The following is a 72,089-nucleotide window of genomic DNA, read 5'->3' as shown; positions in this document are numbered from 1 at the left end:
CCTGTGTGTGTGTGTGTGTGTGTGTGTGTGTGTGTGTGTGTGTGTGTGTGTGTGTGTGTGTGTGTGTGTGTGTGTGTGTGTGTGTTAGTGGGTAGAGTCTAGTGTTAGTGGCAAGAGTCCAGTGTTTGTGAGTGGCTAGAGTCCAGTGTGTGTGTGTGTGTTAGTGGCAAGAGTCCAGTGTGTGTGAGTGGCTAGAGTCCAGTGTGTGTGTGTGTGTGTGTGAGAGAGAGAGAGTGGGTAGAGTCTAGTGAAAGTGGGTAGAGTCTAGTGTGTGTTAGTGGGTAGAGTCTAGTGTGTGTTAGTGGGTAGAGTCTATTGTGTGTTAGTGGGTAGAGTCTAGTGTGTGAGAGTTGGTAGAGTCTGGTGTGTGTGAGAGTGTGTGTGTGTGAGAGAGAGTGGGTAGAGTCCAGTGTAAGTGGGTAGAGTCCAGTGTGTGTGTGTGAGTGGCTTAGAGTCCAGTGTGTGTGTGTGTGTGTGTGTGAGAGGCTAGAGTCCAGTGTGTGTGTGTGAGTGGCTTAGAGTCCAGTGTGTGTGTGTGTGTGTGTGTGTGAGAGGCTAGAGTCCAGTGTGTGTGGCTAGAGTCCAGTGTGTGATTGTGTGTGGCTAGAGTCGTGTGTGTGTGTGTGTGTGTGTGTGTGTGTGTGTGTGTGTGTGTGTGTGTGTGTGTGTGTGTGTGTGAGAGTGGGTAGAGTCCAGTGTGTGTGTGAGAGTGGGTAGAGTCCAGTGTGTGTGTGAGAGTGGGTAGAGTCCAGTGTGTGTGTGAGAGTGGGTAGAGTCCAGTGTGTGTGTGAGAGTGGGTAGAGTCCAGTGTGTGTGTGTGAGAGTGGGTAGAGTCCAGTGTGTGTGTGTGAGTGGGTAGAGTCCAGTGTGTGTGTGAGTGGGTAGACTCCAGTGTGTGTGTGTGAGTGGGTAGACTCCAGTGTGTGAGAGTTGGTAGAGTCCTATGTATGTGTGTGAGAGTGGGTAGAGAGTGGGTAGAGTCCAGTGTGTGTGTGAGAGTGGGTAGAGTGCAGTGTGTGTGTGTGAGTGGGTATAGTCCAGTGTGTGTGTGTGAGAGTGGGTATAGTCCAGTGTGTGTGTGAGAGTGGGTAGAGTCCAGTGTGTGTGTGTGTGTATGTGAGTGTGGGTATAGTCCAGTGTGTGTGTGAGAGTGGGTATAGTCCAGTGTGTGTGTGTGAGAGTGGGTAGAGTCCAGTGTGTGTGTGTGTGTGTGTATGTGAGTGTGGGTAGAGTCCAGTGTGTGTGTGTGAGTGGGTAGAGTCCAGTGTGTGTGTGAGAGTGGGTATAGTCCAGTGTGTGTGTGAGAGTGGGTATAGTCCAGTGTGTGTGTGAGAGTGGGTAGAGTCCAGTGTGTGTGTGTGTGAGAGGGAGTGGGTAGAGTCCAGTGTGTGTGTGTGAGAGTGGCTGGAGTCGTGTGTGTGTGTGTGTGTGTGTGTGTGTGTGTGTGTGTGTGTGTGTGTGTGTGTGTGTGTGTGTGTGTGTGTGTGTGTGTGTGTGTGTGTGTGTGTGTGTGTGTGAGAGAGAGTGGGTAGAGTCTAGTGAGAGTGGGTAGAGTCTAGTGAGAGTGGGTAGAGTCTAGTGTGTGTTAGTGGGTAGAGTCTAGTGTGTGTTAGTGGGTAGAGTCTAGTGTGTGAGAGTGGGTAGAGTCTAGTGTGTGAGAGTGGGTAGAGTCCAGTGTGTGAGAGTGGGTAGTCTAGTGAGAGTAGGTAGAGTCTAGTGTGTGTTAGTGGGTAGAGTCTAGTGTGTGTTAGTGGGTAGAGTCTAGTGTGTGTTAGTGGGTAGAGTCTAGTGAGTGAGAGTGGGTAGAGTCTAGTGAGTGAGAGTGGGTAGAGTCTAGTGAGTGAGAGTGGGTAGAGTCTAGTGTGTGTTAGTGGGTAGAGTCTAGTGTGTGTTAGTGGGTAGAGTCTAGTGTGTGTTAGTGGGTAGAGTCTAGTGTGTGTTAGTGGGTAGAGTCTAGTGTGTGTTAGTGGGTAGAGTCTAGTGTGTGTTAGTGGGTAGAGTCTAGTGAGTGATAGTGGGTAGAGTCTAGTGAGGGAGAGTGGGTAGAGTCTAGTGTGTGAGAGTGGGTAGAGTCTAGTGTGTGTTAGTGGGTAGAGTCTAGTGGGTAGAGTCTAGTGGGTAGAGTCTAATATGTGTTAGTGGGTAGAGTCTAGTGTGTGTTAGTGGGTAGAGTCTAGTGAGAGTGGGTAGAGTCTAGTGAGAGTGGGTAGAGTCTAGTGAGAGTGGGTAGAGTCTAGTGAGAGTGGGTAGAGTCTAGTGAGAGTGGGTAGAGTCTAGTGTGTGTTAGTGGGTAGAGTCTAGTGTGTGTTAGTGGGTAGAGTCTAGTGTGTGTTAGTGGGTAGAGTCTAGTGTGTGAGAGTGGGTAGAGTCTAGTGTGTGAGAGTGGGTAGAGTCTAGTGTGTGAGAGTGGGTAGAGTCTAGTGTGTGAGAGTGGGTAGAGTCTAGTGTGTGTTAGTGGGTAGAGTCTAGTGTGTGTTAGTGGGTAGAGTCTAGTGTGTGTTAGTGGGTAGAGTCTAGTGTGTGTTAGTGGGTAGAGTCTAATGTGTGTTAGTGGGTAGAGTCTAGTGTGTGTTAGTGGGTAGAGTCTAGTGTGTGTTAGTGGGTAGAGTCTAGTGTGTGTTAGTGGGTAGAGTCCAGTGTGTGGGTGGCTAGAGTCCAGTGTGTTTGTGAGTGGGTAGACTCCAGTGTGTTTGTGAGTGGGTAGAGTCCAGTGTGAGTGGCTAGAGTCCAGTGTGTGTGAGTGGCTAGAGTCCAGTGTGTGTGAGTGGCTAGAGTCCAGTGTGTGTGAGTGGCTAGAGTCCAGTGTGTGTGTGTGTGTGTGAGTGGGTAGAGAGTGGGTAGAGTCCAGTGTGTGTGTGAGAGTGGGTAGAGTGCAGTGTGTGTGTGTGTGTGTGTGTATGTGAGTGTGGGTAGAGTCCAGTGTGTGTGTGTGAGAGTGGGTAGAGTCCAGTGTGTGTGTGAGTGGGTAGAGTCCAGTGTGTATGTGTGAGTGGGTATAGTCCAGTGTGTGTGTGAGAGAGTGGGTAGAGTCCTGTGTGTGTGTGTGTGTGTGTGTGTGTGTGTGTAGTGTGTGTGTGTGTGTGTGTAGTGTGTAGTGTGTGTGTGTGTGTGTGTGTGTGTGTGTGTGTGTGTGTGTGTGTGTGTGTGTGTGTGTGTGTGTGTGTGTGTGTGTGTGTGTGTGTGTGTGTGTGTGTGTGTGTGTGTGTGTGTGTGTGTGTGTGTAGTCTAGTGAGAGTGGGTAGAGTCTAGTGTGTGTGAGTGGCAAGAGTCCAGTGTGTGTGAGTGGCAAGAGTCCAGTGTGTGTGAGTGGCTAGAGTCCAGTGTGTGTGAGTGGCTAGAGTCCAGTGTGTGTGAGTGGCTAGAGTCCAGTGTGTGTGAGTGGCTAGAGTCCAGTGTGTGTGAGTGGCTAGAGTCCAGTGTGCGTGAGTGGCTAGAGTCCAGTGTGCGTGAGTGGCTAGAGTCCAGTGTGTGTGAGTGGCTAGAGTCCAGTGTGTGTGAGTGGCTAGAGTCCAGTGTGTGTGAGTGGCTAGAGTCCAGTGTGTGTGAGTGGCTAGAGTCCAGTGTGTGTGAGTGGCTAGAGTCCAGTGTGTGTGAGTGGCTAGAGTCCAGTGTGTGTGTGTGTGTGAGAGAGAGAGTGGGTAGAGTCTAGTGAGAGTGGGTAGAGTCTAGTGAGAGTGGGTAGAGTCTAGTGTGTGTTAGTGGGTAGAGTCTAGTGTGTGTTAGTGGCTAGAGTCCAGTGTGTGTGAGTGGCTAGAGTCCAGTGTGTGTGAGTGGCTAGAGTCCAGTGTGTGTGAGTGGCTAGAGTCCAGTGTGTGTGAGTGGCTAGAGTCCAGTGTGTGTGAGTGGCTAGAGTCCAGTGTGTGTGAGTGGCTATAGTCTAGTGTGTGTGAGTGGCTAGAGTCTAGTGTGTGTGAGTGGCTAGAGTCTAGTGTGTGTGAGTGGCTAGAGTCTAGTGTGTGTGAGTGGCTAGAGTCCAGTGTGTGTGAGTGGCTAGAGTCCAGTGTGTGTGTGTGTGTGTGTGTGTGTGTGAGAGAGAGAGAGAGAGTGGGTAGAGTCTAGAGAGAGTGGGTAGAGTCTAGTGTGTGAGAGTGGGTAGAGTCTAGTGTGTGAGAGTGGGTAGAGTCTAGTGTGTGAGAGTGGGTAGAGTCTAGTGTGTGAGAGTGGGTAGAGTCTAGTGTGTGAGAGTGGGTAGAGTCTAGTGTGTGTTAGTGGGTAGAGTCTAGTGTGTGTTAGTGGGTAGAGTCTAGTGTGTGTTAGTGGGTAGAGTCTAGTGTGTGTTAGTGGGTAGAGTCTAGTGTGTGTTAGTGGGTAGAGTCCAGTGTGTGTGTGTGAGTGGCTAGAGTCGTGTGTAAGTGGCTAGAGTCCAGTGTGTGTGTGTGTGTGATTGGCTAGAGTCCAGTGTGTTGTGTGTGTGTGATTGTCTAGCGTCCAGTGTGTGTGTGTGTGTGTGAGTGTCTAGCTCTTAGAAAAAGGGTTCTTCTGACTTGTCAATGTCGGAGTACCCGGTAAAACCCTTTCACTCTCAAATAACTATTTTAGAAGCTTTTTTTCCCGCATAGAAATGGTTCTGAAGAACCCCTTTTGGATAAAAGTGTCCATGTGCCCTACTTGTCAATAGCGATTGTACAAAAAAAAAGTTTACAGATACAGTGAACTACTTGCTTGTTTATTCAACATAAATATAGTGTGTATGAATACAAAGATAAATACATACAGTACAATCTGAAGACAAATCGTGGCCTTGGGCCTAAAAGGTTCTATCTGATATTTTGGTCAAAAATGAGTTACTCGCATAGAGTTGTTCTTTTGGTAGTCCTTTACATGTGCATTATGTCAGATAAAAATAAATAAAAGTCAAACCCCTTTTAACTTGGTGCTATAAGGTTTTATCCGGAATCCAATCATAATGCTTGGTTGTCAATCAAAAATAATTGTATGTTAGGTAATATACTTATTGAGTCATGAAAGAGGCAAACCTCACAAAACAGTTCTGAGATATGGTTCTTGAAAAATGCTAATCTCAAAACTATACATTTTGCAGATAGAACCTTACAGTCCCAAGTCCTTGACTATTCATATCAGATGTTATGGTCCTCTTTTTCAATTACTTAGATTTTTCCCCCATCACTTTTTCAGATGAATGGCTCTTGATGGTAAAAACAAATAAATACTGGTGTTAGAGCATGTTTAAGGCCCTTAAGAGAAGCAATGCTGTTTTTGTCTTGCTCTATATCAATACAAATCCTCCATAGAAGGGCTATTTCACTACAATTACAAACACACCCCATTTTATTGATAACTTGTAAGGGGTGCGTAACTGGTGGCAGGGAAGTCAGATGCAGGAGAGCAGAACTGGGTAATAACCGGAGCAGTTTAATTCTCAAAACCAACAGCAGCCAGAAATACAAAATATGGGTACAAAACCCGTCGCGCACCTGTCAAAGTGTGCACAAGCACTTACAACACACAATTTCACACACAGACATGGGGGGAACAGAGGGTTAAATACACGACAAGTAATGAGGGAAATGTAAACCAGGTGTGGGGGAAAACAAGACAAAACAAATGGAAAATGAAAGGTCGATCGGCGATGGCTAGAAGACCGGTGACGTCGACCGCCGAACGCCGCCCGAACAAGGAGAAGAACCGACTTCGGCGGAAGTCGTGACAGTACCCACCCCCCTTGACGCAGACACGGCCTCGGGGACAACCCGGAGGGCGAGATGCAGGGCGATCCGGATGGAGACGGTGGAACTCCCGTAGCATTGAAGGGTCCACCACGTCCTCCACCGGAACCCAGCATCTCTCCTCCGGACCGTACCCCTCCCAGTCAACGAGGTACTGAAAGCACCTCGCCCGACGCCTCGAATCCAGTATGGAGCTAACAGAGTACGCCGGGGCCCCCTCGAAGTCCAGAGGGGGCGGAGGAACCTCCCGCACCTCAGACTGCTGGAGCGGGCCAGCCACCACCGGCCTGAGGAGAGACACATGGAACGAGGGGTTAATACGGTAATCGGGGGGAAGCTATAACCTGTAACTCACCTCGTTCAGTCTCCTCAGGACTTTAAATGGCTCCACAAACTTTGGACCCAGCTTCTGGCAGGGAAGGTGGAGGGGCAGGTTTCGGGTCGAGAGCCAGACCCGGTGCAAACACCGGGGCCTCACTGCGGTGACAGTCTGCGCTGGCTTTCTGGCACAGCACGGCGCGCCAGATATAAATCCGTTCATCCACCTCTGGCCTGCTGGCCCCCCTACCTCTGCGGAAGCACAGTTCCCGCTCAGCCCAGTCAAAACTGTTCGCTGCTCTGGCACCCCAATGGTGGAACAAGCTCCCTCACGACGGCAGGACAGCGGAGTCAATCACCGCCTTCCATAGACACCTGAAACCCCACCTCTTTAAGGAATACCTGGGATAGGATAAAGTAATCCTTCTAACCCCCGCCCCCAAAAAAAGAAGATATAGATGTACTATTGTAAAGTGGTTGCTCCACTGGATATCATAAGGTGAATGCACCAATTTGTAAGTCACTCTGGATAAGAGCGTCTGCTAAATGACGTAAATGTAAAAATGTAATGTAAATGTCCACCGCAGGAGCCTCGGTCTGACTCTGATGCCAAGGAGCCAGAACCGGCTGATACCCCAGTACACACTGGAAGGGGGAGAGGTTAGTGGAGGAGTGGCGGAGCGAGTTCTGGGCCATCTCTTCCCAGGGCACGAACGCCGCCCACTCCCCCGGCCGGTCCAGGCAATAAGACCTCAGAAACCTACCCACATCCTGGTTAACTCTCTCCACCTGCCCGTTACTCTCAGGGTGAAAACCCGAGGTAAGGCTGATCGAGACCCCCAGACGTTCCATGAACGCCCTCCAGACCCTCGACATGAACTGGGGACCCCGATCAGACACTATGTCCTCAGGCACCCCGTAGTGCCGGAAGATGTGTGTAAACAAGGCCTCCCAGTCTGTAGGGCCGTAGGGAGACCGGGCAGAGGGAGGAGACGGCAGGATTTAGAAAAACGGTCCACAATGACCAGGATCGTGGTGTTACCCTGTGAGGGAGGAAGATCGGTAAGGAAATCCACCGACAGGTGCGACCAAGGCCGTTGTGGAACGGGTAAGGGGTGTAGCTTATCTCTGGGCAGGTGCCTAGGAGCCTTACACTGGTCGCACACCGAGCAGAAGGAAACATAAACCCTCACGTCCTTAGCCAAAGTGGGCCACCAGTACTTCCCACTCAGACAGCGCCCCGTCCGACCGATGCCTGGATGACCAGAGGAGGGTGACGTGTGGGCCCAATAGATCAGCCGGTCACGGACAGCAGACAGAACGTACAGACGCCCAGTGGGACCCAGGAGGGGAGTGGGCTCTGCACGTAGCGCCTGCTCAATGTCCGCATCCAGCTCCCACACTACCAGTGCCACCAGGCAGGAGGCCGGGAGTATGGGGGTGGGATCCATGGGCCGCTCCTCTGTGTCATACAGCCGGGACAGTGCGTCTGCCTTCACGTTCTGGGAACCTGGTCTGAAAGAAAGGGTGAAAACAAAACGGGTGAGAAACATGGCCCACCTTGCCTGGCGAGGGTTCAGTCTCCTCACCCCCCGGATGTACTCCAGATTGCGGTAGTGAGTCCAGATGAGAAAAGGGTGTTTAGCCCCCTCAAGCCAATGTCTCCACGCCTTCAAAGCCTTGACGACAGCTAACAGCTCCCGGTCCCCCACGTCATAGTTTCGCTCCACCGGGCTGAGCTTCCTCAAGAAGAAAGCACAGGGGCGGAGCTTCGGTGGCGTACCCAAGTGCTGAGAGAGCACGGCTCCTATCCCAGCCTCGGACGCGTCCACCTCCACTATGAACGCCAAAGAGGGATCCGGTTGGGCCAGCACGGGAGCCGAAGTAAACAGAACCCTCAGGTGACCAATAGCCCTGTCCGCCTCAGCCGACCACTGCAAAAGTACCCGTCCCCCCTTCAGCAGTGAGGTAATGGGAGCCGCTACCTCACCAAAACCCCGGATAAACCTCCTTATCTTCCGGTAGTAATTGGCAAACCCTAGAAACCGCTGCACCTACTTTACCGTGGTAGGAGTCGGCCAATTACACACGGCTGAAATGCGATCACTCTCCATCTCCACCCTGGAGGTGGAAATGCGGTACCCTAGGAAGGAGACGGACTGTTGGAAGAACAGGCATTTCTCAGCCTTGACGTACAGGTCATGCTCCAACAGACGACCAAGCACACATCCTCGGAGCGTGTAGCGGAGTATATCAGAATGTCATCAATATACACCACTACACCCTGCCCGTGCAGGTCCTTGAAATCTTGTCTACAAAGGCTTGGAAAACTGATGGAGCATTCATCAACCCGTACGGCATGACGAGGTACTCATAATGCCCTGAGGTCGTACTGAACGCCGTCTTCCACTCATCTCCCTCCTGGATACGCACCAGGTTGTAAGCACTCCTGAGATCTAGTTTGGTGAAGAAGCGCGCCCCGTGCATTGACTCAATCGCAGTGGCGATAAGAGGTAGCGGGTAACTGTACCTCACAGTGATCTGATTTAGGCCTCGATAGTCAATACACGGGCGCAGACCTCCCTCCTTCTTCACAAAAAAGAAACTTGAGGAGGCGGGTGAAGTGGAGGACCGAATGTACCCCTGACGCAGGGATTCAGAGACATATGTTTCCAAAGCCGCCGTCTCCGCCTGTGACGGGGGATACACGTGACTCCTGGGAAGTGCGGCGTGTACCAGGAGATTTATCGCACAATCCACCCGTCGATGGGGTGGTAATTGAGTCGCCTTCTTTTTGGAGAAGGCGAGAACCAAATCGGCATATTCAGGGGGAATGCGCATGGTGGAGACCTGGTCTGGACTTTCCACCGTAGTAGCACCAACGGAAACCCCTAAACACCTCCCCGAGCACTCTCGCGACCACCCCGTGAGAGCCCTCCGTTGCCATGAAACAGTGGGGTCATGACAAGCTAACCAGGGTAGGCCTAGCACCACTGGAGACGCAGGAGAGTCAATGAGGAAGAGACTGATTCTCTCCAGGTGACCCCCCTGCGTCACCATGCCCAGAGGAGCTGTGGCCTCCCTAATCAACCCTGACCCTAATGGTTGACTGTCTAAGGCGTGAACTGGGAAGGGCATAGCCACTGGAACGATGGGGATCCCTAAACGATGGGGGAATGATCTGTCTATAACAATCCCAGCCGCGCCTGAATTGGCGAACGCCTTATGCTGGGAATGCGGGGAAAACCCAGGAAAAGTAACAAACAAAAACATGTGTGCAACAGAGGGCTCTGGGTGAGAATGGTGCCTTCTCACCTGGGGTGAAGCCAGAGTGCCCCGCCTGCTGCCTCGATCCCCCGAGGAACCAGCCTGGCACCGACCGGCAGTGTGACCTCTGCGGCCACAGAGGGTGCACGAGACGGAACTTCGTCCGGACTCCCTGAGCGCAGCACCTCCCAGCTCCATGGGCATCGGAGCGGTGGTGCTGGGGGATGGAACTGACAGACCCCACTCTGGACGTCCGCGGGTGGCCAGCAGGTTATCCAGCCGAATGGACAGGTCCACCAGCTGGTCGAAGGTGAGGGTAGTGTTCCTGCAGGCCAACTCCCGATGGACGTCCTCGCGCAAACTGCAACGATAGTGGTCGATCAGGGCCCTGTCGTTCCATCCCATGGCAGCGGCCAGGGTCCGAAAGTCCATCGCGAACTCCTGCGCGCTCCTCGTCCCCTGCCTCAGGTGGAATAGATGTTCACCCACCGCTCTACCCTCGGGTGGGTGAAATCCTTGAAGTGATCCAGCGCCGCATCTCCTTCTCCCCACACAGCGTTGGCCCACTCCAGGGCTTTCCCCGAGAGGCACGAGACGAGGGCGGACACCCTCTCACGGCCTGAGGGAGCCGGGTGGACGGTCGCCAGATATAAATCCAGCTGCAGCAGGAAACCCTGGCAGCGTGCGGCCGTCCCAATGTACTCCCTGGGAAGTGCGAGACGAATCCCACTGGAACCGGGTGTGGAGGGGGTGAGTAGTGGAGACCCGTTGTGCTGGTGGGAGCGCTGGAGGAACCCTCTGTCTCTCCCAGCGGTCCATCGTCTGGACGACGTGGTCCATGGCGGCGCCGAGATGGTGAATCAACGCCGTGTGCTCCTGGATGTGACTCCGCTACCATGGGGACCTGCTCCTGCTGACTCCATACTCGGGTGTGAAATTCTGTAAGGCGTGCGTAACTGGTGGCAGGGAAGTCAGACGCAAGAGAGCAGAACTGGGTAATAACCGGAGCAGTTTAATTCTCAAAACCAACAGCAGCCAGACAAAATATGGGTACAAAACCTGTCGCGCACCTGTCAGTGTGCACAAGCATTTACAACAAACAATTTCACACACAGACATGGGGGGAACAGAGGGTTAAATACACGACAAGTAATGAGGGGAAAAGTAAACCAGGTGTGGGGGAAAACAAGACAAAACAAATGGAAAATGAATGGTGGATCGGCGATGGCTAGAAGACCAGTGACGCCGAACGCCGCCCGAACAAGGAGAGGAACCGACTTCGGCGGAAGTCATGACATAACTAGCAAGTAGTTTAGTGACTGTGGGAGTCAGAGACCAGAAAATATACTGCTCAAAAAAATAAAGGGAACACTTAAACAACACAATGTAACTCCAAGTCAATCACACTTCTGTGAAATCAAACTGTCCAGTTAGGAACCAACACTGATTGACAATAAATTTCACATGCTGTTGTGCAAATGGAATAGACAACAGGTGGAAATTATAGGCAATTAGCAAGACACCCCCAATAAAGGAGTGGTTCTGCAGGTGGTAACCACAGACCACTTCTCAGTTCCTATGCTTCCTGGCTGATGTTTTGGTCACTTTTGAATGCTGGCGGTGCTTTCACTCTAGTGGTAGCATGAGACGGAGTCTACAACCCACACAAGTGGCTCAGGTAGTGCAGCTCATCCAGGATGGCACATCAATGCAAGCTGTGGCAAGAAGGTTTGCTGTGTCTGTCAGCGTAGTGTCCAGAGCATGGAGGCGCTACCAGGAGACAGGCCAGTACATCAGGAGACGTGGAGGAGGCCGTAAGATGGCAACAACCCAGCAGCAGGACCGCTACCTCCGCCTTTGTGCAAGGAGGAGCAGGAGGAGCACTGCCAGAGCACTCCAAAATGACCTCCAGCAGGCCACAAATGTGCATGTGTCTGCTCAAACGGTCAGAAACAGACTCCATGAGGCTGGTATGAGGGCCCGATGTTCACAGGTGGGGGTTGTGCTTACAGCCCAACACCGTGCAGGACGTTTGGCATTTGCCAGAGAACACCAAGATTGGTAAATTCGCCACTGGCGCCCTGTGCCCTTCACAGATGAAAGCAGGTTCACACTGAGCACATGTGACAGTCTGGAGACACTGTGGAGAACGTTCTGCTGCCTGCAACATCCTCCAGCATGACCGGTTTGGCGGTGGGTCAGTCATGGTGTGGGGTGGCATTTCTTTGGGGGGCCGCACAGCCCTCCATGTGCTCGCCAGAGGTAGCCTGACTGCCATTAGGTACCGAGATGAGATCCTCAGACCCCTTGTGAGACCATATGCTGGTGCGGTTGGCCCTGGGTTCCTCCTAATGCAAGACAATGCTAGACCTCATGTGGCTGGAGTGTGTCAGCAGTTCCTGCAAGAGTAAGGCATTGATGCTATGGACTGGCCCGCCCGTTCCTCAGACCTGAATCCAATTGAGCACATCTGGGACATCATGTCTCGCTCCATCCACCAACGCCACGTTGCACCACAGACTGTCCAGGAGTTGGCGGATGCTTTAGTCCAGGTCTGAGAGGAGATCCCTCAGGAGACCATCCGCCACCTCATCAGGAGCATGCCCAGGCATTGTAGGGTGGTCATACAGGCATGTGGAGGCCACACACACTACTGAGCCTCATTTTGACTTGTTTGAAGGACATTACATCAAAGTTGGATCAGACTGTAGTGTGGTTTTCCACTTTAATTTTGAGTGTGACTCCAAATCCAGACCTCCATGGGTTGATAAATTGGATTTCCATTGATTATTTTTGTGTGATTTTGTTGTCAGCACATTCAACTATGTAAAGAAAAAAGTATTTAATAAGATTATTTCTTTCATTCAGATCTAGGATGTGTTGTTTAAGTGTTCCCTTTATTTTTTTGAGCAGTGTATATCAGTTTACTCATTCAGAGCTAAGCTTTAGCAATGTTGCTAGTTATCCATTGGATATAGTGTTTTTGTCATTTTAGGGAACTATCACTTTAATGAATGTGTGATGAACATTAATTTATATATTTGATGAAGGGTATTCTCTTTATTTAATCATTAAATGTCAAGATTATTTCAATTTCAATAGAAAAATACAAACATTTTGTGCCAGACAGAAGGTTGTATCAGCGAATGCACTCTACCTTTAAGGGGAGGACATTCATGGGTTATGCAAGATGAATTCACTACAAAACTGTTTGGAGATCTGGGATGTAAAAACTTTGATGATCAATATCCCAGAACTATGCTTTGCGCAGATTATCGTCCCAAGGTCTCAATGACATCAGCAAGGTCCAGCCAGAACACAACAAACACTATGATAGTTACTATTCTTGATTTTTATCAAAGGCAAAAAAAGCTTTTAAATCACTGTCACAATATTGGCAATCTAAGTAACACATTCTCTCAGGCAGACTTGTGCCATTCAGTACATCCATAACCCATTGTCATTCAGAGGACATTGTACAGAATTTACAAACGGGCAAAAGTTTGACGGTATATGTAACTTGCAGAACAGGACAATTTTCATAAATAAAACATTCATATTAATAACAATATTAATTACATGTTTGTAGTAATTATTATAATTTTGTTTGGACAAACTCTAAAGATCTCAGAATGAATCAGTTAAGCGGTTGTCTTAGCGAACCGAAACCTTCACCCCTGCTCCACACATTCCTATCTACAACACTCAAATAAAGCATTAAACAACACACCTTTCTCTAGACCACTGATGTAAAAAGAGATTTTTGTTAAATAATGTGCTTTTGGTTATTGAAATAGAAAACCACATTGATCTGTGTTGAAAACAATTGCCATCTCATGGGATCATTCTCGCGTTTCTTCTCATGGGATCATTATTTTCTCAAATATTATGGATAAATGCTCAGAATGAATTGCTTTGCATCTTGAATCCTGATCATATGTGTGTGCCATAAAACCATGTGTTCCCACACTGCAGAACAGCTGGAATTGGACTAATGATGGTTTGGAATAAGTGTGTCAATACAGTTTGTGACAGAGTAGAAATGTGTTCTAGAAAGCAGTGATATTGCCCCAGTCTAGGACAAAGTTTGACACACAAACTCTCCTTTTGTTGTTTGTAATATCAACGTCCATAATCCCATGAACTCTGAGCACTTTTAACTTTGAGAACTTCACTTACAAACCCCCAGATGACCCACTCTGACAATAGAGTGTAGTAGACGGTTTCTCTGTCTCTCAAAGCCACTTTAACCCCTACACACTCTCTCTGGGTCCTGCTCCCTTTTCATCCTCAATCAGCAGATAGGAAGCTACGGCAGACCAGACGTTTCTTTGACAGGATCAACAGTTAGAAGTAGTGCCACTATATTACACAAGCTGCATACTCAGCCTTGTTTCCAGAGAGAAGATGCTGTAAAAGTATATCAAAGAATAGAACCTATTCATCATCATCATCATCTGTTTAAATCAAGACATACAGTGTGCATATCTTTGGTCATTGTACAGTCTTTTTCACCTCCCAAAGCTGATCATCACATTAAGACAGTAAACTAAAAAGGACATTCTATAACAAACAGTATGCAAAAGACAGAAGTGAGAAGAAAATGCCATATAAAGCACTGTAATCAGTAAACTTGCCACTGAACATTACATTTACATTTAAGTCATTTAGCAGACGCTCTTATCCAGAGCGACTTACAAATTCTAGCCACAGTGCTGCAATGGAAACAAGCTTAGAATGCTCTCAACAAATTATGCAAGAAATTACCAGGTTGCAAACTTTTCAATTGTAAAATATTACATTAACTCTCAAGATGGAATTTTAACAACATATTATGTTACTTTCTAGATACAGTACCAGTCAACAGTTTGGACACACCTACTGGAATGAGTAGGTGTGTCGAAACGGTTGACTGGTACTGTATGTAAATGTCTATATTTAAAATTGACTTATTTATCAGTTTGTCTTCTGTATGAAATCCTCTTGATTCATTGTAAAAGTGTCTTACTATTATCAGTTTGAGAGTGCTTCCATATTTTTTTTAAATTACTGTATTCACAAATGCATTTGGCCAATATTTTTTTACAATTGTGATGTGCTTTTTAAATTCTTGCCTATTTTAGAGTAGAGCTGTAAAATAGAGTAAACCTTAAGTGATATGTATTTGTAATACCTTTAAAGAGCAGACATTTACTACTAGAAATTCAACTAATCTTTGGAGCCTGGCATGACACAATGTCAACTGTATCAAAATATTATTGAACTTCAAATGATTTGAGAGCAAGTGAATATTATATCTACTTATAAATAGTCCTCTAAACTAACTAAAAGACACATGGGTGGGTGCACAAAAGGCTGTCCTTTAAATGCTCAAATGTACACAAACAGTAATAGCGAACATATTTTACACGTACTGTATTTTAAATCATCTGTCCCTTTTCTACTTTTCATTACAGCCCAAGCAGAGTCAGCTATTAGAGCTGACTCAGAGTAGCGAGGTCAGAGAGGGTAGGGAGGGACAGCACCATAGCATTTCCTGTAGAGAGGCTGGTGAGTCCGGTGGGGTCAGGGGAATGTGTAGTGATTGGATAATCATCATGTTTGGGTGTCACATTATCTAAGGACGTCCGTTTCCAGACAGGCCAGGTCCGAGCAGAGTTCCAGCCCAAACTGTTGTTGAGGTTTGAGATTGTGAACGAAACCTCATCCTGCCAGTCTCCTTTACATTATGTGTTGGGTTGTTTATCAACAGCTCTCAATGAGGATCAGCATGTGTGGATTTACTTTCTGATTCCAGTGGACAGTGATGAGTAAGACTCATTAACCTAGTTGATGAGAGCATCTCAGGCGTGCTTAGATACAGTATGATTTTTGGCTGTATTTCTAATGGATGGATTAGGGCAGTGGTATAGTGGAGGGTAAATGCAAGTAAACCACCTTTTGCAGAAAGATCCATTGAAAGCATAGGGAGTAACATTTGTAAAGCTAGCTGTAACTAATCATTTCATATGACACAGTTAATCCAGTCAAATAACAAACATCTAAAAATATATACTCTCAATGTAATTAGCATATATTCAGTTGTAAAGCATTGATAATATGTAGTTAACATAAATAATTGGGGTATACAATAAACAGCTACAGAGCCTTCCGAACGTATTCAAACCCCTTGACTTTTTCCACGTTGTTTTACAGCCTTTAATTTACAATGGATTGAATTGAGATTGTTTCCCTGGCCTACATACAATACCCCATGTCAGTGGAATTATGTTCTTAGACATTTTCACAAAAAGATTAAATGTCTTGAGTCAATGAGTTTTCAACCCTTTTGTTATGGCAAGTCTAAATAAGTTCAGGAGTAGAAATGTGCTTAACAAGTCACATAATATGTTGAATGGATTCACTCTGTGTGCAATAACTGCTTAACATGATTTTTTTATTGACTACCTCATCTCTGTACACCACACATACAGATTATTGTAAGGTCCCTCAGTCGAGCAATGAATTTCAAACGCAGATTCAACCACAAAGGGCACCCATTGGTAGATGGGTAAAAATAAAAACAGACATTGAATATTCCTTTGAGCATGGGGAAGTTATTTTGGATGTTGTATCAAGACACTGTCAGTACAAAGATACAGGCGTCCAGCATTGTAGTTACTCCACAATACTAACCTAAATGACAGTGAAAAAGAAGCGTGTACAGAAGGCAAATATTTAAAAACATGCATCCTCTTTGCAATAAGGCACTAAAGTAAAACTGCAAAAAAAATGTGGCAAAGAAACAATCTTTATGTCCTGAATAACAAGTGTTATTCTTGGGGCAAATCCAACACATCACTGAGTACCACTCTTCATATTTTCAAGCATGATGGTGGCTGCATCATGTCAGCAAGGACCAGGGAGTTTTTTAGGATGAAAATAAACAGAATAGTGCTAATCACAGGCAAAATCCTAGAGGAAAACCTGGTTCAGTCTGATTTCCAACAGTCACTGGGAGACAAATTCACATTTCAGCAGGACAATAACCTAAAACACAAGGCCAAATATACACTGGAGTTGCTTACCAAGACAACATTGAATGTTCCTGACTGGCCTAGTTACAGTTTTCACTTAAATCACTTGAAAAAACAATGGCAAGACTTAAAAATGGCTGTCTAGCAATGACCGCAATGAGCTTGAAGAATAAAAAATAAAAAATGTATGTGCCAATATTGTACAAGCCAGGTTTGGAAAGCTCTTAGAGACTTACCCAGAAATACTCACAGCTGTAATTGCTGCCAAAGGTGATTCTTACATGTATTGTGTGTGAATACTTATGTAAATGAGATTTCTGTACTTCATTTTCAATACATTTGCAAACATTTCTAATAACATGTTTTCACTTCGTCATTATGGGGTGTTGTGTGTTGATGGGTGAGAAAATATATTTAATCCATTTTGAATTCAGGCTGTAACACAACATGTGGACTAAGTCAAGAGGTATGATTACTTTCTGAAGACACTGTACTTCAGCAAATTTAAATACATGACAATTACATTTTGTCAGAAAGTAAAAGTCTAACTTTCATTTCATTCATGAGTGACAGCGTTAAAGCAAACCTAGCACAGTGTGACACTGTAAATTACAATCAAACTGAATGACTTCCCATATATTACAATCAAACTGAATGACTTCCCATATATTACAATCAAACTGAATGACTTCCTGTAAATTACAATCAAACAATGCGGCTGAAAGTGGCAACGCAGATTCTCATTGGCTGAGCCTGAGTAACCCCTATAAAAACACTGCCATCTCATCTAAGGCAGGCGGGTGCCCCTCACATTGTGATGTCATACATTCTCCCTACGCGACTCAGCCACTCTCGCACTGCCTGGCGCACGTGGAGGTCAGTCACATGACAGGTCAGCTGACTAATGCAGGGGAACATGGCGGGCTGCAGGGCCACGAAGGTAGTGTCTGGGAGGAGCTGGATCTGAGTCAGGATAGTCAGAACCATGTTGGTCCACGCCTAGAGAGAGAGAGAGAGATAATTACTCTTACATTTCAGTGCAACATGTCTTTATTCAATAATGAAAAGAAAACTGGATTAATCAAAAACAAAAAGTACTTTCTGTTATCACCCCCATGACCATAGACTGAGTGATGCTTCTCCTGCATGTGGTCCTACCTGTATCTGAGCCTCTGAGTCTCTGAGGGAGACGTTATGGGAGCTGGCTGTAGAACTGGAGCGGAATCTGATGATTTCCTGCCTCAGCACCTCTGGCCCCGCACTGAACTAGTGTCTCATGGGCCCCGGGTTCACCAGCTGCTGGGGCCTCTGTGGGACGGAGGACTCTGGGCCCCTCATGGTCCCTGCCTCGCCCCTCTTCTCTCCCCCCTTGGTCTCCTTCACGAAAGTAGTATGGTGCTGCTGCTTCCTCTTTTTGTACTCCATCATCAGCTTTGTGATGGTCTTGTCGGTGGCGATGGTGTATAGCTTGTTCCCAGCACTCTCCCACGACTCCTTCTTGTGGCCCGCTGTGTCTGTCCTCTCCCCTCTGAGGTGTTGCAGGTTTTCCATGCAGTAGCCAGCAGTAGGGCTGTGGGTGTCCTCCAACGGCGTCTCCACCAGGTGGGAGCGCACGTCGTCGTCTGAGGGTGTTCCCCGGCTGGAAAGGCCTCCCATTGAGGGCGTGGGAGTCTCGGGGGTGGAGGGGAAGAGGGGGTCTCCCCGGAGGACAGGCACCGCCTCATCCAACAGGTTCTCCTGGTCCAGGTGAATCTGGATGTAGTTGTTGCAGAGGTCCATGCAGAGCTTGTGCAGCCGCTTGACCAGCCAGGCCCAGTCTGCACTGGGGACCGGCTGGATGCTGAGTGAGGGGATGGTGACCCTCCACTTACGCTTCTCCTTCCCCCGCGGGGGACTCACCTGGGCCGTCTCCTCAAAGATGTCCTCGTCCTCAGAAGAGCACTGCTGGGAGGAGTCGGAGCTGCCCTCGTCCTCCTCGTACAGGGTCTTCTTCACCAGCTCAGCAGTGATGCTCTCCTGGTTGGTGAGCGTGGCATACAGCAGTGCCTGGAAGTAGATGTTGAAGCTCATGGCAGACTGGCGGTACAGGTTGGCAGCGCCACACACCCCAGACACCTTCATCAGCAGGTACTTAAGGCCCGGGCGCGTGTCGAAGTCCCGGGCTGTGCGGTAGGAGTCCAGCAGCAGGTCGAAGATGATGGCCAGGTTCTGCATGGAGATGTACCGTAGGAAACCAGCTTGTCTGGGGTCAGATACTGGGGTGGTCTTCTTCTGGGCCTCAGCATTACCAGGGTGCTTCACAAACTCCTCCAGCAGGATGTCATACAGGTTCTGGAGCAGCACTTGGTGGGAGAGTAAGCTAACCACTATAGTTCTGAAAGGAATCCTGTGGGCAGATGGAGAAAAGGGTTGTTAAAGCCATTGATGGAAACAGATGCCTATATTACCAATACCGTAGTTCTGATTGTCAGAAATACGAACAATGTAATGGGAATTGAGCTTCAACAGTACATTTCTACAACGGAAGTCTTCATCATCTGTACAGAAGCTTATGTCATCCGATAAAAGATGTTGACAGAATATAATTATGTTTACGGTCCATGACATTGAAACATCAGGTAATGAACTCAGAAAGGTGGGTGTAAATGCTGCTCCCAGTAAACCAGAATTATGGCATGGATCATCAAAGTGCTCTTACCCTATTTTTCTGCAGCAAGTCCAGCACAAGAGAGAGATCAGAGGCATGTAAGGAGGGAATGAGTCTGAATATGCTACACTTCAAAATCGACATTCTGAACAGTATGAGTAAAGGCTGTGAACCCAGACATGAACTGTAACAGAACAGTATGAATAGACTAGAATAGAGCAACAGTTTAAAGTTGACGATGTACTGTAAATAACAGGTTGAACACACAATATATCAACTTTACACACTGGGACAGGTTTACTACGTTTTTGCATTGCTTGTACCTGGTGTAAATGTTTAGTAAATCTGTCCCACTGACTAAAGCCACCAGACTAGCTATGTGATTAAAAGTTGCCAACCTTTTCTGAGTGTGACCATTGGATTGCTGGTCTGATGGGAGCTCTATGATGAGCACACAGGACTGGGCATGCTCAAAGCCTTCCTTGTTGTTGGGGGTTTTAGGGGAGCACTGGGTGTCCAGCATAAACACCTAAAGACAGTAGGAATTCATGTTCAACCACTATATAGTCATACAGTACAGAAGATTTGAGATATAATACAAGATATTTGAAATGTCTAATAACAGCTATTATAACAGCTATATTGATGAATAGTATGTATTTGACCCAGGTTTGATTGTAGACTGCCACACATTTACATATGTCACATCAACATGCATGTCGCCGGCTGCATTTAGACAGGCAGCCCAATTCTGAGCTCTCTTTCACTAATTGGTATTTTGACCAATCAGATCAGCTCTGAAAAATATCTGATGTGATTGGTCAAAAGACCAATTAGTGGAAAAAATATCAGAATGGGGCTGCCTGTGTCAACGCAGCTGCCTAGGCCTGGATTAAATCTGGACCACGGAAGATCTGCGTAATAGCGTGATTGACATTTAAAAGGTAATTTCCGATTGAGCCGACATATGCAGTCTCTGCAAATAAGGAAACATTGCCTTTAAATAGGGCATAGCCAAAAAGGGGCGAATGAATCTAGCTCCAAGTGTGTAAGTTCCATCACATCTACATGTATATACAGGAGTGTTGCATGTACAGGAGTGTTGCATGTACAGGAGTGTATGGTGGAGGGTCACCTGCTGGGCCATGGCTCTAATTCTCCAGTACTCTGCCTCAGCAGAGGGGAAGTGGGACGGGGCGGCCACCTTAACCTCACAGGCGTCCCCAGAGGAGCTGGCTGAACCATTACGGAAACACACCAGCAGATTCTACACAGACACACACAATACAACACATGTATTCTAGTACTCTGACATGTACAGTCATGGCCAAAATTTTGAGAATGACACAAATATTAATTTTCACAAAGTCTGCTACCTCAGTTTGTATGATGGCAATTTGCATATACTCCAGAATGTTATGAAGAGTGATCAGATGAATTGCAATTAATTGCAAAGTCCCTCTTTGCCATGCAAATGAACTGAATCCCCCAAAAACATTTCCACTGCATTTCAACCCTGCCACAAAAGGACCAGCTGACATGTCAGTGATTCTCGCGTTAACACAGGTGTGAGTGTTGACAAGGACAAGGCTGGAGATCACTCTGTCATGCTGATTGAGTTCAAATAACAGACTGGAAGCTTCAAAAGGAGGGTGGTGCTTGGAATCATTGTTCTTCTTCTGTCAATCATGGTTAACTGCAAGGAAACACATGCCGTCATCATTGCTTTGCACAAAAAGGGCTTCACAGGCAAGGATATTGCTGCCAGTAAGATTGCACCTAAATCAACCATTTATCAGATCATCAAGAACTTCAAGGAGAGCGGTTCAATTGTTGTGGAGAAGGCTTCAGGGTGCCCAAGAAAGTCCAGCAAGCGCCAGGACCGTCTCCTAAAGTTGATTCAGCTGCGGGATCGGGGCACCACCAGTACAGAGCTTGCTCAGGAATGGCAGCAGGCAGGTGTGAGTGCATCTGCACACACAGTGAGGCGAAGACTTTTGGAGGATGGCCTGGTGTCAAGAAGGACAGCAAAGAAGCCACTTCTCTCCAGGAAAAACATCAGGGACAGACTGATATTCTGCAAAAGGTACAGGGATTGGACTGCTGAGGACTGGGGTAAAGTAATTTTCTCTGATGAATCCCCTTTCTGATTGTTTGGGGCATCCGGAAAAAAGCTTGTCCGGAGAAGACAAGGTGAGCGCTACCATCAGTCCTGTGTCATGCCAACAGTAAAGCATCCTGAGACCATTCATGTGTGGGGTTGCTTCTCAGCCAAGGGAGTGGGCTCACTCACAATTTTGCATAAGAACACAGCCATGAATAAAGAATGGTACCAACACATCCTCCGAGAGCAACGTCTCCCAACCATCCAGGAACAGTTTGGTGACGAACAATGCCTTTTCCAGCATGATGGAGCACCTTGCCAGAAGGCAAAAGTGATAACTACGTGGCTCGGGGAACAAAACATTGATATTTTGGGTCCATGGCCAGGAAACTCCCCAGACCTTAATCCCATTGAGAACTTGTGATCAATCCTCAAGAGGCGGGTGGACAAACAAAAACCCACACATTCTGACAAACTCCAAGCATTGATTATGCAAGAATGGGCTGCAATCAGTCAGAAGTGGCCCAGAAGTTAATTGACAGCATGCCAGGGCAGATTGCAGAGGTCTTGAAAAAGAAGGGTCAACACTGCAAATATTGACTCTTTGCATCAACTTCATGTAATGGTCAATAAAAGCGTTTGACACTTATGAAATGCTTGTAATTATACTTCAGTATTCCATAGTAACATCTGACAAATATATCTAGACACTGAAGCAGCAGACTTTGTGGAAAATAATATTTGTGTCATTCTCAAACCTTTTGGCCATGACAGTATGCTGAAGCTGTACAGTCTGGAGCACAAGGTTACATAAAATGTGATCAAGTCAACATGATCTAGAACACACAGCACAGTGACGGAACCATGCTTATCAGCCACATGGAACTTCATACAGTGGTCCCAGTCATCAACAGCTGAGAGAGTGAAAGTACACATACACCTAGGATATTTTGTATCTAAAAAGAAAGTAATGAATGACAGTAATCCCAACATACAGTACTGTAACACAAAATCTACAATTATAGTAATGAATGACAGTAATCCCAACATACAGTACTGTAACAAAATCTACAATTATAGTAATGAATGACAGTAATCCCAACATACAGTACTGTAAATAAGAATACAAAATGATAGTAAGTCGACATTTACTTTTACTACACTCTTAAAAATAAATTGGAACCAAATAAGGTTATTGAGTGCGATGCCACAAGGGAACCATTTTAAGGTTTCTGAAGAACCATAAATGGAACGGTTCTTTGAAGAACCATAAAAAAATGTAAACCCAGAAATGTTTCGTCCCTCCAGGACCGGAATTGAAATAGCCCTGTTATACGGTTTTAAGCCTTATTTGCACATTTCACAGGGTGCCTTTCGAGTGAGCTTTAGAGTTACCACCCATGACTGTATTTGCCAGTGACGGAGACATGGTTGTTGCCTTCACTAAGTGATTATGTTGTCACTGAAATGTAACTATTTAAGACAATACATACAGTGCATTTGGAAAGTATCCAGATCCCTTGACTTTCCCACATTTTGTTACGTTATAGCCTTATTCTAAAATGGACTAAATAGTTTGTTTTCCTCATTAATCTACACACAATACCCAAAAATGACTAAGCAAAAACTGTTTTTTATACATTTTTGCAAATGTATAAAAAAAATAATCTTAAAATTAATATACATTTTCATAAGTATTCAGACCCTTTACTCAGTACCTTGTTGAAGCACCATTGGCAGCGATTACAGCCTTGAGTCTTCTTGGGTATGACGCTACAAGCTTGGCACACCTTTTACTCCTCCGCAGATCCTCTCAAGCTCTGTCAGGTTGGATGGGGAGCGTCGCTGCACAGCTATTTTCAGGTCTCTCAGAGCTGTTCGATCGGGTTCAAGTCCGGGCTCTGGCTGGGCCTCTCAAGGACATTTAGAGACTTATCCCGAACCCACTCCTGCGCTGTCTTGGCTGTGTGCTTAGGGTCGTTGTCCTGTTGGAAGGGGAACCTTTGCCCTAGTCGGAGATCCTGAGCGCTCTGGAGCAGGTTTTCATCAAGGATCTCTGTACTTTGCTTCGTTCATCTTTACCTCGACCCTGACTAGTCTTCCAGTCCCTGCCGCTGAAAAACATCCCCACAGTATGATGCTGCCACCACCATGCTTCACCGTAGGGATGGTGCCAGGTTTCCTCCAGATGTGACACTTGGCATTCAGGCCAAAGAGTTCAATCTTGGTTTCATCAGACCAGATAAAGGATTCTCAATGAGAAACAAGATTAAGTGCCTTTTGGCCAACTCCAAGCGTGCTGTGATGTGCCTTTTACTGAGGAGTGGATTCTGTCTGGCCACTCTACCATAAAGGCCTGATGGTGGACTGCTGCAGAGATGGTTCCTGGAAGGTTCTCCCATCTCCACAGAGGAACTTTGGATCTCTGTAAGAGTGATCATCGGGGTCTTGGTCACCTCCCTGACCAAGGCCCTTCTTCCCCAATTGCTCAGTTTGGCTGGGTGGCCAGCTCTAGGAAGAGTCTTGGTCGTTTCAAACTTCTTCCATTTAAGAATGATGGAGGCCACTATGTTCTTGGGGACCTTCAATGCTGCATAAATGTTTTGGTACCCTTCCCCAGATCTGTGCCTTGACACAATCCTGTCTTGGAGCTCTACGGACAATTCCTTCGACCTCATGGCTTGATTTTTGCTTTGACATAAACTGTCAACTGTGGGACCTTATATAGAAGTGTGTCCCTTTCCAAATCAAATCATGCGCCGAATACAACAGGTGTAGACCTTACTGTGAAATGCTTACTTACAAGCCGTTAACCAACAATGCAGTTCAAGAAATCGAGATTAGTATATTTAATAAATATTTTCTTAAGTAAAAAATAAATAACATAGATAATCAAAAAGTAACAAGAAAATTACATAAGGAGGTACCGGGTCAGTGTGAAGGGGTACAGGTTAGTTGTAAATAGTCTGGGTGGCCATTTGAGTAATTGTTCAGCAGTCTTATGGCTTGGTGGTAGAAGCTGTTAAGGAGCCTTTTGGTCCTAGACATGGCGCTCCGGTACTGCTTGCCGTGCGGTAGCAGAGAGAACAGTCTATGACTTGGGTGACTGGAGCCTTGACAATGTTTTGGGCCTTCCTCTGACACCGCCTAGTATATAGGTCCTAGATGTCAGGAAGCTTGGCCCCAGTTGCCATACCAGGCGGTGATGCAACTGGTTAGGATGCTCTCGATGGTGCAGCTGTAGAACTTTTAGGATCTGGGGACCCATGCCAAATATTTTCAGTCTCCTGATCTGGAGGTGTTGTCATGCCCTCTTCACAACTGTCTTGGTGTGTTTGGACCATGATAGTTCGTTGGTGATTTGGACCTGTTTGGCCCTCCTTTTCCTATAGTCCACGATCAGCTCCTTTGTCTTGTTCACATTGAGGGAGATGTTGTTGTCCTGGCATCACACTGCCAGGTCTCTGACCTCCTCCCTATAGGCTGTCTCTCACCTAGGGGCGGCCCGTCAGGAAGTCCAGGATCCAGTTGCAGAGGGAGGTGTTTAGTCCCAGGGTCCTTAGCTTATTGATGAGCTTTGAGGGCACTATGGTGTTGAATGCTAAGCTGTAGTCAATTAATAGCATTCTCACATAGGTGTTCCTTTTGTCCAGGTAAGAAAGGGCAGTGTGAAGTGCGATTGAGATTGCGTCATCTGTGGATCTGTTGGGGCGGTTTGTGAATTGGGGTTTCTGGCATGGTGTTGATGTGAGCCATGACCAGCCTTTCAAAGCACTTCATGGCTACCGACGTGAGTGCTACGAGGCTGTAATAATTTTGTCAGGTTACCTTAGTGTTCTTGGGCACAGGCACCATTGTGGTCTGTTTGAAACATGTAGGTCTTAGGAGAGGAGAGGTTGAAAATGTCAGTGAAGACACTTGCCAGTTGGTCCGCGCATGCTTTGAGTACATGTCCTGGTATTCCGTCTGGCCCCGCGGCTTTGTGAATGTTTTTGCTCACATCGGCTACGGAACGTGATAACACAGTCGTCTGGAACAGCTGGTGCTCTCATGAATGATTCAGTGTTGCGTGCATCGAAGCAAGCATAAAAGGCATTTAGCTCGTCTGGTAGGCTCGCGCCACTGGGCAACTCGCGGCTGGGTTTCCCTTTGTAATCCGTAATCGTTTTCAAGCCCTGCCACATCCGACGAGCTTCAGAGCCGGTGTAGTAGGATTCAATCTTGGTCCTGTATTTACGCTTTGCCTGTTTGATGGTTCGTCTGAGGGATATGTGGTTGGGATATGTACGTACGGTCACTGTGGGGACGACGTCGTCGATGCACTTGATGAAGCCGGTATTCTGAGGTGGTATACTCCTCAATGCCATTGGACATATTCCAGTCTGTGCTAGCAAAACAGTCCTGTAGTGTAGCATCTGCATCATCTGACCACTTTATGAGTCTCTGTGTATGGAGTAAAGGTGGTCTAGAGTTTCTTTCCCTCTGGTTGCTCATGTGACATATTGGCAGAAATTAGGTCAAACGGATTTAAGTTTGCCGTCATTAATGTCCCTGGCCACTAAAAGCGTAGCTTCTGGATGAGCATTTTCTTGTTTGCTTATGGCCTTATACAGCTCGTTGAGTGCGGTCTTAGTGCCAGCATCGGTTTGTGGTGGTAAATAGATGGCAACGAATAACATAGATGAGAACTCCTTTGGCAGATAGTGTGGTCTACAGCTTATAATGAGGTATTCTACCTTAAGCGAGCAATACCTCGAGACTTCTTTAATATTAGACCTCGCGCACCAGCAGTTATTGACAAATAGACACACACCCCCGCCCCTCGTCCTACCAGACGTAGCTGCTCTGTCCTGCCGATGCATGGAGAAACCAGCCAGTTCTATATTATCCGTGTCGTTGTTTAGCCATGTCTGGTGAAACATAAGACATTACAGTTTTTAATGTCCTGTTTGGTAGGATATTCTTAAATCGTTAGAACGTCCAGTTTGTTTTCCAATGATTACACGTTGGCCAATAATACGGAAGGTAGTGTTCTCACAAGGCACCCGACCTCCTCCCCCCTTTTCTCCATCTTTTCTTCACGCGGATGACGGGGATTTGGGCCTTGTCTCGACAAAGCAGTATATCCTTTGCGTCAGACTCATTAAGATTTTTTTCTTTATGTTCTGATGTCCTGAAGCTCTTTTCGGTCATAAGAGACGGTATCAGCAACATTACGTACAAAATGAGTTACAAACAATACTAAAAAACAAAACAAATAGCACAGTTGGTTAGGAGCCCGTAAAATGGCAGCCATCCCCTCTGGCGCCATTATCATTCAAAAAAATATTAAATATATTATTATGAGTCTCATAGAAAAGGGTCTAAATACTTATGTAAATAAGGTAATTCTGTTTTTAATACATTTGCAAAAATGTATTCGAAACCTGTTTTCGCTTTGCCATTATGGGGGTATTGTGCGAAGCTTGATGAGGAAAACATTTCATTTAATCCATTTTAGAATAAGGCTGTAACGTAACAAAATGTGGAAAAAGGGAAGGGGTCTGAATACTTCCCGAATGCACTGTATATATAGATAACAATATAAGGCCTTTACCTTGACAGGCTCCAGGGTGGCAGAGAAGGCATCCTGCAGGGAACAGCAGGCCAGATTCCACATCTCCTCAGTGAAGACTGGGCCTACCGTCACCAACACATACCTGCCACAGGAAGAGACAAACACACCCGTCACCTACAGCTCAGTCATACACATTATGTGTGTGTCTGTGTGGTCACCTGACGCAGGAGCAGCCCACTCTAGAGATAGTCTCAGCAGGTTCAGCCACACAGGCCACCAGCAGCTTGAAGAGGTCCTTCAGCATCAGGTTGATCAGATTCTCATAGCCAATATCTATAGGAGCACAGAGATATGAAGGATATGGACAGAGGCACAACCAGGATCTGGGGCCGTCCCACTGGAGAAAAACTGGTTGAATTGTTTTTCCATGTCATTTCAACAACAAAAAATGTAATGTGATGTTGAATCAACGTAGTAAACTGATTGGATTTGCAAAAAGTCATCAACGTAAGGGAATTACGTCTTTTTTTCACCCAACTTTTAACCTAAATCAAATGTCATGGTGAATTTTGTTGATTTCACATAGAATTCACGTTAGTTGACAACTCAACCAAATGTAAATAAAAACTAGATGTTGAACTGACGTCTGCGCCCAGTGGGGGGATGTATCAAGCATCTCAGAACATGAGTCAGGATCAGGTTTTCCCTGCCCACCTCTTGTCTGTACACCATGTTCGACCACCACTCAGAGGTCATTTCCTTTGTCATTCCATGGCCACTGTACCTGAGTGGATGAAGCTTTGAATGTGCTCGACCACCAGCTCACAGCACAGCCCAATGGCGTGCTTGAAGTTGGCTGCGGCTATGTCCCAGTACGCATGGTCACCATGGCTACGCTGCAGCCAGAGTGACATCACAGGAAGAAGAAGCTGGATCACAGAGAATATGGCAAAGCCCGGTCCTATGGAGGTGAAGAAAAGAACTGGCGTTTGGTTTTCATGTAGGCTACGTTAATCTAGATTATGTGACTTTTAGAAGATAATCACCCAGACCATGTAAAACCAAACTCCAGTAGATAGTGTAGAATCGGACCTGTCCTGTGGCATCAAGGTATCTCTTCTCACCTGGTAAGTTGGTGAGCTCCCTGAGAAGTTCAAACAGCAGTTCCAGGGTGGGGGGCTGGTGCTCCCGGGGGCAGTTAGATACCACTCCAGTCAGCTGCTCCAGCAGCAGGATCCACACCTGGATCAGGCCTGTGTCATCGTCAAACTCAGCCAGGACACAGTCCATGCCATCCTCACTGCTGACAGACCTTTCCTGGGCCCTCATGGGCAGGCTGGCCAGCCGGGCTCCCAGGAACACTGGCTTAGAAGGCATCTTGTAGATTTTGGCAAGTAACTGCAACAGAAAACATCATTATAAGTAGATGGGAAAAGTCTTCCTGTAGCAGGGTTGTGACCCTTTATTTATCCATTTTAATAGACTTTCTGGAAGCCCGTCTGATAAGAGGACTCATTTTAGTGTGACACACATTGGAGATGGCTAAGGTGGCCCATGGGCCAGTGATTTTCTACCTGGGAGCACTTCCTCAGGTAGTCCAGAGCAGGGAGGCACAGGTCTGTAGAACTGTAGCCAGTGGCATTGACACAGTCCCCAATCTCCTTATAGTCCACTTCTCCTGGGAACAAGGCTGCCGTGTTTGATGGCACCCAGAGTAATCATTTCCATTATATCTTACCAAATAACATGAACATTCAATGTCTCCGTCTAGAAATGTGATGATCATGATAATAGTATTACACACCCACAGAGAAAATCATGTAACCATCTCATTTACCTGACTTACCTAAACCTTTGACAAACTTGATAAGGCACATGATGTAGTCAGTTGCTGCGTTGGCAAACACCTGAATGTTGTCTGTGTTGATAAACGCTTCAAAGACATCAAACACAGGTGCCTGAGACTTCCCTGCATTAGAGACGATGCAGAAAACAACCTCAAAGAGACAGGAATCTCCTTAGAGAGAGGAGACAAGGCTCCAACCTAACTCCACAGACAACCCAGAGAAACAGTATGTGACAACAGAAATATGTTACCTGTGCAGTACATTAGGGAATACAATACACAGAAACATTGACATGTAATAAACTCTAAGACTAGGCTGCCTGTCAGACATACATACCCATGGAGTATTCTCCTATCAGGTAGTCTTTCATGTCTGTCCCATGCACGGTCCTCAGGGCACTGAATAGAGGTCTCCAGCCAGACTGGATCTGAGGGGAACACATCTCTACCAGCTCCCCTATGGATGTGACCACCTGACGGACAAACAGTAGGACCTTAACTACCGGGTCAACTAATTATAAGAGGGTATTAAGGAGGCCTTGTGTGTGTAGGAGACAACTAACCTGGTCCTGCACGTCCTCGTCACACAGCTCCAGCAGCATGATGTGTTCGAAGGGTCTGAAGAGCGCCTCGTTAAAGTGGAAGTGAGGAAGCTCTGCCCAGCTGGTCAGCACCTCCATCAGAACATCATGGATGAAGGACACAGCCTTCTGGGATACATAGCGCTCTTTGTGGCAGGCAGCCTCAGAGGAGAGAGAGATAAACAGAACTGAGAACAATATATGCCTAATTTAACCTGCAGAAAGGGTGAACCTGTTAGGCCACGCCAGATCAGTGATCGTGGAGGAGAGGACATAAGCAAAGGAGGCCACACAGTTGAGACGAAGTCCCTGAGCTCCTACCTCCACCAGGTGTATTTCTCCTACCTGTGTGTTTCTCCTACCCAGGTGTGGTGCTCCTACCTCCACCAGGTGTGTTTCTCCTACCCAGGTGTGTTTCTCCTACCCAGGTGTGTTGCTACTACCCAGGTGTGTTGCTGCTACCCAGGTGTGTTGCTCCTACCCAGGTGTGTTTCTCCTACCCAGGTGTGTTTCTCCTACCCAGGTGTGTTTCTCCTACCCAGGTGTGTTTCTCCTACCCAGGTGTGTTTCTCCTACCCAGGTGTGTTGCTTCTACCTCCACCAGGTGGGGTGCCACTACGCTCCAGGCCCTCATCATGTGCAGCAGGGGTCTGGTCTTATTCCTCACGATCCGCAGCATGGCCTCCCCCAGGCGGAACAGGTGCAGGGCACTACGCCTGTCCATGGTGGACTTGGCCTCTCCTACAAAGACAAAGGCAACATGATGGTTCATCGCTCCTGTAAAAGGGTATTTTTCCATGAACATTGTGGATCAGACCTGTGTTTAACTTTTGATTACCACTTTTGGGACTGTTCCATTGTACTGGGCTAATTTGACCCAGGGTTTGACCTGGGTCTGTTGGGAACGACAGTGTGTTGTGTTTGGTACCTGGCATGGCTAAGGAATAGTCTCCTGTCTCAGTGACTGATTCAAAGAGCTGGGACTGAGATGCCTTCCTCAGCTGGTGCAGGAAACCCACCAGGCCAACCAAGTTCAGCTTACAGACGGAGTCCTCAAATAACCTGCAAAAAGGACACACAGTGAAGAGCAAATGATTGTCAATGTATTCTTCAAACAGCAGAAAGGAATCCCCACAAGCCAAATGGAAATCTGTGGGACTATTAGGACAGTGAAACATCTGCTAGATAAAAGGGATTTTATTATTTTCACTAAAAGAAGCCCAGTGCTTATGTAAAGTACCAGTCAAAAGTTGACACACCTACTCATTCAAGGGTTTTTCTTTATTTTTTACTATTTGCTACATTGAATAATAGTGAAGACGTCAAAACTATGAAATAACACATATGGAATCATGTAGTAACCAAATAATTGTTAAACAAATCAAACTATATTTTATATATTTCAAAGTAGCCACCCTTTGCCTTTATGACAGCTTTGCACAATCTTGGCATTCTCTCAACCATCAGGCTATAGCTCATCCATCATGACCTATGTCCAGAAGAGAACATGCTGCATGCCCATGTGATTCTTTGTACCGTACAATCAAGAGCAGCAAATCATAAGCTGCGTTTACACAGGCAGGCCAATTCTGATCTTTTGACCAATTAGATCAGCTCTAAAAAAAGATCTGAAGTGAAAAGATCTTATGTGATTGGTCAAGAGACCAATTAGTGGAAAAATATCAGAATTGGCCTGCATGTGTAAATGCAGCAGTACTGGCCTGGGTCAAACTTTCAAGTATTTGAGCTGCGCTTGATCCACACTGCCATCTGGTGGCTACTTTCTTTACATGTTTTGTTACGGACTTAAATTACAACATTTGTGTTTCAGCCTAGCAGCATTCCGTCAACAGCAACTACAATGTTTTATATTGCTATTCAGACATGAAAGTCAATGAAACAGAAATTACAATATGAAACCGAGTATGTGATTCAGACACAGTGGACAAAACATTACAGTCCTGCAGCCTATAATGCAGTACCTGTCTGCCTGTGTAGATAGAGTGCAGACGGCCTTGGATGCACTGGTCCCCGTCATCAGGCTGCGGTCCAGGTCTTTCCCCCTGCTGCTCTCCCTCAGCAGCTCCTGGATGGACTGGGGCTGAATGACCGGCTGGCTGCTCAGGGCCAGCTCTCTGTCCGGACTGGCCTCGCCGCACAAATCCAGCCCCAGATCTACGGCCAGCTGGGCTTGGGTGATGGTCATGGTGGCCTGGGAGCTTCCGTCGCTGAAATGGCTGTGCTCCAGAGAGCTGACATATTCACTAACCCTGGGTAGACAGAGACAGGTACGCTACTGTATTGTTCAGTGTCGTTACAGAGATGAGTGTTATTAACCTGTGGCTGCAACTGTACCAAGAATCCACCGTCCTACGCTGTCATGAATGCATCCACCGTCCTACGCTGTCATGAATGCATCCACCGTCCTACGCTGTCATGAATGCATCCACCGTCCTACGCTGTCATGAATGCATCCACCGTCCTACGCTGTCATGAATGCATCCACCGTCCTACGCTGTCATGAATGCATCCACCGTCCTACGCTGTCATGAATGCATCCACCGTCCTACGCTGTCATGAATGCATCCACCGTCCGACGCTGTCATGAATGCCTGTCTCAGCCTTTTCTGAGTTGTTATGGAGAGGGTTTTTTCTTCTTCTCTCTCTGCATCGCCTGCTCTGCCACAGCTTGGCTGTGTTACCTGAAGACGTGGGGCCAGCAGTCCTGGTTGTGGCTGCCCATTTCCAGGCCGACGTTGAAGATGGCCTCCATGCAGAGCACATGTGCCGTGTGCAGCCGCACCCCCTGAGGACGTCCCATCTGCTCCAGCTTCTGCTCCACACGCTGCTTGACTGGGAACAAAATGTGACAATGGGATCTTTTCTGAAATATCCTGTCTTGTGCAGTAATGACAAATCCAAAGTAATTGTTTGCGTTTACAGTAGTTTTATAGTACAGTGGGTGTCTTAGTTTGAAACAGTCCATTGAACCGCTATGTACAGACAGCACGGTATGTTATGTACCTTGTGTGATGGCATCTCCAGACCCGCCCACCTGCCTCTCCTCCTGCACACACGAGGCTGCTGCCATCTGGGCCAGAGCACAGGCACAATTGGCAGCCACACCTAGAGAATGCATGAATATTCATTAGATATGACGGTAAATAAGACAAGCTGGGCTGGGCTGGGAGGGTATATCCCACCTGTCACAGAGCACCTGGCCAATAGCAGCATCTGCAGCCAAATGGAGAATCACAACACTTTATGGTCTTAATTCATACAGTCTCTATTTTCAATAGCTACACAAATAGGCCTACTAAGTATTCAGGAATATGATTATCTTAAAACGTCTTTCTGGAAACATCTCTATACCAGACCTGTGATCAAATCGTTTTTGTTTTCTTTCAAATACTTTGACCCAGCCTGCCTCGGATGTAAACACACTAGCTAATGGGTTTACTACATCCTTCCTGTTTAGAGATTATAGTCAGGCAGGCAGGCATTATCTCCAGTCACCATGGTGTTGGGTCCTGTTACCTAGAGCACAGCTGAGCCTGGCTGCCTTGTGTAGTCCACCCAGGCTGAGACAGACGGTGTCTCTCTCCCTCTGGCTCTGCTCCTTCAGCGCCCAGCATGAAGGCCAGGCCCTTGGAGCTGCCCGCCATGCGCCCCGTCAGGGGGGTGGACAGGGTGTCCATCAGGTTCTTCCAGCAGCCCGTCAGGATGTAGCGGGCAAACACTATGCCTAAAGGTTGAGTGAGTAAGTCAGACCCTTATCTGTGCATTGAACCACGTATCAACCCATATGTATGAAACAGGATCAATGGTGGTTGAGTCAGAGCCTTGAAGCTAGAATCCGTAGTTGAAACAATAACAAAGTGGCATCCTGCCTCTGTTTTGGTAAAAAGCTGAGGGATGGTCTAGAGATGTAAGGACTTACCATCCATGATATCAAAATTAGAGTTTTAACCATGTTTTGAGGCTATACAGTGATTACAAACATTGGAGTTAAACAGGCTTCTATTTTGGGTGTTGATGGTGTACAACAGTTGAACTAAGCTCATGAGGCATTTATACGTTTTATTGGTCAAGAATACATCGGTATTTACTGAGCATACGAAACATTAGGAACACCTTCGTAATATTGAGTTGCACCACCCTCCTTTTGCCCTCAGAACAGTCTCAATTCGTCGGGCATGGACTCTACAAGCTGTAGAAATCGTTCCACAGGGATGCTGGCTCATGTTGACTCCAATGCTTCCCACAGTTGTGTCAAGTTGGCAGGATGTCCTTTGGGTGGTGGACCATTCTTGATACACATGGGAATCTGTTGAGCGTGAAAAACACAGCAGCGTTGCAGTTCTTGACGTACTCAAACCGGTGCGCCTGGCACCTACTACCATACCCCATTCAAAGGCACTCGCCCATTCACCTTCTGAATGGCACACATACACAATCCATGTCTCAAGGCTTAAATATCCTTCTTTAACCTGTCTCCTCCCCTTCATCTACACTGATTAAATGGATTTAACAAGTGACATCAATAAGGGATCATAGCTTTTACCTGTTCAGTCTGTCATGGAAAGAGCATGTTTTGTATACTCAGTGTATATCATTCATTTGTAAGTCAAAAAATGGATGTAGCAAATGCTGATGCTAGCTTTAAATACAGCATACAGTACATTCAACTGTGTACAGTAGACTATTGATCATGAAACATTATGAATGGCTATATCGTAAAAATTCATGAAAACAAACATTTGCTTTTTGGTCTTAACGGTAATTTACAGTTAGGGTTAAGCATTAGGGTTAGCAGTGTGGTTAAGGCTAGGAATAAAGTTAAGGTTAGATTTAAAATCAGCTTTATGACTTTGTGGCTGTGCCAGTCTGCAGAGCTGCCTCCAGAGAAAGAGTCATGACAACAAATGCCAATCTGTGGCCTCCCGAGTGGTGCAGTGGTCTCAGACACTGCATAGCCGGCTGCGACCCGGGAGACCCATTGGGCGGTGCACAATTGGCCCAGCGTCGTCCGGGTTAGGGGAGGGTTTGGCCGGCAGGGATGGTCTTGTCCCATCACGCACTAGCGACTCCTGTGGCGGGCCGGGCGCAGTGCACGCTGACACGGTTGCCAGGTGTACGGCGTTTTCTCCGACACATTGGTGCGGCTGGCTTCTGGGTTAAGTGGGAATTGTGTCAAGAAGCAGTGTGGTTTGGTTGTGTTTCGGAGGACAGACGGCTCTATCTTCGCCTCTCCCAAGTCCGTAAGAGAGTTGCAGCGATGAGACAAGACTTTAACTACCAATTGGATACCACGAAATTGGGGAGAAAAAAAAGGGGGAATTTTTTTATTATTTAAAAAAACAAATGCCAATCTGCAAGTCAGATCCTTTGTATTGACCAAGACCTATGCTACAGCCCAATGGGCTTGAATCAACCCCATCTATTGACAAAGACCCCTTGTCTGAAAAGGCACCAATGGGAGATCTATCTGTGTATTGACCCAGCAGTTCTATAATGTGCTGTAGGCAGGCAGTAAACAGGCAGGCAGTGAACTAAGTCCAGTTAGAGAGACCTTGAGAGATTTAAGAGCTATAAAGGCACTCTGCATGACAATAACATCTCATACAGGGAAGTAAATAGTAGAACTGACAACGGCCCCTTTTCTCTCCTTTCCACGTTAATATAGTCGTCCCCTATTGATTATGTGTACCTACCTAGCTAATTACATGGAAGCTTTATTGCCTCATGGGCAACACAGCAGCGGTTACTGTGGTAAAGTGGCACAAGTGCTTGACAGTGCGCCTTTTGTTCCCAGTGATAATAAAAGAGGTAGGCAGACACTGGCAGCTCTCCATTCTTTCCCCTGTGAGAGATGCAAGGAGAACAACATATTTCTCTCTCACTACTGCCCTGCCTCTAACCACTAGGCTAGAGAGTACAACATCTAGGCTCATGTATGCAACCGCAGAGACCAGGGTTCAGTCCGTCTCCACCCTTCCCACTTTGTCTCCTCCTAATCGGTCTCACCAACTGTTTCTAATTTGTCTGAATAAAGCAAAATGCCCCCCAAAAATACACAATACAATATGCTTAAATATCTAAGCAAAATATAGCAAAAACCTTCTTGGTGAAGCGACTCAGAAAGTATAGCTGGAGGTGTCAGTACCTGGGGAAGACAGTACCTGGGGGTGTCAGTACCTGCCATGAGGGTATCACTGCCACTCTTGTCACAGCTGAAGGGGGACTGAGTGTTGGCCTTACGGATCAGCTGACCTCCGATGGCACTACTGCCCAGCCCATCAATGTCTGACCAGAGAGAGAGAGCGAGAGAGAGAGACAGACAGCGAGAGCGAGCGAGACAGCGAGAGAGAGAGACAGACAGCGAGAGCGAGACAGACAGACAGCGAGAGAGAGAGAGTGAGAGAGAGAGAGAGCGAGACAGACAGACAGACAGCGAGAGAGAGACAGCGAGAGAGAGAGACAGCGAGAGAGAGAGAGACAGACAGCGAGAGAGAGAGAGCGAGAGAGAGAGAGCGAGAGAGAGAGACAGACAGCGAGAGAGAGAGAGACAGACAGCGAGAGAGAGAGAGAGCGAGAGAGAGAGAGACAGACAGCGAGAGAGAGAGAGAGCGAGAGAGTGAGAGAGCGAGCGAGACAGACAACGAGAGAGACAGACGGCGAGAGAGAGACGACACAAAGTGATGAGAGTTGTCAGAAAAACATAGCAGAACATTTGTATTATTTTACCTTTATTTAACTAGGCAAGTCAGTTAAGAACAAAATTCTTATTTTCAATGACGGCCTTGGAACAGTGGGTTAACTGCCTTGTTCAGGGGCAGAACGACAGATTTTTACCTTGTCAGCTCAGGGATTCAATCTTGCAACCTTTCTGTTACTAGTCCAACACTCTAACCACTAGGCTACCTGCCTCTAACCACTAGGCTGGGCTACCTGCCTCTAACCGCCAGGCTGGCCTACCTGCCTCTAACCGCCAGGCTACCTGCCTCTAACCACTAGGCTACCTGCCTCTAACCACTAGGCTACCTGCCTCTAACCACTAGGCTACCTGCCTCTAACCACTAGGCTACCTGCTGCCCCGATTTTAAAGACTCAAAGGAGCATTATGTTAATTTCATATCTTTATGTTGACATAAAGAATCCTTGTGAATAAAGCAGTGTGGGAGAGCTGTGTCCCCTCCTACCAGTGAGCATGGTGATGAGGGGCAAGGTGTGTTCCTCTGGTGAGCCCCAGTAGCCAGCCTCCCCCAGCAGGTTCCTGTCCAGCACCTTGAGGTAGAGCTCCTCGATCCAGGCCTGAGACAGCACCACCAGCACCCCACTGCTCTGGATGAGACGAACAAATTCTTTCTGCAGCAGATGAGACAATTCAATGGGGAAACCATGAAGCCTGGTGGGATCACTTCAAAATATATCAAGCACAAACAAAACAACTGGCTACAGAGCATATACTACATGGTATTCAGCAGATCACTTCAGAGTTCACTTTTATCCTATTATTATGCACTAAGATAGACTCCACCTCCTCCACTCACCAGGCTGACCAGCACGGGCATGGGCCTCCTGCGGTAGTAGTCCTGGCAGCAGAGTTTGAGGCTGAGGAGCAAGGCATAGTAGGAGACCAGGTAAAGGCCGTCAGCGTTCATCAGGGCCTGACAGTTCAGGTTCTCACTGCCCTCATAGCCTGGAGAGTGGATGCCACCTGGGAGAGAACATAAGGTCAATATTATCCCCTAGTGTCTCCATCAAACAGTGGTACCTAGAAATATTAGACAGTATCTTATTCTGCTAAGACATCATCATTACTTTAATGGAAGTTTCAATGACATCGGATGTCATCTCACGTCCTCTCTTCATTATGTAATGCTATCTCCCTTCATCTCCTCACTGTATCACAACCGGCTGTGATTGGTAGTCCCATAGGGCAGCGCACAATTGGTCTAGCATCGCCCCAGGTTTGGCCGATGTGGGCTGTCATTGTAAATAAGAACTGACTTGCCTAGTTAAATAATATGTTTGTTTTTTTATCCCTTACCCGCCTGTAGGCTGGAGCAGAATGTGGAGGAGAAGTTCTGCAGAGAAGTGTCCACATCTGTTGTGCTGTGCATCCCCAGCAGGCGAGGCAGCAGGCCGGCCAGAGACTGGACAAAGAGCCGGGCGCTCTGCTGGTCAGCCTCCTGGTTCTTCAGTAGCTTCAGGGACAGGGCTGCCGTCCTCAGGGAGCGGTGGCTGGGACAGTCCCTGGGTGTCTGCTCCTCATTGGCCAGGGAGCAGTTATCAGAGCCCATGTCTGACACATCCGAGCGGCCCGAGTCCTTCTCCGCCGCCATGGAGTACTGGTCACAGGAATCAATCTCAGTGCGCGACATCTCCCCCTCGTCCACGCTAAAGTTACACTCGCTGTAGCGTGAGCAGTGGGAATGTGCCCGGGCATCCTCAGACAGGAAGTTGGTGATGTCGGGGTAAACAAGGGCGTGGCTGCGCTGCACCACGTCTGGGGGTCCGCCGGGCTTCGCCCCCGGCTCCCTCACACAGGGACGTAGCTCAGGGTCGAGGTCAGCGTCCGGCCCACCAGAGGAAGGGAGTCGGAGTTCTTCCCAACACTCCTCCCCCTCTGAAGTGGTCTGTCCTAGCTCCAGAGTGGTCTGGCCCGTATCCGTGGTGATGCTGATGCTGATGTCGGGGCTGTGCTCCGCTCCGGAGGGCTCCCAGGGAGCGTGCTCAGAGGAGAGGATGTGGCGCTGCCAGCGGAAGTCCGCCTTGTTGATCTCCATGGACTCCCGCATGGATTCTGCCCCCTCTTTCAACTCATCCAATCGGCGCAGGAGCATGCGGGCCTGTTCTGACTGTAGGCCACACCCATGACTCAGCTCGTCCAGAGCTCCCAGGAGGGCACAGGCACACAACACTGAGGAGTAGCAGGCCTCCATGCCCCCCTTCATACAGGCCTCGGTCGTTCCATCCATCATCCCTGTAGGCACACACACACACACACACAACGTAACTCTTTACAGCAGTACTACTTCCTTCTCACTAGTACATGATGTATGGGTTACAGGCTTATACAGATAGGTAGAGGCATATTCTTTTTTTAACAAGGTTAAAGTGCTAAATCAAGTAAGAGATTATGGGTCCTCACAGTTTAAGCAGGTCCAGGTGAGACTTCCTCTTGGAGAAGGACCTTTTCCTAGACTCAGGCTCCATTACACATGGACCAGCCAGGTCAAACAAGCACTGAGGGCTCCCCAGAATCTACAATACTCAAACAAACAGACACCCAATTTGATTTTTGCTTATTGTATCCCCTCTGCAACACTGGTACTGTCGATATAGCAGCAACATTCCACGGTCTAATTCATTTACACTGACATTTTAGTCATTTAGTAGATGCTCTAACCCAGAGAGATCTACAGGAACAATTACGGTTAAGTGCCTTGCTTTCAGGGCACATCATCAGATTTTTCACCTAGTTGGCTCACGGATTTGAACCAGTGACCTTTCGATTAACCACTAGGCTAATTGATTGGTTGATATATAAACATTATGTTAACTTCTCTAGGGTAGGGGGCAGTATTTTCACGGCCGGATGAAAAACGTACCCAAATTAAACGGCCTACTACTCGGGCCCAGGAACTAGAATATGCATATTATTATTAGATTTGGATAGAAAACACTGACGTTTCTAAAACTGTTTGAATGATGTCTGTGAGTATAACAGAACTCATATGGCAGGCAAAAACCTGAGAAAAATCTAACCAGGAAGTGAGAATTCTGGTGCTTGTAGTCCTTTCAAGTCATTGCCAATCGAATACACAGTGAGTTAGGGTTCGTTTTGCACTTCCTAAGGCTTCCACTAGATGTCAACAGTCTTTAGAAAGTTGTTTGAGGCTTCTAGAATGAACAGAGAGTGAACAAGAAGGTGGGGAAGTTGGTGACCCAGGGAAGGACATCAGTTCATTGGCGCGCATTCACGTGAGAGTTAGCTGTGTTCCAAAACGTTTTTCAAGACACTGGAATCGTCCGGTTGGAATATTACTGAAGTTTCACGTTATAAAGGCCCTAAAGATTGATGCTTTACAACGTTTGACATGTTTGAATGAACGTAAATATAACTTTTTTTTACTTTTCGTCGTGACATTTTCCGCGCGCTTCCTACACTTGGAGTAGCTAACTGAACGCGCTAACAACAAGGAACTATTTGGACATAAATTATGGACTTTATCGAACAAAGCAACATTTATTGTGGACCTGGGATTCCTCGAAGTGCCTTCTGATGAAGATCAAAGGTAAGTGAATATTTCTAATGCTATTTAATATTTTAGATGACTCCAAAATGGCGGGTATCTGTATTGCCTAGTGTATTTTTCTGAGCGCAGTACTCAGATTATTGCAAAGTGTGCTTTTCTCTTGAAGCTTTTTTGAAATCTGTCACAGCGTTTGCATAAAGGAGATGTTCATCTATAATTCTTTGAATGACAGTTTAATATTTTATCAACGTTTATGACGAGTATTTTTGTAAATTATTGTGCTGATTCACCGGCAGTATTGGAGGCAAAATATTTTCTGAACGTCACGCACCAATGTAAAATGGGGTTTATGGATATAAATATGAACTTGATCGAACAAAAAATGCATGTATTGTGTAACATGATGTCCTAGGAGTGTCATCTGATGAAGATCGTCAAAGGTTAGTGCTTCATATAACTGCGTTTGGGGTATTTGTGATGCATCTAGTTTGGAAAATGGCTGTGTGGTTATTTGTGTCTATGTACTCTCCTAACATAATCTAATGTTTTGCTTTCACTGTAAAGCCTTTTTGAAATCGGACAACGTGGTTCGATTCGGGAGAAGTGTATCTATAAAATGTGTAAAATAGTCCTATGTTTGAGAACTTTGAATTATGACATTTTGTGGTTTTGAATTTGGCGCTCTGATTTTTCACTGGCTGTTTGAATAGTGTGAACCGTGGGTGGGACGATAACCTCTCTCGGGCAGGTGGGACGCTAAGGGATTTAAGGTGACTGGTGAACCGTAAGGATTCTGGGGCTATGACCACCTCCTTCATGATCTTGATGGCCTCCACGCGGTGCTGTGGGGGAGGGTAGAGCAGGATGCGGTGGTACAGCGACTGCAGAACAGGCTTCATGGACTCCACACAGTTCACCAGGCGCACCAGCTCAGCCGCCACGTAGCATATGGTCCGCAACACCGGGCCGATCATGGTGGGGGTGGTGGAGGAGCAGCCAGATCCCCAGCCCTGGTTAGACACCCCGCCCAGAGAGGGGTCCAGTACCGGACACCCACCTCCTTGGCCCGAGGTGATGGTCTTGTCATTCACAGGGTTTCCCATGATCACCACCAATGACGGGCACAGCTGCTTCCTTGGGGAAGAGGACAAGACATGTCACATGTTTTATGTAGACAGATAATATAGCTAACACTTGAAGGGTACTTATTTTCTGAAGTGCTCAAGTACTGCTTATGAATGTGTTATGAAGACCATATGTAGGTACACCTTAAGTAAAGTGTTACCAATAATGTATGGTGGTTATCTAATGTTTAAACTGCGAACATACGGAATAGGGAGGCAGGTGATCGGACAGGGAATTGTGACTGTGTATTCTGTATGTCAGCCATGGGCAGGCCTTACCAGATCAGGTCTGTGAAGCCTCTGTTCATGTGCATGGTGGGAGGACAGTTGCTGAGCATGGACAGGATGCATTCTAGGTAGAGCAGCTGGAGCAGCTGGTTCTCACTGTACAAACAAACAGACCATTAGTCAGTGTCTCAGGCCATCCCAAATGGCACCCTATTCCCTATCAAAAGCAGTGTACTATGTATGGAATGGGGTGGTGTTTGAGACACAGCCTCAGTGTCTCACCTTAATAAAAGCCAACCTCTATATAATATTGGTGTAAGACAAGGTGGGAGAAATAATGAGTTCTTCAGATGAGAGAGAAACAAACTAACAGTGCAGGGCTGTTAACTCTGAATAAAGAATCATTCTTACTGGTCAACCCCCTCCAGCTTCTCACAGAAGACGGTTAGCACAGTCACGACGTCCTCACACAGGGACTGTGTCGTGGGAGACACATCTAAAAACATACAGGCCAACAACCATTACCGAGACATCTCACTCAGTAGAACAAATGCAACTGATAACATACCTAACCTACCTGTGTGCGATTTCAAGCTTGGAGTTTCAACTTTTGGGACTATTCCTTTGGTTCCATTGTCCAGCCCAAACTAAATCAAATGCAGCTCAAATGTTTGGCAAAATGTATTTGACTCAGGTCTGAAGGAACAGTTAAGCCAGCAGACACACTGCATGTCACGTCCTGACCAGTAAGGGGTCAGGTCATTTTGTTATTACAGTTTGTTCAGGGCGTGGCACGGGGTGTTTGTTTTGTGTGTTTTTGGGCTGATCTATGTTATTCTATTTCTATGTTTAAATATCTAGTTTTTCTGTTTCTATGTTGGAATTGTTTGGGGTTGGTCTCTAATTGGAGGCAGCTGAATCTCATTGCCTCTGATTAGAGACCATATTTATGTAGGGGTTTTCTCATTGTGTTTTGTGGGTGGTTATTTTCTGTTTAGTTCATGTTAACCTGACAGAACTGCTGGCTGTCGTTTTCTTGTTTTGTTTATAGTGTGTCAGTATAATAAATACAAATATGAGCACCCAACACGCTGCGCCTTGGTCTACCTTTAACAACGGCCGTTACACTGCATCATTCCCTACTACTGGTCTCTCCTCTCCCACTGTTGGAATTGGACTCTGGGAGGTGTGAATCACCCAGCCTTGCAGTAAAATATTTGTGATGTCTAACACCCTGTGCTCATTGCCTCATAAAAGGGAAATTATAATCCCTGCGGAGGTATATTCCCCCTGGCATGCGAAGAGCGGTGAAGGCTATTCCTATATAACAGGGCTATAAAGTACCTCTGAGCTGGTGAGTGGGCACTGGTGCATCCTCGCCATCCACTCCCTGCAGGACACACATTATAGATTTTCAGACACTGCACGTCGCTTCATATATGATTATGCATTCAATGCATTCCCCTGCATATTCAAAGATTGTGATCTTGTTAGTGATTATTGTAATCACAGCTGCACTAGTCAGCCAAAATGTATTCAACACAGTATGATTACAAGATCGCATATGATTTGCTGTTGATCTGTTCTGAGTGGTGGTAATGTGAGAGGTCAAAAGGTGCCTGGGGTAGCTGACCTGTCTGTGTCGGAGCTGCAGGGCAAGGTCCCCCAGGACCTGGCTGAGGGTGGCCCTCACGGCCGTGTTGATGCTGCGCTGGTGACAGCTGGACCTGTATGTCTCGATACACACCTGGAGGACAGCAGGACAGGATAAACACACACACACACACACACACCGTTGCAACAGAGCAGGGGTTTACTGTAACACCCAATGACTATACACAAAGGTAAAGCCTCTTTCAAGGCAAAGCTGGCTGGACAGAAGAAAGTCTGACATCGGGAGTGAATGAAAATGTCCTCTTTAAAACAGCAAATGTGTGATACATCAACCAAAAATCTTAATTGAAGCATAAATAAGATGCCAAGCCCTGAAGAGTCAGTAAGACATAATTGCTTTACCGTCATCTTAACCTTTTCATTACCTCCCACTCTATATAAATCAGCGTAGCAATCTAGATGATATCCCAGTGGCTAATTGAATTATGACAGGCTCTGAAAGCTTGTCTCTGGGTTCTACGGAGGATGATGCACACAAAGGCCAGCCAAAGAAGCATGACTGGAACATTCTCTTAACCCTCTCCTATAGTACCGGTATGATGAAAGTCACCATTCAGAGAGGTTATCAGGCAGGTGAGATAGAAGACTTCTCCACTCTGTTCGATCTCATCGTTCACACCATATCTGCTGGATCCAATCTAAAATAAGTCTCCCAGTCGCTCTGGTAATTAACATGCAGATTAAAATGTGTAAGGCAACTGCTATTATTAACGTTAGTGTTCTGTTAACCAAGAGTCACGCTCGTCCATTTATAATCCATCCGGAGCAGTGATTCATGATATGAATCAGCTACGACGAAAAGCAGATTTGAATAGCTTGGTTGGTCCGATTATGAGATGACCACCCAGACCCAAGACTGTATAAATTAAAGGAGAACCAAAGCAGTTCAGCAGGGCTCCAGGGACAAAGATCAGAAGTCAACTTCAGTTGCTCAAATGAGCTTCCAAATATCAACTCTGTAGTTCTCAAAATAGAAAGGGTTCTCTTTGGGGTACTGCATCATGAAGTACAGTCATAGTCAACATCACATCTCTAGGAGTGGGAAAGTGATGATCCCACAGACATGCACCTGTTAGTACTGTGAATGACAAATACTGTAACCTGATCCCAGACCAGTAGATCTGATAATAAAGACCCAATTCTCCATCTCTCCCCCTGCCTGGTGCTGACGTAGTGGAAAGACCACTTCAGACATGACGTCATGTCAGTGACCTTGAATGAGGAGTTTCCATGGTGACCAGACCAACGAGATTAAAGGAGGAAAGAGCCCCTTGTTTGAGCCGGTTTTGAAATGTTACAGGGAGGAACTAGTTAGGGACTTTCAGTCAGTCTGTACTGACACTCTGGGTCACTGGCTGAAGGGCTCTCTGTACCAGGGATGAGGAAGAGAGGTGCATGGACCATCTCTGTGACACAGCAGCAGGATAGGAAATAGCATCCATCCACTGAACAACATTCATGAATTTCTGCCATACACGTTTTATCACTGGAATTAAATCATAATAACCACAATATCATTTTTACATGTAAAAATGTTGACATTGTAATATGTTAGAAAAGAGGTATAAGTTATATGGATGTTAACATGCAGGGATAAAGAGGGTAATCTCCATTCAAATTAAAACCCCAAAACATGTTTTTACACCTTCTGTTCCCGGTGTCAGATTGATGGAGCATACATTAGGTCCAGGGGTGCATTAAGTCCAGTTATTTATCCCTCTCTGTCCAACAGCAGAGTTATGGGGTGCTGGACGTTTCCTGCCTGCACACAGCAGATGGACCTGCCTAGTGGAACCAGATCCACTTAAACACAACATTACACATTTTTATGGGCTGTTAATGGATAACCAGGAGCACAGCTAAGAAACACAGGAACCCATGTCCAGAGAGACACACCAAGGACCTACAGACACCCTGTGAGCAGGATATATGGAGAGCTGTACTTTCATATTGATTAATGTAACGAGAACCCCATGTAGTTTTTTTCAAATTACTGTGAGCATTTGACTGAGCCTGCCTGGAGTGTCAGGGGGCAGGCAGCCTGCCTGGCCTCTCTGGCATGCGTGTCTTCCCCCGGGCTCCCCGTCTTCCCCCGGGCTCCCTGTCATATCAGGATACCTCCGTCAGGCTTACCTCAGCTATCCTCAGGATGGAGTCTCTGTTGATCTCAAAGGTGGAGGAGTACGTGATACAGAGAAGGACCTGTAGGCCAAGGAGTCAAAGGCTTGTAAAACACCCATTACAGGTACCATACAGATGTCCTGCCAGGCAATCAGCCAGGGAACAGAAACCATCTGCATTAAACAAACCCAATGCTTTGTGTGACTGCTGTCAAAACAGACCACATAACTTCAAACACTCAGCAAAGCACTTTGAGTTGGAAATAAATGGAGCTAGAAGTATATTTACTGTCCTTTGACAACAGTGCTATTTTCATTTTGTCATATATGTGCCCAGTGCCTCGGAGGGTGAAGGAGCAACAGGGTCTCAGGGTAGTATGGAACAGAAGAAGAATGACACCCCATTGATCTTACAGTAATAACTCCTTGGAGACTAGATACATGCAAGGTACAGCCACTTACAGCTACTAGTAAAGTAGGCTGGAAGACAATCTGCAGTTTAAAAAAGTACCATGTACAAAAGATGGCATGCTCATGAAAGCCACAAAAGCAATCTGCCACAAATATACACAGTACTGTGAATTGGCATGTACATGGCAAGGACGACCTTTCACAGTTCTCGCATTTTGTCCAACTTCAGATTTTCTACAACTACATGATTTACATCAGTTCAAAACAGCCCCCAACTGAACCTGTTGAAGTCCAGTTAAGTCTAGCTGTGTGGCATGGTTTACAGGATGCCCCATTCTAAGGTATGCCCAGTACTGTACGATGCAGTGATTTGTGGCAAACTGAGACAGCATGTACTGTATCAATTCAAATCTTAATTGTCACATGTAAATAACAGGTGTAGACTAACAGTGAAATGCTTACATACCTGCCATTCCCAACAATGCAGAATACTATATACATAGTTGTTTTTCACAATTCCTGATATATAATCCTAGTACAAATCCCCTGTCTTACGTCAGTTAGGAATACTACTTTATTTTAAGAATGTGAAATGTCAGAATAATAGTAGAGAGAACGATGTATTTATTTCATCACATTCCCAGTGGGTCAGAAGTTTACATACACTCAATTAGTATTTGGTAGCATTGCCTTTAAATTGTTTAACTTGGGTCAAACATTTTGGGTAGCCTTTCACAAGCTTCCCACAATAAGTTGGGTGAATTTTGGCCCATTCCTCCTGACAGCTGGTGTAACTGAGTCAGGTTTGTAGGCCTCCTTGCTCTCACATGCTTTTTCAGTTCTGCCTACAAATTGTCTATAGGATTAAGATCAGGGCTTTGTGATGGCCACGCCAATACCTTGACTTTGTTGTCCTTAAGCCATTTTGCCACAACCTTTGAAGTATGCTTGGGGTCATTGTCCATTTGGAAGACCCATTTGCAACCAAGCTTTAACTTCCTGACTGATGTCTTGAGATGTTGCTTCAATATATCCACATAATTTTCCTCATGATGCCATCTATTTTATGAAGTGCACCAGTCCCTCCTGCAGCAAAGCACCCCCACATGATGCTGCCACCCCCCGTGCTTCACGGTTGGGATGGTGTTCTTCGGCTTGCAAGCATCCCCCTTTTTCCTCCTAACATAACGATGGTCATTATGGCCAACAATATAACCTACATTTCCTCAGTTCTTGTTTCATCAGACCAGAGGACATTTCTCCAAAAAGTATGATCTTTGGAGAAATGTTTTGGAGCAGTGGCTTCTTCCTTGCTGAGCGGCGTTCAGGTTATGTTGATATAGGACTCGTTTTACTGTGGATATGGATAATTTTTGTACCTGTTTCCTCCAGCATCTTCACAAGGTCCTTTGCTGTTGTTCTGGGATTGAGTTGCACTTTTCGCACCAAAGTGCGTTCATCTCTAGGAGACATAATGCGTCTCCTTCCTGAGCGGTATGACGGCTGTCTGGTCCCATGGCGTTTATACTTGCGTACTATTGTTTGTAAAAATGAACGTGGTACCTTCAGGTGTTTGGAAATTGCTCCCAAGGATGAACCAGACTTTTTTTTTCTGAGGTCTTGGCTGATTTCTTTTGATTTTCCCATGATGTCAAGCAAAGAGGCACTGAGTTTGAAGGTAGGCCTTGAAATATATCCACAGGTACACCTCCAATTGACTCAAATGATGTCAATTAGCTTATCAGAAGCTTCTAAAGCCATGACATCCTTTTCTGGAATTTTCAAAGCTGTTTAAAGGCACAGTCAACTTTAGTGTATGTAAACTTCTGACCCACTGGAATTGTGATACAGTGAAATAATCTGTCTGTAAACAACTGTTGGAAAAATGACTTGTGTCATGCACAAAGTAGATGTCCTAACCAACTTGCCAAAACTGTAGTTAGTAAACAAGAAATTTGTGGAGTGGTTGAAAAACAAGTTTTAATGACTCCAACCTAAGTGTATGTAAACTTTTGACTTCAACAGTATATACACACACACACACAACCAACACCTTTTTTTTTAAAGGAAAGAGGAATAAATACACAGTGAGCAATGACAGCTTTGCTATATACATGTGGGGTACCAGTACTGAGTCAATGATAGCTTTGCTATATACATGTGGGGTACCAGTACTGAGTCAATGATAGCCTGGCTATATACATGTGGGGTACCAGTACTGAGTCAATGATAGCCTGGCTATATACATGTGGGGTACCAGTACTGAGTCAATGATAGCCTGGCTATATACATGTGGGGTACCAGTACTGAGTCAATGATAGCCTGGCTATATACATGTGGGGTACCAGTACTGAGTCAATGATAGCCTGGCTATATACATGTGGGGTACCAGTACTGAGTCAATGATAGCTTTGCTATATACATGTGGGGTACCAGTACTGAGTCAATGATAGCCTGGCTATATACATGTGGGGTACCAGTACTGAGTCAATGATAGCTTTGCTATATACATGTGGGGTACCAGTACTGAGTCAATGATAGCTTTGCTATATACATGTGGGGTACCAGTACTGAGTCAATGATAGCCTTGCTATATACATGTGGGGTACCAGTACCTAGTCAATGATAGCTTGGCTATATATGTTTTATTTTATGTAACCTTTATTTGAACAGGCTGCTAGTAGTGAGTCGATGTGCAGGGGTACGAGGTCATTGAGGTAGCTATGTACATATAGGTAGGGGTAAAGTGACTAGGCAACAGGATAGATAATAAACAGTAGCAGCAGCGTATGTGATGCGCGTGAATGTATGTGTGGTAATTGTGTGTGTGTGTGAGTGTGTGGGTAGAGTCCAGTGTGGGTGCATTGAGCCAAAAATAGTTTGTGCAAAAAGGGTCAATGCAGATAGTCCGGGTAGCTATTTGGAGAGAACAGTCTATGACTTGGGTAGCTGGAGTCTGACAATTTTTAGGGCCTTCCTCTGACACCGCCTGGTATAGAGGTCCTGGATGGCAGGGAGTTCGACCCCAGTGGTGTACTGGGCCGTACTCACCACCCTCTGTAGCGCCTTGTGGACAGATGCCTTGCAGTTGCCGTACCAAGTGGTGATGCAGCCAGTCAAGACGCAGCTGTAGAACATTTTGAGGATTGGAGGGTCCATGCCAAGGGGGAAGAGGCATTGTTGTGCCCTCTTCACGACTGTGTTAGTGCGTGTCGACCATGTTAATTCCTTAGTGATTCGGACACCGAGGAACTTGAGATCTTGACCCGGTCCACTACAGCCCCGTCCATGTGGATGAGTACAACTGACTGGCAACAAGCCAGGGGCTGGTCCCAGATTTATTTCACTACCTGGGGAGTAGGGACCCTTAGTGCAATACACTACAACAGCAGTCTTCACACATCGGCATCAGAGGTAAAACAGTCAAACTCTTCATTGGATTATAAAGTATACTTCTTTAATCAATGTTTAGACTGGGTCAATTACTATAACAGTGACTGCTTTAATAATCCCTATGTACAGAAAGGACGGACCTTCATGACCTCGACCTGCAGGTCCTCGTGGAGCATGGGGGTCACCCTCACTGCGTCCAGCATCTGACTCAACAGCTGCCTCTCCATAGCCTCCGTCTCCACGCTCACAAACCTGTCCTCTGACAGCATCTTCTACAGTCAAACCAGGAGGAGTGGGATGGAGAACAGTACAAAATGGAGGAAAGAGAGCGACAGACACAGGGAGAGTGGGACAATTCAATACACAGTCCAAAAATTATAATACTAAGTAGAACATCAGAATCCAGGCCAACAAAGAATAATTCACATCAAGACTCACTGAAGGGTAATGGGTTGCGTCTGCAGCAGTAATGCTTGTAATTAACCTACATTTCCTCTTACACTGAACAAAAATATAAACGCAACATGTTGGTCACATGTTTCATGAGCTGAAATAAAAGATCCCAGAAATGTTCCATACGCACAAAAAGCTAATTTCTCTCAAATTTTGTGCACACATTTCTTTACATACCTGTTAGTGAGCATTTCTCCTTTGCCAAGATAATCCATCCACCTGACAGGTGTGGCATATCAAAAAGCTGATTAAACAGCATGATCATTACACAGGTGCACTTTGTGCTGGGGACAATTAAAAATGTGCAGTTCTGTCACACAACGCCACAGATGTCTCAAGTTTTGAGAGAGCGTACAAAAGGCATGCTGACTGCAGGAATGTCCAACCGAGCTGTTTCCAGAGAACTGAATGTTAATTTCTCTACCAAAAGCTGCCTCCAACGTTGTTTTAGAGAATTTGGCAGTATGCCCGACTGGCCTCACAACCGTATGGCGTTGTGCGGGCGAGCGGTTTACTGATGTCAATGTTGTGAACATAACCCCACTGCCACCATGGGGCAAGGGTATGGGCAGGCATAAGTATGGGCAACGAACACAATTTCATTTTATTGATGGCAATTTAAATGCACAGAGATACTGTGACGTGATCATGAGGCCTATTTTGAGGACATTTTCTTTTAAAGGTATCTGTGACCAACAGATGCATATCTGTATTCCCTGTCATTTGAAATCCATAGATCATGGCCTAATGAATTTATTTCAATTGACTGATTATATGAACTGTAACTCAGTAAAATCTTTGAAATTGTTGCATCTATATTTTTGTTCAGTATAGAATGTAATGTACATTCACAAATGCATGGCTAGTCAAAGCAATGACCTTTTCCTGGTTCAACCACATCTGCTGTTTTGTACAGGTCATTGTTACTGCATGCATGGCTGCTGGACTGTACCTGCATTCCTGTGAGGGCAGTCTGGGCCAGCTTCCTGTTCTTGGACCCAAGTGCCAGCTGAAGAGGGAGAAGGCATCTTTCTCTGCAGAGACATAAACATATAATTAAGCTACAGAGAGAAAATTAAACAAAATGGGTCAAAGCTTTCATATTTAAACTGGACAAGGTTGGTTTGATGGCACTCTGACAATGATTTCCTGTGGGACTTTCCAAAAAGAGATTACAGCTAACATGTTCACATCCCATGAAAACAAAGCAGGAGCAAAAGCAAGCATGATAGTTTCACATACACCATGTTTCAGGGGACAGGCTATGAATATAATATTATACATAATGATATAATCACAACAGCCTACAACACGAGACATCTCATCTCGATCTGTCTGAAATCAAGGCCACAAATCCACAACACAACCCCTAGTATTAATGGCATTTTAAATCCTACGTGTTGGGAGAATTCTTGTTTCTGGATGTCCTCAAAATAATATGGCTGATCTTCCTGCCATGTTTTTTTCCCCAAAAACATTGCAGGAAGGAAGAAAGATTTACCTGAGAAGGAAGGAAAAACAGAAATTGAGGACGCCAGCCTTGCCCTTTTTAACCAACTTGAATGACATTTAGAAATGGCTACAGGGAGCGTGTTAAACAGAACGTGAAGCATAAGAAAGTTCTCTATAGTCCACAGTATCAATCTCATGCGTCATGCTGAGCCTAACAACACTCCCCCTTCTCATCGAATCAAATAAAAGTTTATTGGTCACATTTACAGGACAGGGGGTAAACGGTACAGTGAAATGCCTACACAAGCTCTCTTCAACAGTGCAATACACATTTATCAAAACAATCACAATAAGTATCCTGCCATGTATAAAGGAACTTATTAGCATTCCATATCTAACTTCATCCCAACCTTTTCATTAGTCAACATATTGAACATTAATATGACAAATGCAGCCTTAACTATATAACTCTAACGAGATAAAGAGTATGAGACTGTATCACTGGATGCACTTCAATTCATCATAACCACATAAAAACACCATTATCAGTCATCTACAATGCCAATGTATTTCCAAGTATGCACTAAGCCTATCTGAGAAGGTCCAACTCCATGGTTTACTGGTATCAGGGATGGAAATATATTTCCCTCCGAGGCTGCTCACGGCCTGTCATGGCTATACTGTGTCAATGTGAATATCTAATGTTGATGCAGTGTAGGAGTTGTGTAACCACTGGTCAGTGTGCAGGTCACTGAGCCTGAAAACCCACTCTATATCTCTATATCATTAATGCCTGAGGCTGAGACTAATCATACCTGCTGTTAACTATTCATGTGATTGATGTTAGGGAAGGAAGTTTCACCCATTGACTCAATGGCATGACAGTTTAAGATGAGTGTTTCAAAGAGGGCATAGTCAGATCATTGATAGAAGCTAACTGAGCTGACCGACTGAACAGGCTATTTGAATTAAAGGGATGAGGTTAAACCTAAAAAAATAACTCAATGGGGTCCAGCGATTGGACTCGTATAAAAGTCCTGTAATAGGCTACAACTGTCAGTCTAACATCACAGGACAAGGCAATGAAAAGGTCTAAATAACCAGATAGCATTCCAAATAACAGGACAGCAGGCGGAATATGATTAAATGGAGACCGACTGAGGTGATGTATCACCAGCCTACAGATCCAGCACCAACACCAGCCTCCAGCCCCAACACCAGCTCCACATCCAACACCAGCCTCCAGCCCCAACACCAGCTCCACATCCAACACCAGCTCCACATCCAACCTCCATGAGACCGCTCATTTAGCCGGAGGGAATAACTGATACCGCAGAGAAAGAGAGGCTAACTCAGTGTAGCGCGGATTAATTCAGTCCCAGCATGTGACAGCATGTTTTGCTGCCAGAAATGTCACTGAGGGAAGCAAAGGGAGGACATGCAGAGGTGTGGGTCTTTGCAGTTGCTGAGCTGGCAGAAAGGGAGGGAATTTGTGGGTCCTGGGCAGAGAATGTTTGAAGAATTCAACTGTGGAATAAGTCATTTGGAATACACTAACAATTGTCGAAACAAGAGCAAGAGTGAAAAAAGAAAACCTCTAACATAAGTAGTTACTGTTATTGGCAAAACTATAATACGCAGACTAAACCAACACAGGCTAAATCATTAACTCTGGTATTTCATCAGCTTTGAAGAAAGGTGAATATTGCAAATGTTTAACTAATTTAGAGCACTATCATTCTCACAGTTTTTCCAATGATAAATCATGTTCTTCACACTGCCTTCTTGCCAGCACAGCAAGTGTTGTTGGGTGCGTATGTGTGCTTTACGTGTGTGCACGTGTCCCCATGGCTGTGTGTGCGCACATGTGTGGGTGAGGGAGTGGTAGGACTGTGGAGAGTGAAACATCACAACAATCACGCTGATTCATAATGAAGAAGAACCTCAACACACACAAACACGCCTGGAAGTCAAATGTGACCCGTTTCAGAAAACTAGGCCCATGTCGCAAGACACGACTTCACAGGAGAGCCATTTGAACGTTATGTTTTGGCAGAAATGCCTTCTGGAACATTTTACCTTTCATGTGCCTTATTAACGAACTTGTATGCTATCTGTAAATACGAATACATTTGTTAAATTACGAGCCTAGTTGGTTTAGCCACATAACAAGACAGGAACCTTCCCGCTAGCCATGATTGGCTGGGATAATGAGTGGGCTGGACATGCCGAGAGATGAGTTTCAGATTGGTCCGAGGTGTAGCATCTTCTGTCTTACTCTGAAAACGAATCAGACAATGAGGAAATCCCTGATTTAGGTAAAAAAATATTTAATTGAAGACATTGTAGGAGTCTTCTGATGACAGTGATGTGGAAGAAACATCAAACAGAGTTGTTGTCGCGGAAGAAGTTGACCAAGTTTTGAAATCCGTGGAATGTCTGGTAGAAGCAGAGTATGATAAGGAGATTAATATAATTCTGACGTTTGATTGCAAATGCAGAGGGAGTCGAAAAGAGAACACAGAAGGCTGTTGTATAAAACACCTGTCTCCGGATTACATCTTCAAACTAAGGGCAACCATTGCATCCGTGACAGAGAGGGAGAAAGATATGATGATTGTTATGGCATTGCACATGGTCAGTGTGAACCAGAGTGACTTGACACAACAGGCCAAGAAAGCTATACAAACAAAAACGGAAATGACACAGGACATCTTATTTAATGAAAGTGGTTGCAGTCTGCCATGAAGCATTCATCCATATATACGGGTAAGAGTCTAGGTACAGTTTCAGATATTATACGTTTCTAATTTTGTCAGAAAGTTGTTTTCATTGCAAGTTAAAGCTTACTGTTAGCTAGCTAGCTGACGTTAGATGGCTGGTTTGCTAGCTAACATTGTGTATGATCTGTGTGTGTGTGTATCTCAGAATGCCATTTCGCATTGCTAGTTATAACCTAATGTTAGCTCGCTAACATTGAACCTATTTGGTTAACTTTAGCTAGCTATGACAATCGGTTTGTATTGCTAGTACTCTATGGATTGGGATTATGGTTGTTTAGCTAGCATATCTAAGCAAAAAACTCCGCTTCGCCAAATGATTACATGACCCATCAAGTTAGCCAGGTGTGTCTGACGGTGATTACGGCTATCTATTGTATAATAATGCTAAAATATTTGTATCAGTAAAATTCACCTGACCTCCACCAGTCATACAAGGAGAACGGTCTAATGACTCCCATCAAAAAGAGAGCTGGCCCAAGCAAGCACAGGTTACACCTGAAGCATGAGGACTTGCAGCGAGTTGTGAACTTCATCAACAACTACGCAGAGGACAATGCAATAGTATTACCAGGGCACAAACACTTGTGGAAAGCTGCTGCCATCCCATGCGACAAAAACAGCGGTGTGGCGTCTCTACAAGGAATCGATGACAACACTTGGTATGTAAAGCATAAACAACACGTTTTGATTATTTATTGACCTCCAACATGATTGGGACTACTTTTATTGATCTCACATTATTTCTGTATTTTCCAGAGGCTCCACCACAGTCTGGACCGTCACTTGCTGATCACAGACCGCACCAACTTTGCCCCTGACTGGTGCTTCGGCCTCATCAAGCAGCACTTCAGAAAGACCAGAGTGAACACTGAGATTGCTGGTGTTGTGAAGAACAGCACTGTGACAGGGGTCAACATCCCACAGCTGGTTGGACTGAAGGATGGTGCTGGTGGAAAGCTATGGCTGGCAACAACACCTGACTCTGTATTTCAGGCCGCTGCCACAGATCAAGCAGTACCAGCACTTCAGGTGAATATAATTTTCATTGAATTGTATGAGGTTATTCTTATCTAAACTTGGGAGGTGAATTGATGTTGTGCAAGGTTGTAATGTCTTCTCAATTTTTTTTGTTATTTCCTGTTTTACAGCGTTGATGCTCTGGAGCCTGGTGTTTTTGTCACAAGGAGCGTTTGGACTCAGTCGGGACCAAGTTTTAGCTGCTGGGCAACACTGACATCCTTCCTCCCATAGATGGTCTGTCTGTACAAGCAACACCTGGACTGGACACAGCTAGACAAACGTATATTTTAGAGAAGATCAGGGAGTTTTGCGACGAAGAGGCTAAGGACATAACATGCCCAGCACCAAAGTCAAGGGCAGGGCAGAAACTGGCTCTCCGAATATAGATTCACTTGTTCATGCGTGATTTGGACGGACCAGTCATCAGCACTATCTGCAATTCCTCTATTCACATGACTCTCTCCTAACACACGCCATACGTTGCTGTTGATAGTGCCGAAGAACATGGCTGACGTTTTACATTCTCCCATCCAATTGTGCAATTATAAAAATTATTTTTAACTTTTTGTAAGTTATTTGTTTTACTTATTGTGTACATAAGAGACAGTAGCAGCAACATTATGACCGAAAATAACTTCTGGACATCAGAAAAGCGATTACTCACCGCGGACTGGAAGAAACTTTTTCCTTTAACGACTCCGACGAGAAGGATATCCTGCTTTCACTGGAACAGGCCCAGATCCACGCCTTTTGCGTGAAGAAAAGATGCCGAAAAAGGGGACGCAGATTGGGGATCCTTCTGAGAATCCGGAGGCAAGCGAGCAAACTCCCAATGCCTTCCAGTCTTCTTGCTAACGTGCAATCGTTGGAAAAAAATGTATGACCTACTATTGAGATTATCATACCAACGGGACATTAAAAACTGTAACATCTTATGTTTCACCGAGATGTGGCTGAACGAAGAAACAGACAATATAGAGTTGGCGGGATTTTCCATGTATCGGAAGAACAGAGACACTACCTCTGGTAAGACGAGGGGTGGGGGGTGTGTCTTTTTGTCAATAACAGCTGGTGCGCGATGTCTAATATTAAAGAAGCCTCGAGGTATTGCTCACCTGAGGTAGAGTACCTTAAGATAAGCGGTCGACCACACCATCTACCAAGAGAGTTCTCATCTGTATTATTCGTAGCTGTCTATTTACCACCACAAAGCGAAGCTCTCAACCAACTCTATAAGGCCATAAGCAAAGAAGAAAATGCTCACCCAGAAGCGGTGCTCTTAGTGGCCAGGGACTTTAATGCAGGCAAATTTAAATCAGTTTTACAAAATTTATACCAGCATGTCACATGTACAACCAGGGGGAAAAAAAATCCTAGACCACCTTTACTCCACACACAGAGATGCAGACAAAGCTCTCCCCGCCCTCCATTTGGCAAATCTGACCATAATTCTATTCCTGCTTACAAGCAAAAACTAAAGCAGGAAGTTACCAGTGACTCATTCAATAAGACTTTTGCTAGCACAGACTGAAATATGTTCCGGGATTCATCCAATGGAATTGAGGAATACACCACCACAGTCATCGGCTTCATCAATAAGTGCATCGATGACACGTCGTCCCCACAGTGACTGTACGTACATATCCCAACCAGAAGCCATGGATTTCAGGCAACATCCGCATCGAGCTAAAGGCTAGAGCTGCCGCTTTCAAGGAGCGGGAGACTAATCCAGACGCTTATAAGAAATCCCGCTATGCCCTCAGATGAAAAATCCAACAAGCAAAACGTCAACACAGGATTAAGATTGAATCCTACTACACCGGCTCTGACGCTCGTCAGATGTGGCAGGGCTTGAAAACTATTACGGACTACAAAGGGAAACCCAGATGCGAGCTGCCCAGTGACGCGAGCTTACTAAACGAGCTAGATGATTTTATGCTCGCGTCGAGGCAAGTAATGCTGAAGCATGCACGAGAGCACCAGCTGTTCTGGATGACTGTGTGATAACACTCTCGGTAGCCGATGTGAACAAAATCTTTAAAACAGGTCAAAATTCACAAAGCTGCTGGACCAGACGGATTACCAGGACATGTATTCAAAGCATGCGCTGACCAACTCCCAAGTGTCTTCACTGACATTTTCAACCTCTCCCTGACCGAATCTGTAATACCTACATGTTTCAAGCAGACCACCATAGTGCCTGTGCCCAAGGAAGCGAAGGTAACCTGCCTAAATGATTACCGCTCTGTTGCACTCACGTCGGTAGCCATGAAGTGCTTTGAAAGGCTGGTCATGGCTCACATCATCAGCATCCTCCCAGACAGCCTCGTCCCACTCCAATTTGCATAACGTCCCAACAGATCCACAGATGACGCAATCTCAATCGCACTCCACACTGCCCTTTCTCACCTGGACAAAAGGAACACCTATGTGAGAATGCTGTTCATTGACTACAGCTCAGTGTTCAACAACATAGTGCCCACGAAGCTCATCACTAAGCTAAGGACTCTGTGACTAAACACCTCCCTCTACAACTGGATCCTGAACTTCCTGACGGGCTGCCCCCAGGTGGCAAGAGTAGGCAACAACACGTCTGCCAAGCTGATCCTTAACACTGGGGAACCACAGGGTTGTGTACTTAGTCCCCTCCTGTACTCCCTGTTCACCCATGACTGCGAGGTCAAACACGACTCCAACACCATCATTAAGTTTGCTGACTACACAACAGTGGTAGGCCTGATCACCGAGAATGATGAGACGGCCTAAAGGGAGGAGGTCAGAGAACTGTCAGTGTTGTGCCAGGACAACAACCTCTCCCTCAATGTGAAAAAGACAAAGGAGCTGATCATGGACTACAGGAAAAGGCGGGCCAAACAGGCCCCCATCAACATCGACGGGGCTGTAGTGGAGCGAGTCGAGAGTTAAGTTCCTTGGTGTCACCAACAAACTATCATGGTCCAAACATACCAAGACAGTCGTAAAGAGGGCACGGCAAAACCTTTTCCCCCTCAGGAGACTGAAAAGATTTGGCATGGGTCCCCAGATCCTCAAAAGGTTCTACAGCTGCACCATCAAGAGCATCCTGACCGGTTGCATCACCGCCTGGTATGACAACTGCTCAGCATCTGACCATAAGGCGCTACAGAGGGTAGTGTGAACGGCCCAGTACATCACTGGGGCCAAGCTTCCTGCCATCCAGGACCTATATAATAGGCGGTGTCAGAGGAAAGCCAATAAAATTGTCAGGGACTCCAGTCACCCAAGTTATACAATGTTTTCTCTGCTACCGCACGGCAAGCAGTACAATTCATAAAAATCGCCACCTGACAATTTACATTGATACCCCCCTGTACACTGCTGCTACACACTGTTCGTTTGTTAGTTACCTATGCATAGTCACTTCGCCCCCACCTATACAGATTACCTCAACTAGCCTGTACCCCTGCACACTGACTCAGTACCGGTGCCCCCTGTATATAGCCTCGTTATTGTGTTACTTTTTATTTTAGCCTACTTGGTAAATATTTTAAATCTTCTTGAACTGCACTTTTGGTTAAGGGCTTATAAGTAAGTATTTCACTGTGAAGTCTACACTTGTTGTATTTGGTGCATGTGGCAAATAAAGTTTGATTTGCTACTATTTTTTTATCCTGCTGCTCACCCACTTTACCCCTTATTGTATACATATAACTACCTAATCTATCACTGATATCGTTATTGATATTGTTCTTGTACATATTGTATATTATTTTCTTTATTTTAACACCATTTCTGATATTGCTACTATGCAAGTAACCATTTGGCCATACCATTTACACCTTCTATAGAGAGCCATCCACTTAGCTAGACGTGGCTGTACCATTTACACCTTCTATAGAGAGCCATCCACTTAGCTAGACGTGGCTGGGGGTTATAGCATTTCTTTCACATGACCCTTCAATTTAGACAAGTGCGTCTGGGTAAGCGTCATCTAATATTTATAAAATCATTTATTGGACACTTTCTATTTACCTTGAATTTTTCCTTATTGTAGGTTACTACTTTTAGTCTTAATCTTTACTACACTATTCACTGTTCTTAAAGAGATGGCTGGGGCTGGCTTAAGATGGTGTGAACAATGCTGAATTGGTGTAGACAAAGGAGAGCTTTCCAGTAGATACCAAAACATGCAAAGGCCATTTTCTCAAAAGTGTATCAACTTTCAAAGCAGAATTAGTTTCCCAATGTTCCAAAAATGCAGTGTATGATATACCATTTTGTAGCCATGTGTCTCTGCATTTATCCAATGTAAAAAACACAATTTCAAATTTTGCACTACCCTCTGTAGTGCCTTGCGGTTGGAGGCTGAGCAGTTGCCATACGAGGCAGTGATGCAACCAGTCAGGATGCTCTCGATGGTGCAGCTGTAGAACCTTTTGAGGATCTGAGGACCCATGCCAAATCTTTTCAGTCTCCTGAGGGGGAATAGGTTTTGTCGTGCCCGCTTCACAACTGTCATGGTGTGCTTGGACCATGTTAGTATGTTGGTGATGTGGACACCAAGGAACTTGAAGCTCTCAACCTGCTCCACTGCAGCCCCATCTATGAGAATGGGGTGTGCTCGGGCCTCTTTTTCCTGAAGTCCACAATCTCTTTTGCCTTGATCACATTGTGGGAGAGGTTGTTGTCCTGGCATCAGCCAGTTCTCTGACCTCCTCCTATAGGCTGTCTCGTTGTTATCGGTGATCAGGCCTATCACTGTTTTTATTTTATTTTACTTTTATTTAACTAGGCAAGTCAGTTAAGAACAAATTCTTATTTTCAATGACGGCCTAGGAACAGTGGGTTAACTGACTTGTTCAGGGGCAGAATGACAGATTTGTACCTTGTCAGCTTGGGGATTCGAACTTGCAACCTTTCGGTTACTAGCCCAACGCTCTAACCACTAGGCTACTCTGTTGTGTCATCGGGCAAATTTAATGATGGTGTTGGAGTTGTGCTTGGCCGTGCAGTCATGAGTGAACAGGGAGTACAGGAGGGGGATGAGCACGCACCGCTGAGGGGCCTCTGTGTTGAGGATCAGCGTGGCAGATGTGTTGTTACCTACCCTTACCATCTGGGGGCGGCCCGTCAGGAAGTCCAGGATCCAGTTGCAGAGGGAGGTGTTTAGTCCCAGGGTCCTTAGCTTATTGATGAGCTTCGTGGGCACTATGGTGTTGAACGCTGAGCTGTAGTTAATAAATAGCATTCTCACATAGGTGTTCCTTTTGTCCAGGTGGGAAAGGGCAGTGTGGAGTGCAATATCGACTGCATCATCTGTGGATCTGTTGGGGCGGTATGCAAATTGGAGTGGGTCTAGGGTTTCTAGGATGATGGTGTTGATATGAGCCATGACCAGCCTTTCAAAGCACTTAATGGCTACAGACGTGAGTGCTACGGGTCGGTAGTCATTTAGGTAGGTTACCATGGTGTTCTTGGGCACAGGCACTATGGTGGTCTGCTTAAAACATGTTGGTATTACAGACTCGGACAGGGAGAGGTTGAAAATGTCAGTGAAGACACTTGCTAGTTGGTCAGCGCATGCTTGCAGTACATGTCCTGGTAATCCGTCTGGCCCTGCGGCCATGTGAATGTTGTCCTGTCTAAAGGTCTTAATCACAACGGCTGCAGAGAGCGTGATCACACAGTCTTCTGGTACAGCTGGTGATCTCATGCATGTTTCAGTGTTATTTGCCTTGAAGCGAGCATAGAGGTAGTTTAGCTGGTCTGGTAGGCTCGTGTCACTGGGCAGCTCTCGGCTGTGCTTCCCTTTGTAGTCTGTAATGATTTGCAGACTCCATTTGGCAAATCTGACCATAATTCCATCCTCCTGATTCCTGCTTACAAGCAAAAACTAAAGCAGGAAGCACCAGTGACTAGATCAATAAAAACGTTGTCAGATGAAGCAGATGCTAAGCTACAGGACTGTTTTGCTAGCACAGACTGGAATATGTTCCGGGATACCTCCAATGGCACTGAGGAGTACGCCACATCAGTCACTGGCTTTATCAATAAGTGCATCGAGGACGTCGTCCCCACTGTGACTGTACGTACATACCCCAACCAGAAGCCATGGATTACAGGCAACATTTGCACTGAGCTAAAGGGTAGAGCTGCCGCTTTCAAGGTGCAGGACTCTAACCCGGAAGCTTACAAGAAATCCTGCTATGCCCTGCGACGAACCATCAAACAGGCAAAGCGTCAATACAGGGCTAAGATTGAATCATACTACACAGGCTCCGATGCTCGTCTTATGTGGCAGGGCTTGCAAACTATTACAGACTACAAAGGGATGCACAGCCGCGAGCTTCCCAGTGACACGAGCCTACCGGACGAGCTAAATCACTTCTATGCTCGCTTCGAGGCAAGCAACACTGGGGCATGGATGAGAGCATCAGCTGTTCCCGGACGACTGTGTGATCACGCTCTCCGTAGCCGACGTGAGTAAGACCTTTAAACAGGTCAACATACACAAGGCTGTGGGGCCAGACGGATTACCAGGACGTGTGCTCCGGGCATGTGCTGACCAACTGGCAGGTGTCTTCACGGACATTTTCAACATGTCCCTGATTGAGTCTGTAATACCAACATGTTTCAAGCAGACCACCATAGTCCCTGTGCCCAAGAACACAAAGGCAACCTGCCTAAATGACTACAGACCCGTAGCACTCACGTCCGTAGCCATGAAGTGCTTTGAAAGGTTGGTAATGGCTCACAACACCATTATCCCAGAAACCCTAGACCCACTCCAATTTGCATACCGCCCAAACAGATCCACAGATGATGCAATCTATTGCACTCCACACTGCCCTTTCCCACCTGGACAAAAGGAACACTTGTGAGAACGCTATTCATTGACTACAGCTCAGCGTTCAACACCATAGTACCCTCAAAGCTCATCACTAAGCTAATGATCCTGGGACTAAACACCTTCCTCTGCAACTGGATCCTGGACTTCCTGACAGGCCGCCCCCAGATGGTGAGGGTAGGTAGCAACACATCTGCCACGCTGATCCTCAACACTGGAGCTCCCCAGGGGTGTGTGCTCAGTCCCCTCCTGTACTCCCTGTTCACCCACGACTGCATGGCCTGGCACGACTCCAACACCATCATTAAGTTTGCAGACGACACAACAGTGGTAGGCCTGATCACCAACAACGACGAGACAGCCTATAGGGAGGAGGTCAGAGACCTGGCCGGGTGGTGCCAGAATAACAACCTATCCCTCAACGTAACCAAGAGTAAGGAGATGATTGTGGACTACAGGAAAAGGAGAACCGAGCACGCCCCCATTCTCATCGACGGGGCTGTAGTAGAGCAGGTTGAGAGCTTCAAGTTCCTTGGTGTCCACATCAATAACAAACTAGAATGGTCCAAACACACCAAGACAGTCGTGAAGAGGGCACGCCAAAGCCTATTCCCCCTCAGGAAACTAAAAAGATTTGGCAAGGGTCCTGAAATCCCAAAAAGGTTCTACAGCTGCAACATCGAGAGCATCCTGTCATGACATTGGCCTGTTGGGGGAGGTTTATGACCCCCATAAATACCTTTCCCCTTTTTCCTCTCCCTACTCTACCAATGTGACTATTGAAAATCCCTTTGTTAACATAGTCTGGGAACATCAAAAGGTGGGAAACGCAACCCTATTTCGGTAATCTAACCAGTTGAAAATATGCGTTGGTACTTAATGAATATGATGTCAGATCAGTTGGCGTCTGAGACATTATTACTGATGATAGGACGATAAACTGTATCTTGGAAAGTCTACACATTCTAGTTATCAGATTCACATGGAATTGTTGTGCAATTTAAATGTTTAAATATTAAACTATTTGTGAAAAGATTAAATGTAATTTTAGCTTCTAAATAAGAGAATTGGTTTTCATGAGTGAACTATGCGCAACTCAGTGGCCCCGCCCATGTGAACAGACATTGGTTGTAAACTATGAAACACGGCCCTCTCTACCAACCCTATCTAAGCCCCTTTACGAAAATGTAACTTCCTGTTACGAAGACGTGAGGACGACGGTCCTACGTTAAAAGGGCTCAAATAATAACGAAATTAGCATCTTGTTCAATGTGAAGGTGACGATCGACATGTCGAAAGGATGAATTTCGACTATACCAGCCAGAATATAGCACGAGCTTAAAAGTATGGCAACTTGGTATGAACTTTGAACTCCTATTCACCCCAGAAGTGATACCTCCTAGCCGTTGAGTTAGCAGCAGCCGCTGTAAACGTGGGCTAGGAAAGGACGGACGACGTGCCCAGTCTAACACACACAACGATACTACAACATATCCAGTTTACTACCAGAGACATTCTTCAGAGGACAGAGATACATGCTGGACAACCCGGCCTTCTATCTACGACCAATCTACCGAAGCGCAGCTCAGAGTAAATATTTATTGCATTTTCCTTTTTCAAATAGTCGGTTATTTAGAATGCATAAGATATTGTATTTACGATAGCATAGCTGCCTACGGACCGATTGAGGAACAAAAAGATTTTGTGTCTCTGTCTTCCCGCTCTTTCATTCAAAACCCAACTCCCTTTCTTTGTGCAACCAGCCGTCATATCTGTTCCGTCAGCTAGGGACGTTTTCCTTTATGACATAATTTGTAATCAATGTATGATACATTCTGTGTAGATGTAATTCTGTGTGATTATTTAGTAAATAATTAATTAAACCAAATTTTGTATTGCTGATTTAACTTGTTAGCCAGGGTTCGTGAAGATAACCAAGAATTTACAACTTTCAGATGAGACTGAATAAAGTGACGATTAAATATTGACTTCTACTGATGTAAAAGATTACTAGGTCTTTAAGAGATTATTCGGAAGATAACAGCTCTATAAACATTATTTCATGGTGCCCCGACTTTCTAGTTAATTTCATTTATCTGATTAGCTTAACCAGGTAATATTAATTACAGAGAGATGATTTTATAGAATAGCATGTCATATCACTTAATCCGGCATAGCCAAAGACACGACAATCCTGACTTGTTGCATCACTGCCTGGTACGGCAATTGCTCGGCCTCTGACCGCAAGGCACTACAGAGGGTAGTGCGTACGGCCCAGTACATCACTGGGGCTAAGCTGCCTGCCATCCAGGACCTCTACACCAGGCGGTGTCAGAGAAAGGCCCTAAAAATTGTCAAAGACCCCAGCCACCCCAGTCATAGACTGTTCTCTCTACTACCGCATGGCAAGCGGTACCGGAGTGCCAAGTCTAGGACAAAAAGGCTTCTCAACAGTTTTTACCCCCAAGCCATAAGACTCCTGAACAGGTAATCAAATGGCTACCCGGACTATTTGCATTGTGTGCCCCCCTCCCTCCCTCCCAACCCCTTTTTATGCTGCTGCTACTCTCTGTTTATCTTATATGCATAGTCACTTTAACTATACATTCATGTACATACTACCTCAATTGGGCCGACCAACCAGTGCTCCCGCACATTGGCTAACCGGGCTATCTGCATTGTGTCCCACCACCCACCACCCGCCAACCCCTCTTTTACGCTACTGCTACCCTCTGTTCATCATATATGCATAGTCACTTTAACCATATCTACATGTACATACTACCTCAATCAGCCTGACTAACTGGTGTCTGTATGTAGCCTCGCTACTATATATAGCCTGTTTTTTACTGTTGTTTTATTTCTTTACTTACCTATTGTTCACCTAATACCTTTTTTGCACTATTAGTTAGAGCCTGTAAGTAAGCATTTCACTGTAAGGTCTACACCTGTTGTATTCGGCGCACGTGACAAATAAACTTTTTGATGTTCCACCGCTATAAATGCTGTGAATAACATTTAAACTAATGCCCATGTGCTCTCCATTAGAAATGCCTGTAACAGCATCCCCACCAAATCCTGCTGCTGAGGATGAACCACTGTCTACAGACCCTGCTGCTGAGGATGAACCACTGTCTACAGACCCTGCTCACTGGCATTCAGTTCTGACTGACAGAATTCGGACACAACTAGTTCACAGAGGACCAAGTGAGGTACCACCTAACTTTGTTTCCCAAGAAATGAGAGTGATGGAAGAAGTTGCCACCACCAGTATTTCAGGAAGACCTTGGTGAGTGATGAAAAAAAATCCCTAGAAGTTGGTTGGTGTATTCTGAAAGAAACAACAAACAGCCTCTTCTGCTGCAAATTCTCTTCTAAGAAGAAAATGTATTTAGAAAACTCAGGACTGACAGACTGGAAACATGCAATTTCTTTGCTGACTTCACACGACAGCAGTCCAGAACACCAAAACTGCATGAAAACAATGAAAGAACTGGCAATGAGGATCAAAAAAGGGGAAACAATTGACAAGCATGAGATGGCACTTATGGAGGCTGAGAGGATAAGATGGAGAGAGGTGTTGACACGTCTGACTGCTAATGTGCAGTCTCCGGCAATTAGAAATCTGGCACTAAGGGGACACACATAAACACTGTCCTCTCCATCAAATGGAAATATCCTCAGAGTTTGAACTGATGGCACAATCTGATCAGTCATAAAAGAGCACCTTAACCGTGTCCAAAAAGGGAGTCACACCACCAGCTACCTTGGCCACCAAATACAGAATGAACTCATTGATTTGTTGAGCAGCAAGGTCATTTCAATAATAGTGAGTGACATCAAGCTGGCAAAAATTATTCTCTATCATTCTAGATTGCACCTCAAATGTCAGCCACACTGAACAGTTGTCAGTTGTGATTCAAATTGTGTCACTGTAGGAGGAGCCCCACAAAGGAACATTTTATGGGGGTTTAGGAGGCAGAGTCCACAGGTCAACATTTGGCATCCCTGATTCTCAAAAGATTAGAGGAGGTAAAAATTCAAAGGACAATCTTATGATAATGGGGCCAACATGAGAGGCAAAAACAAAGGTGTCCAAGCCAGACTCCTGGAAATGAATCCAAGAGCTCTATTTGTGTCATGTGGGGCTCACACATTGAACCTGGTTGTGGCTGATACTGCTAAAAGTTCTGTCGATGCCACACTTTACTTTGACATCTTACACAAACTATATACCTTGTTCTCAGCCTCCACACAGCGATGGGCCATCCTGAAAAAACACATGGACATCCCTTTGAAGATGTGGACTGAGACAGGGTGGGAGAGTAAAGATAAGAGTGTCGAGCCACTGAGGTAGCAGGCAGCAGCGGTGAGAGAGGCACTGATTGAGTTGAGGGATCAAACCAAAGACCCTGTGATAAAGACTGAGGCCCAGTCCTTGTCAGAGGTGGGATCATACCGCTTCAGCATCTGTACAGTGGTGTGGTATGACATCTTGAGCCAGATCCAACATGTGAGCAAGCTGATGCAGTCTCCCAGTATGCATGTGGATGTTGCAGTTAGTCTTCTCAGAAAGACAGAGAGGTCTCAGCAACTACAGGGCAACAGACTTTATGACTGCAGAAATGTCAGTCAAGGATATTTGTGAGGGTATAAATATAGAGGCCGTTCTACAACAAAAAAGGCTGAGGTCCACAAAGCGGCACTTTTCATACAAATAATTTGATGAGCCTTTGAGTGATGCCCTGAAGAAGCTGGAGGAGACATTTTTCAATGTCATTGTTGATGCTGCAACCTCAGCCCTTCAGGAAATATTTTCCACATTGGAAAATGTGAGAGAGAAGTTGAGTGCTGTCAACCTTCCAAAGTCTCTCAAATGAGGAGTTGACAGAACAATGTGAGGCCCTTAGTATGACACTGCACTATGAAGAACTCTCAGACTTGGATGGCAGAGAGCTTGCACAGGAACTGAAGAACTTGCCTGACTTGCCATCAAAAACCATGACCCTGCTTGAGCTGCTGAAATGTATACACGAAAGGGAGCTCTCAGAAATGTATCCAAATTTGTGGACTGCTCTCAGAATTTGTCTTACTCTTCCAGTGACCCGTAGCTGAAGCAGAGGAGCTTTTCAGAGCTGAAGCTCATCAAATCCTTCCTAAGGTCCACCATGTCACAGGAACGCCTTAGTGGCCTTGCTGTCATCAGTCTTGCTAGGCAGATTTCTTATGATGATGGAATTGATGACTTTGCATCAAGGAAGGCAAGAAAGGTTTAGGGTTTAGATGGCAGTTGTGCAATTTAGTGTGTTTTTTTTAAGTGCAATAGTGTAATAATCAGGTTCTTTCCTCTATGTGTGTTACTCTATTTGTGTGCAATTTAGTTGTTATCTGTGTTTTCTGTTAGCAATAGGATAATTTGATTCTCTTATTTGTATTTTTATACTACAATTTGATTCCATTTGTCTTTGTTACTTCTTTTTGATATTTATGAGTTATTGTTGTATATATTTATATAGTTTTAAATGTTATGATTATTTATGTGTTGGGGGTTCATACAAGCTAGAACCGCCAGGTGTCACTCAGAGCCCATCCAGTGAGAAGGTCTATTCACTTTATGGCCTCTGTGTGACAGTGATGGAGTTACAGAAAAAAACAGAATTTTTGCGGTCCAAACACTTAAAAGACACACCCTCGTCCACTTACCCTCGCCGTATGCCCTTGGGGATATCCCAGTCACCATTAAGGGCCGTCCAAATTATTAGCCAGGCAAGCGAAGTTTGCAACGTAAGCCCCCCAGGGCTCGTTTTTAGTCGAGTTTACTATTATGTTAATACTTCGGAGCCTGAAACTCATCATAATTCAATTCGCGACGATTGAACATCCGCTAAGAAAAGTCCGCCAAAAACTAAAACCTCAACGTCAATATATGGAGTCAACATACAAGTGCAAGTAAAGACGAATGTAAATAAGTTAGAAATGGTGCTACAAATGCAAACACGTCTCGTAAAAGTAATGATGGTTAGATTTGGGAAATTGTAGCTATAAAACATTTTCGTTCTTCACTACTTCATTTTCGTTCTTCCGGCTAGGCATCCTAACGTTATTTAGCTAATTAATTTGCTAGCTATCATACAGTATGCGTATATTAATAATTGTATATTTAATGTAAGTAGAAATGCAATCATAATTGACTGTAGCGCATATAAAGCACCCTCAAATTACCGGTGGCTGAAAACACAATCATCACGGGATGAACGAGTGACGGATTTCCGACCAAGGGCGTTCCATTTAAAAATCATTCCTTCCTCCCTCGCGCTGCAAGTGTTTATTCGTCATGAGGGGGCGCTCAAGATAGGGGCATGAGAGGTCGTAGCATTTCTAGCTGAGGAACAATTTTGGGGTTTTATTACAAAGTTTATACATTTTAGGCTGTAGTTGCAACAAAAAAAAAAAAGCCATACAATGTAGGTATTTTGAATTGTTTTGTAATTAATCAAGCCATTGAAATAGATTTTTTTTTACGATTTCCAACCAAAAAGCTAGCTATGAAAGTTTCAGCGTGTTTAGCTAACATTAGCTAGCTAACGTCTTCATATAGTTAGCAGCATGGAGTCAGGACATAACAAAACTGTTGCTGAGATAATGGATGTTGAGATGTCCAAGGAGAAAAGAGGAATTGCAGAAACCCATTCATATGCTTGCAGTGTAGAAAAGCGGGGTGAATGTGATTCATACCCGAATACACCAACCAAGGAGCAACTTCCAAAAAGGCTGAGAAGCGAACCATCACTGAGCCAACGACAGGACAACATCGTGCGGGAGATGGATTATGCTGTTGGTAGATGTCAACCACATTCAATTCATTGTTGTGAATACTTATGCTACCAATATCAAGTCAAGTAACTGTATTTATTTAGATACATTAAGAGGAAAATAAGTAAAATTATGCATAATTTTCCCATTAGCCAAAGTAATGTGGGGTGGAGATTGTAATACAGTATTACATGATAATCTAGATAGATGGCCTCCTAAGGATAGCAATTCTGATTGTGAGATAAGGAATATATGTCTAAGGTTAGGTGTTCTAGAAATTTGGAGACATAAGATTATGTTTACATGGAGTACCAAAGATTTATCTATACAATCCGGTATTGATTTCTGTCTGATATCTGAAGATATGGCTGACAAAGTTGATACAGTCTCAATTGAACCAAAGATTTTTAACAGACCACACAGGGATTTCAGTAAAGATAAATATGCTTGGTTTGTCAACAAAAAAAGTTAGTAAAGGTTACTGGAAATTTAACAAGACTTTACTAGACAATTAAGTATTTAAGAAGGAAGTAGAAGGAATTATTGATAAATATTGGAACCGTGCGTGTGTTATGAATACGTTTGGAAGTTACTGGGAACTAATGAAATGTGATATAAGGGTGTTGGCTATTTCAATGGGGAAAGAAATCGCCCGTGCCAAGAGAAAGAATATAACATCATAAAGGGAATAATGGATTATACAACAAAAAACTGATTGAACTATAAGGAATTACTGGAGCTATCATCAGTGTAAATGCAGTTAGTGTATCTAGGAGGAAAAGGCCCAGGCAGTGTTTGTAGAACCAGAACAGTATTTGGAATGTCTTCCCTAAGTATTTATTTCACTCTGTTGGTGGTTTAGAATTTCTGCTTCCATGGAATTTTGATGTTGATAAAATCCCAGTAAAATTGGCCAAATTCTATAAGCAGGCACCTTTATCTTGGATGTTAGCCTATAAAAATACTTTCTATGGAACAACAAAGATATGCGATTTAAAAATACGTCTTTTTTTTTTCATTACTGGTTTAAGAATAAAATTATTTTGGTTGGTCAGTTACTGAATGAGGATGGATATCAACTCTCATATGGGGAATTTCTTGCTCATTTTAGAATTCCAATAACCCCGAAAGAATATGCAATTGGGGTGGCAGCTAGCCTAGTGGTTAGAGCATTGGACTAGTAACCGAAAGGTTGCAAAATCGAATGCCTGAGCTAACAAGGTACAAATCTGTCGTTCTGCCCCTGAACAAGGCAGTTAACCCACTGTTCCTAGGCCGTCATTGAAAATAAGATTTTGTTCTTAACTGACTTGCCTAGTAAAATAAAAAATAGTTTTTGATGCGATTCCAAAGGGGATTGTATTTCTTTTAAATTCCTCTGTGGTTGATGTAAGTAACATATATTTTAAATGAAAATATATTCATTGGCAATATTAACATCCTCAAAGATAAACGTAGTAATTAATAAACAGATTAGAAATATTGTTTGTGATACTACATTTCCCTCAGCAAGATGTTTTGGGTGAAATAGCTATGGTGATATACAATGGGGGAAAGCTAGGAAAATTCCTAACAAATACTGTCAGTAACAAGGTAAAGGAAGTTTCATTTAAAATGTTACATTTAATTTATCCTGTGAAACATGTTTTGCAAAGATTCAAGCTGAATATTGACTATAATTGTGATTTCTGTGTTTTTTTCTTTTTACCTGTATTTATAGTATATTTTTTGGGGATTGACATACAGAACTTTGTTACAAAGAAAACGGGACAGGTTGTACATTCATGGTTTTGATATGATTTATTTCAGTATTTCTGACAATGACATATGTAGTATATTTAATTCAACTGCTAGTAATATTAGGTAAATTGAGATGCAAATGGTCTAATTCAAAACCTATTTTCTTCCCTTTATAAATGAATTTAAACAATATGGCACTACTTTAACAAAAAATGAAAAACAAAAAGGCAAAACTTGTATTATTAATGATTATGATTTGTTTCTTTAGGATTCCTGGCAATGTAAATAGTTTATGTATGCTTGTTTGCATGTGACTATTCCTTTTATCTGTTGATAATTGTAAATAAAATACAAATAATTAATTAAAAACAGTGTATACTCGTCAGACGTAATGATACGTCATCAGAAGTGTCCACTTAAGGGCTGAGGGGATAGGGTGTGTCTTTTAAGTGTTTGGATTGCGGCCACTGTCAATGGGCTGGGCTTGAGATGCTGGTTGGGTTGACTCGCCCTTCCGCCAAGCCTGACGAGAATGAGCCTGCAGGCCTTTCCAAGTCATTTAAACAGGTTTAGGCTACTGTGCGCGGATTACGTTTCAAACTAGGGTGGGGCTTTCAGATTTGATCAGTAAAAAAGGTGTCGCCTACAAACCCATACGGTATTTGGACGCCTGACCGCTTCTATCCGCACTGTCTGGTCTGTCTTTGTCGAATATGTTTCGCTGTGGACTTGCGTATCCAAGATGCAGGTGGATCGTACCACTTCTTTTGCTTTTTGCGATTATATTTGACATTATTGCAATTGCTGCTACTTCGGGATGGGTTGAGGACAAGGACGCAATGTCCCACTACGCAAGTATGTGGAGTCAATGCCGAGGTCGGAATGACATCTGGGACTGCAAATCTCTCATGGAATTCTGTAAGTATCATATTGAAAGAATCTATAAAAATTCACTTAACAGCCCTAATCATAGTGACAAGGAAAATGTCACTATTAATTGTTTGACAATATAGCCTACTGTACTATAGTGTATGTATTCAGAATTTGATTTGGAGACTGCTCACAGTAAGAGGCTGATTTCCGGTGGGTGTAATTTGTAGAACGTTCCAACAGGAATCTGTTCCAAAGTACAAGGTTTGCCAACAAACAACGCATACAAACTAGCATGATCAGTTCAACTAGCTGCCGAAAAACGTAATTAAATAACCCACTCCCTACAACGTTGTATGCGTTTGTTGGCAACCTTGTTATTTCTGAAGTTTTTGGAACAGATTCCTGTTGGAACGTTCCACAAATTATACCCACCCTCTGATCAAGATCATAATAACTAATATTCAGCCTACACAGTACAAAAGGTATTCCGCAGAGACATTTCATTAGTTGTATATTTTTTGTTGGGCAAGTGCATGGGCCTACTTCATGAACAACCTATTTGTTTACTTCGGTCCACAATTCCTTTTACTTAAGTTTACTTTTACTCAACAAGCAAAGAAATGCTCTCCTGTGAGTTTTTCAATGGCAAAGTGGCAGCCAGTCATAGTAAACTTCGATCAACACTTTATTTTCCCTGTTTCCCATTGTCTTTACCCCCTGTTTGTTGGTGTTTTCCTGCACATTTTACAGCTACTATAACATCTCAACTCATGGTAATCAGAAAACATTTCTGATCAAGTACATATCCACTCAGATCCTTTCTCATACTAAATTAAAATGTTGGCTGCTTTAGATATATTGTAAGAATAGAAATCAAACGTCAGAGGCTGCGTCAAATTTTTAACATGCAACCAATGTTCCAATTCTTAACAATAGTATATAATAGAACAAAATATAATAGAGAATTGCCTTTGAATATTGGTATTAACAGGCAGGATGGATTCATATCAAGTTGCTTTCTCAGTCATGTTCTCAGGGCTATTTTTAGACTTGTGACGAGTGCCCCTACCAAGCTGGAGAGGTCCTGCTACAAACCGCTGCCTGACAATCTGTGGCGAGAAAAGATTGAGAAAATACCTCTGTCTTCACTTGATGCTGGTAAAAAATATCCATGTCTGGTACATTCGGAACATATGCTATTACTCAGAACTCAGGATGTACTGCTGCAGTCAGTCAGTTAGGACAGCTGTGTTGTCATTCAGGTAGCAGTCCTAATGGAGGAATAGTTTCAGCTCTCAGTAAACAACATTGTTGATGTTATAAGGAGAGGAAAAGACAGTTACACTTATCCCAGTGTCCTTGCTCAGTCAGTGGGTTACTTACCCCAGTGTCCTTGCTCAGTCGGTGGGTTACTTACCCCAGTGTCCTTGCTCAGTCGGTGGGTTACTTACCCCAGTGTCCTTGCTCAGTCGGTGGGTTACTTACCCCAGTGTCCTTGCTCAGTCGGTGGGTTACTTACACAAATGCAACAATTAATTTACCCTAAACTGTGGGATTGCATAGCCCACTAGTGAACAAAGCAGGCAGGTGGAATTGGTATAATTGTACCCTTCATTTTCATACCATAAAAAGTTAGTTTATAACTAGTCAGATAATACAAATCAAGGAGAATGATTTATTCTGTTTTATTATGCGGTGTATGTGGAGTCAGTGCTGCTGGTCCAAGGTTAACAATGTTTGGGTGAGTGCAGTTGGCTGTAATGTCGCTATCTGACTGGTGCCATCAAGATGAACTAGTATTGACGTATTACCACTGGAACACAACTATGTTGTGATTAATCAACCTCAGCCGGATGTTGTCCATTCCAAGGGCCACTTCCTGTCCCTTCCT

The 72,089-nt window shown here is 45.2% G+C and overlaps 2 protein-coding genes across 2 annotated transcripts in view; one reads left to right on the top strand and one right to left on the bottom strand.

Moving 5' to 3' along the window:
• Positions 1-16,383: 16,383 nt before the first annotated feature.
• On the bottom strand, positions 16,384-50,365 carry LOC106610838 (brefeldin A-inhibited guanine nucleotide-exchange protein 3-like). The gene is given in 33 exon segments (XM_045697619.1): positions 16,384-17,287; positions 17,447-18,674; positions 19,334-19,464; positions 20,071-20,202; positions 26,636-26,738; positions 26,815-26,929; positions 27,381-27,557; positions 27,721-27,994; positions 28,171-28,274; positions 28,443-28,565; positions 28,780-28,915; positions 29,006-29,185; positions 29,619-29,764; positions 29,952-30,085; positions 31,006-31,293; positions 31,726-31,876; positions 32,048-32,149; positions 32,561-32,640; positions 32,642-32,768; positions 35,222-35,329; positions 36,226-36,391; positions 36,577-36,743; positions 37,089-38,009; positions 38,179-38,293; positions 40,098-40,422; positions 40,692-40,796; positions 41,052-41,136; positions 41,985-42,030; positions 42,274-42,387; positions 44,448-44,516; positions 48,364-48,510; positions 49,644-49,725; positions 50,193-50,365. Coding segments are annotated over 33 exon segments (6,441 nt in total). The 5' UTR covers positions 50,261-50,365; the 3' UTR covers positions 16,384-17,095.
• A 19,627-nt stretch (positions 50,366-69,992) lies between these two features.
• LOC100196698 (PERP, TP53 apoptosis effector) overlaps positions 69,993-72,089 on the top strand; it is a 10,615-nt gene continuing 8,518 nt past the window's right edge. Inside the window, 1 exon segment of the mRNA NM_001141720.1 lies at positions 69,993-70,243. Within this exon segment, the coding sequence (NP_001135192.1) occupies positions 70,039-70,243 (205 nt within the window). The 5' untranslated portion in view covers positions 69,993-70,038.

This window comes from Salmo salar, chromosome ssa01 (assembly GCF_905237065.1).
Source record: "Salmo salar chromosome ssa01, Ssal_v3.1, whole genome shotgun sequence".
Taxonomy (NCBI): Eukaryota; Metazoa; Chordata; class Actinopteri; order Salmoniformes; family Salmonidae; genus Salmo; species Salmo salar.
The sequence above is the reverse complement of the archived record's forward strand: the minus strand, read 5'-3'. Positions and strand labels throughout refer to the sequence as shown.